The sequence below is a fragment of the Calidris pugnax genome, unplaced genomic scaffold, assembly GCF_001431845.1.
Source record: "Calidris pugnax isolate Ruff unplaced genomic scaffold, ASM143184v1 scaffold11, whole genome shotgun sequence".
Lineage (NCBI taxonomy): Eukaryota > Metazoa > Chordata > Aves > Charadriiformes > Scolopacidae > Calidris > Calidris pugnax.
The window spans coordinates 13,305,705-13,377,793 of NW_015090803.1; the positions used below are offsets into that span (position 1 = coordinate 13,305,705).

The window sequence follows — 72,089 nt, forward strand, 5'->3', positions numbered from 1 at the left end:
ATGTCTTGAATAATTTTTTTGACATTTCTGCATTAATGTTGAGAAATATAAAATACTACATGTGAAGATGTGAAGCATGCCTTCATTTGAAGGCAACCTGCAGTGACAAGATTGGGAGTGAAACTCCAAAGCTTCACAGAAAGCCTGAGTGAAAACTTACAAGGCAGGTGTGATAGTTCTGTGCTGAACTCTCTTCTGCCTGTGAAAGAGGGGCAGAAGAGCCCTACCCATTGGGCTTTTGATTGTTATTCTGATGGATGAACTCTAGTAGCAATTACCAGTTGTATGTCCTGAGCCATACAGTGCCATGGTCTACCTGACTGAGCCCTCTGTGTAATTGGATTGGTATTAAGTCCACATCCCAAGCTTAGTATAGATGTAAAGAATATAAAAAAATATAACCATATTAATTGTAGGAACCGATTCAATGGGCCTAACTCAGAGAAAAAGGTTTATGCTTAACTATATGCATGAACTACTTTAGTTGGAGGGAGATAAACTATGTATTAAAGCATCTCCTGAACTGAGATACTGAAGTTGCAAAATTTTGGAGGGTAAATGAGATGTACCTGCAATATATTAAATGGACCCTGAATGCTGTGTAGAAACTACTTAATTTTTTTTCACTTCTTATGTAGTAGCCAGGTCTGTTCTGTGATTTAATCCTACATCAAGGTCAAGCAGAGTCTTTTGCTAGAAATACCACCTCAGCACAAAAAAAGATGTGGAAAAATCCAGTTTTAAAACTCTAAAATTACTTCCCAATAGGGGTGTAGGGTTAGCTTTACTGAAAATAAGGAGCACAGATTTCTTAATAAAGAAGTTTATGAGGTATTGAAGAAATCTTTTGACAGTATTACAAACACCTGGAGAAGCCCTTATTGCTTTCATATGACTACAGTAGTTCCTACCACCACTGCTCCCTCAGGGACTATTCGCTGTTTCCCTTGTTAAACTTCTTTGGAGGAGGAAAAAGAGACATCAGAGAATATCATCGGTCTTTGCACAGGTCACTAAAAAGCATTAACATCTATTCCTATCAGCTGGTAGGGGGTGCTTCTGTTTTTGTTGATTAGTTTTTGCTTAATGCTTGATGCAACAATCAGCAGACCAGTTTGTGAAAGGGCACTATCTGAAAAAAGTACAGATGCCTTCATGTTATCTCTTGCAAAGTGGGCTGTCTAGAATCTGAAACAGGTTTTCCTGCACGTAGCCACACCAACAGAGGTACTCACATTTACACCTGCACCCACGGAGGTGACTGAATGCCACTGACACCCAGAGTTCCACTGGCTTGAGGACAACAAGCCATATCTGATCCCTCAGCAGCTCACACTGTTCACACTGTAGGATCAGGGCATTAACTACCTCAGCAATTCTTGGAAGTAGATGATTTGCATCTACTTTGACTACTACCTTGATAAACTTTTCATAGAAAAAAAAGGTTTTGCTTGTAACACTGGGGGGTTTCTTCATGTTTTGTTTATCCATGCAGCTTAAAAGTAGGGTTTTTTTCTTTTTTTTTTTTTATGAGTAATCATCTTCAGTCTGACTTCTCATTCCAGTTTCTTCTTCTCGGATAAGTGTGTTTATGGTTGAGTTATAACTTCCTGAAACACAAGGTTTGTGATAAAAATGCTGACAACAACCGTAACCATTGCCTAACCTACTGTTGTGGTCACCACTACAGCAACACAGCAGGATTTAAACTTAAGACCTTAAATGATGAAATAATTGGTGTTTTTTTCCTTTGCAGTTTCTGCTTTGTGGTATATGTGGAATACTGTGCGCCAAAAAAAAATCTGGACTTGTTGTAAGTTTTTCCACTGCATATGTAACACATAAGTGTCTGAGAGGCGTACTTATCTAATTTGAACTCCTTACTGGGGGTGAAGTCCAAGTGTTTCTGATAAAAAGTCAGTAAAAATTGCAAGTCAGCAGTCCAAAAAAGCAATCAGCACTTGGGGTTAATCAAGCAAAACAAGGCAGTTCTGAAACGGCCTATTTAAGGCACACATCCCTCTTTATCCCTGTGTGGATAAATACGGATGGAAAACCCGTTGACACAACTTTATGCCAATTCAATACAAAGTTCCCAATTACTTCACTGGATTTTAACTTCTCTCCTCCAAAAAACACTTTCTGTGAAGTGCGGCGTGACCAGACTGCCACCTCTTTGAGGCTGCTGACCAGCTTGGATCCTAGATATCATAACTGTTCACTGTTCTAATAAGCTCTTTTTGCAATCAGAACCATGAATAAGCCAGTTGTAAAGTGGTGGCAGATGTTTTCTGTCTCTTCTAAGAATCAGAAGCACAGTAATTTTTCTTACTGAAGCAAAATGGTGTCACAGCAGAACTTTATGTTAAAGACATGATCCTATTGTAAGTGATAATGTCTGGCTTAATTTTCTGTCAGCTTGATTATTCTGCCATGTACATACAGAAGTCATGTAAAATCAACATAAGTGTGAAGGGAATCAACATCTCTCTCAGATTATTTTTGCCTATAAACAAGTTATCCTGAAACCTGTTACAATGACAGTCTCATTTTTTAAAGCATGTGGACCATAACCAGTTTCTAAAAGTTGTCTGTTCTGATGGTCTCACGGAATAGTCATTTCCCAATGGACCGCAGCATACAGCCTGAATGCCACATTCTGGATGAAATTCTCATCCCAGTTGTGTACAGAAGTGGTCTGTAAGGCTCCACAAATTGTTCCTACCACAGTAGGATAAGTACATATACAAAACCATATTGAGTAACATCAAAGGCCCATCTAGATCAACATCTGACAGGCCATCAGTCAAGGAGACAATAATTTAGCAGTGTCTCCATAATAAGTTCTCTTGCCCTCAAGTCATTTGTGGCTCAAGGACATCCTGAACCAGGGTGGCATCTCTGTGATTAAAGTGATAGGATGTCTTTAACATGTCTCGTTAATTGCAGCCTGTTTCACATCCTTCTAAAGTTCCCAAAAAACATTTTAACAAAGTTAAAAACAAACAAACAAACAAACGCAATCACCACACTGACCTTCTGTAGAGCTGCATCACAGATTTCTTTGTTGTTTCTCTTGCTTCTTTGTCCAGCACATTCACCCTGAACACTTCTCAAGTCCCCCAAAAAGCTTCCAACTGCTGTCTGACTGCACACATTAGAATTGAACAGGAGGCATAATCAGAGGGCACACAAAGCAAGAGAGATTTACTGTGAGGTGTTTACACGAGGCATTCACCCCTGAGGAGTGGTGAGAAACTGCACAATAGAAAATTACGACACATTCTTTCAGGGTACTGTTTTGAATAAAAACCTGGAAATCAAAAGATTTGACTAGCTTTTAACATGAGCGACTCATTCTACCCAACTTTATCTTACATGCAACATCAATCTTAACTCTTGTACACCAGAAGGTATCGTATTCCCTTTGAGCTCTGTAGGAGCTGACGGAGATAAAAATGAGTGTCTGTGTAGTATTTTGCAGCCCATGATGTTATCAAAGCATTGAATTATGGTTAGTCTCATTTTTATATGAATGAATCCGTCTCAGAAAAATGTTACTGTGACATAACCTCTTTTGTCTTTCTTGACAGATGATACTTTTTTCTGCCTGTTGCATCTGTGGCCTAATTGGAGGAATCTTAAATTTTCAATTTCTTCGTGCTCTGACAAAGAAGTCGTCTGCTCTCTATTCTTTGCATCTTGCCTCCATGTCTCTTGCATGCATTGGAATTGGTGGTTGCACCCTTTCTTCATGGCTCACTTGTCGGCTAGCCAGCTATGAACAAAGGCGAATGTTCTCAGAAAGAGAACATTCATTGCATCACTCCCATGAAATGGCAGAAAAAGTGAGTTGTGTGTCCTCCTTTATTTGTTGTGCTTCTCCTAAAATGCTACTGTACGTGTTAACATTTACAATTGGCAAGAGATGTATTCAGTTTTCAGTGTTATATGAGAAAGAGCTTCTGGGAAATGAAACGCTGCCATTCTGTGTAAGCTTTATTATGTTGCATTATATGGAGCTATTTTTAGGTACTGTATATTTGCAGTACATCCATTTCAATGAAGTACATCCATTTTCAACATAATTCCATTGTATAGTTGTTCAAGGGCTTAGCTGCTAAATATAGCACTTCATAAATAATTGGAAGCCTTATTAATATGGATTATCATGTATTGTACTGTGAAAAAGCACAGAATGCTTTCTGTAACCACATCATTGCATGCTTCAAGGATTTAATCAATTTCTTCCTCTCCCAAGTACTCAGCTTATAAAGTGGGTTATTTAAACAAAAAAGCCACAGTTCACAAACCTAGATGACTAAACCTAAACACCTAAGGGCATATTTAGACACCTAAATGAAACTGGTCTGATTTGCAGCAGCACTGAGCATTTACAGCATTTACTGCCTTTCTCTGTTAAAAGGAAGCTTACCCAGGTATCAAAGCCCATGTTTAAGTGCTCAAAATTAAGCTCCTAAAGTTGAGCATGTAGGGCCAAAAGAATTAATGGAAAAGAATTCTTGAAATCAGCTCCTTGGAGTTACAGATGTGATTTCTATTTGAGAAGCAAAATGTTCACTGACACCCTGTGCTTAACTTTTGGACTTTGTATCCAATGCCTTTCCTTTGAGAAATGAGTAGAGAAGGGAACAAAAGCCAAGTGGGCTGTCCATCTAAACCTCCACATGCAAGTTGGCACTACAGTTAAGTTCAGCAGTCTGTATCTTAACTATTGAGACCTCTGAAGAGCAGAGCAAGGATTCATTCATTTGTACTGTAGAACGTTTTCAGACTCCCTGACAAAACATGATATAGCAGTTAATTGTCCATTAAAAATTTTCGCTATTCTTTGGTTTCTTTACTGAAATGAGACTCCAAGCAGACATATAGACTGAATTCCACTTAGAAGACATTTGAAATATGTTTTTAAAAGTGAAACAGTATTGGTTACAATAGTAACAAAACAGGGTGATAAAATCAAGGGAAGAGATAAATTTCTCCCTCTCGTTTTAAAATGAAGCAGAATTCTGTTGTGCTATGTAGGCAAGTATGGCCACACTCTTGCAGATGGTAGGCTACATCCTGCCTTCCAAAGATACTCTTGCCTCAACAAGGCCAAAGATGAAGCCCTTTTGAGAGAAAAAGAGAGAGGCTGAAGATGGCCATGAAGATGGCCTCCTTTCCTGGCCTGTTGACCTTCTGAGCTTTTAGACACTTAGCAGTGAGGACTGCAAGGTGCCCACTTATCTTGGGTGAAGGACCACGATGCATGTGTAGAGCACATGCTCAGCAAATGTGGGATGCGCCCCACCTATGGTGGGCTCCCTGCATGTGTGTTGTAGAATCCAGTATGCATGTGTAGATGGTCTGACCTGGGACTTCACAGACCTACAGCCTGTGGACAGCCTGCTGCCGGCAGGTTTGAGTAGATTAGCTCAAGGCATGCCCCTAAAAAATAATGAAGGCTACTTAAAAGCTTACATTAAATTAGGCCCTGGTTTAGAAAATAGCTTTAAAGTGTTTTATATATAAGACTATTTTGTATATTTATACTCTATACAGTAATATAGACATGTACTGCATGTGCATTTGTTTGTGCTATATTTATTGTATAATTGTTATATTTATGTTAGAGATTGAGGGGTATTGAAATAACCGACCTGCCCAGCTGCCCGGTGGTTCCCCCGACACCAGAGTTACCTCCAAGGTACGCTGAACACTAGGGAGCTACCATCTTGTTATGTCACTTCAGGAAGGGCCACCTCTAAGAGCAAGTCATAGTTTCAGCTAATCAAAGTTGGCTGATGCTGTGATGTCACTCTGAGTCAGGAACGGTGCTTCCAGGTAGTGACATAATTCTACGTGATGAATGCTGCAATCTGGAAGTAAGTTGAGTATTTAAAATATTCACCCTAGTTACAGACATCCAAATGCTCCTATTTGGATGTTGCCACCATTGACTCACTCTGCTTCTAATCTGTGTGCTTCATTTCTTGAATTCAGCAACATTTTTTTAATTTATTAATACTTTTATTTTTGAAAATAGAAATATTGGGGGAAATAAATGGTTTTCAATTTTTTCTGAAATTATGATGATATTCTAATAGCTGATGTCTGCAGAAGATTCAAGTGATAAAGCTGACAAAAGGAAATTTACACTCACTCATGAGTAGCCTTCTGACAGACCATTACTATCAACCTGTGGTTGACTGGTAGTTAGTATTAAATTGCTTTGGTGTTCTTGGTCCCTTTCCCAGCTGACTGGTATCTTCAGCGTAGATCCAACAAAGGTTTTAGGCACCTACAAAGAGGCAAAACACAGCTCCTCGTTTCAGAGCAGACAGGCCCCAAACTGGGATCCACGGTCCAGTGTTAGGCATGCATGTTCCTCTTCAGTATATGAGGAGAATAAGGCATCGTACAAAAACATCCAACACCATCACCCGCCAAATGGAGAGCTGGGTGGTAGAAAATGCTCTAAAATCAGTAAGTTTATACAACTTATTTTCTTTGAAGCTTACACTTAACACAGGAGTTTTAATTGGCAAAGCTACTTGGTTTGATGGCCCTAAGTTTACTTTGTAGAGAGGAATAGGACATCCTTTCTTTCAAAAACTGCACAGGGAACAATTAAGTCTTGTGATCTACTTTAAAATGTAGCTGGTAACACCTGAGAGAGAAAGCATCAATGTTTCCAATTTATGTTGAATTCTGAGTTCCTGTCTTTGCCTCCCAAGCTATTTATAAAATCAAATATTGTGGATTAAAAGAAGAGAGAGAAAGAGTCAGACTAGGAATAAAGACCAGGTCCCAGAATTTTCTTCTTTTTACCAAGAATCTCAGCAACTATTCTATAGAGTCAGGCTCTTTCTTTCTGATTTTCTCTCTCTCTGTTTAGCCCAATGAATCTTGCTTTACTTTCTTCACAGAAACTTCCACAAGAAGAGGGACAATCAAATCCCTCTTCCGCATTTTCTCCAAGCGTACACAGGAGGTAGAAGAGGTGAATTAAATCTTTCTCTGCAAAGAGCTTCTGGTTCTCGTGCAAATATTTTAGAACTAGCCCAACATTCTGCATTTTCTCCAAGTGTACACAGGAGGTAGAAGAGGTGAATTAAATCTTTCTCTGCAAAGAGCTTCTGGTTCTCATGCAAATATTTTAGAACTAGCCCAACAGTGGACCTCCACCTCATCTACCTGAATTTCAAAAATAACAACCCAAACTGCATTTTTATGTGTGCCCATTCCTCTTGGCATAATTGGATATTCTCTAGGATATGCCATTGGACATAAGCAGCAGATCATTTCTGCATCCAAATTCAATTTGGTATGACATCGGCCTGGGACTGCTCAGAATAAGGCAGTTCTGAGCATAAACTCTTTGTGGCTTTGCAGCCTTGAAGGTCAGAGAACTGCTTAATTAGTGCAGCCATCTCCAGGCTTAGACAGCTGCTAAGTAGCTACTGTTTGGATTGCAATTTGAGAATTAGAAAATCTAACTCCAAACACATCTTGGTTTAGGTGCTTTAGGATTCTGAGTCATGATCAGGTCAGCTTACTCCGAGATGACTCATCTGCGACTTGAGTAGCAATTGCTGAACTGCTAAAAATTGTAGTCTGGCATAGTAAGGGAAAACCAAAATCAGTCCCATCCCCAGACAAGCAGTCAAACCCCTTGGATCCTGTTTGGATCTAGACCTACTTCCCAAATGTCTACCCCAGCTAGCATCTAATGGCATCTGTTTATTACACGTCAGCACAGAAAAAGGTTTGAATGGAAACGAAGACTTAATTACCATCTTGTTCCTTTGTAGATAACCACTCAAGCTTGAGTTCATGCACTTTCAAAGAACAAGGTCACAAAACCTGCACGGATGCCATCAGTGTTGTATGTGTGGTCTGAGAGTAATGTCCAACTCAGTCAATATCAATGAGTCTATCAAGTTTCAAACATACTTAAATTATGTAGGAAGAAATGTGATTTCTTTTTTATTTTTTCTTTTTACAGTGAGATTTATGAAGCCAAGTAAAAAATGTAAAGTTTTTCTAACTGATTGAAATTCAAAGTTGTTAAATTTTTGTTACAACCTTAGCTAACTGAATTTCAAACATCATAAAATAACTGTAATTTTAATTAGTCTTTTCTTTTCTTGTTCCAGGAAATGACAGACAACCTAAGCAATGGTGGCCCACATCTGATTTATAATGGAAGTGTATATTAAGAGATTTTTAAAAGTTCCATGGAAAGAAGTGGGTTTAGAATTTTCTTCAGGAAAAAAAATAGACTACAAGAAATTGAGAAAATGGAACTATCTTAGCTTTTATGGCTCAAATGTCACAACTGCAGAACAGCACAGTTGCATTTCCCTTTTAGAAACATGTTCAAAATTTGTCTCCTAAACATTTTGCGAATATACAATATTTATTCACTTCCTGGCTACTCTCCTTTGTTATTTTTTTTTTCTGAATAACTTTTCAGAATTGTGATAGTATTTGAAATAGACTTCTCAAGACTCTTCTTCTCATGAAGACTCAAAAACTAGGAAAAAAAAAATAATTAAACTGGACCACATTTAGCCTGGTCACAGGATTCCTAAAAAGAAGAGAAGAGGGCAGAGGAAGGATGGCTCAGGGGAATCTTTTTCTCCTCCCCACTTAGCAGCATCTGGTGTAATATGATGGCTTCAGATCACGTGGCATGGTACCAGCAACGCATCTGCACAGTCCCCCTCCCCACATTGTGAATGCATCCAGCCTCAGTTTTCCCAGTAGATCGTATCAAAAGAGAGCGCAAATTACTCTTCCAAACGGCTCCCATTTCACATTCAGAGTGTAAACGAACAGTGTGCTGAAACCAACACCGACGTCTTTGTTTTGAAAGACAGAATGCTCTAAGAACGCCATAAATCAAAACCTCAACAATGCCTTGTTGTAAAGAAATTGTAAATATTTCCAATTTGTGAATTAAGTATATTTCGTAATTTGTTCATAAAAGATGACAAATAAAATTAAATCCAAACCAGATATTTTAGAGAGATCTTTTTGTGGGTTTTGTTTGTTGTTTCTTTTTTTCTTGTCAGAAAGATCTTGCAAAGCTGAACTGTCATACTTGTATTTTTGCACAACACATTGAAAGGTTCCTAAAGGGATGAAGCAGGCTCAGAATGGAGAAAAATGAAGGCTGACCAGAGGTATAGTCAAGGCCAAAACATGCTGGCAATTCTGCACACCCAAAATAGAGTTTGAGGTCTGTTAAAGGGACAAGTTTAGTGTTAGGGGACATGGGTTTAGAGGGACATGGCTTAGTGGTAACTTGGGAGTGCTACGTTAACGGCTGGGCTTGATGATCTTAAAGTCTTAAGGATCTCTTTCAACCAAAACAATTCCATGACTCTAAAGCAGTGTGTATGTTAAGGCAGCAGCTTTAACTGACCCCAAAAGTTACTGTAGGACCTACTGGCTCATGTAGCCATGAAAAATGGAAGATGTAATATGTAACAGAACACATCTAGCATAATATTTTTATAAGATATTAACGTAAACTGACTCACGTTACATAGTGAGTCTATGACTGCATTGTAAATCCCAGCACTTCAACATGAGTTTGAGATGTGAGCCTTATTGATGACTGGTTATTTATACCCATGTTCCCAGACAAGTGTGAATAGAAGCTTATTATTATTCAAGCCATGCTATAAAAACCTCTAGAAATTATATTGTTTTGTGAATCTATATGGTATAGAATAATCTTTAATTCAATTATTTTAGGATTTTCTAAGTCTATAAGGGAGTTTCCCATCTAATTACAACATAGGAAACATCTTCACTGTGATTTAAGGTGCTTACTTAAACGTCATGAAAATTAAGCTTGAGTTAAAAACTGGTTCACCTTATAAGGCTTCTTTTTATTTATCTACTGTCTCAAAGGGCTTTTGAATCCTCTGTAAGCCCCCGATATATTAATATGTATTCCGTACTATAGTAATTGCTAATGAGACTGTTCCAGTTCATAAAGATATAGATACTGTCATAGAAAAAGAAATAGACATTAAGACATCTCTGCTCAAGGAAAGTGCTCCCTTTCCCAGACCCCACAGCCTTTAGACTGTCTCCTCTACTACATTCCAGCTTCTGGGGGCTCTTTATAGGTGCCACTGCCTCTTCAGCTTGATGCTTCTCATCCTGAGCAATGGGAAACATGGTATAAGTCTGTTCTCAGCTTCTGCCCCTTTCTAGAAGCACTTTTGCTGCAGCTCTGGACATAACCTGTCTGTGGCAGGACTAGCACCTAAATGGGATGCAGAGTTGAAGAAATCCATACTGGACATAGAACCAGAGGAAATGGTTCTGCAAGATTCCCTGCAAGATTCCCTTCTTCACTGCATCCGTACAGAGTATCAAAGGGCCTTAGAAAAGAAAAGCAAGAGAAAAATTAAAAAAATGGCTCAAAAATCCATCTTAGAACTACCTGGCTGAGGTTCATTAGCTCTGTACAATTGTAAAATCACGGTTCGTACAGAGGTATCTTGTGAGACATCAGGACACTCCAGGACACAGAACAGTAGCTTCGGATCCTAGAGGGTGGTTTGCAATTGTAGCTCAGATTCTGCTTAGGAACAACATGAAAGAACACACCATAACACTATCCATTTACTTATCACAAACACTTCATTTCCCAGCATGGTAGTAATAGTATGGGATGGCGCAGGGGAATGGGTGATTCTTCTATATCCAACAGAGTAGTCCAGTGCAACAACCACTTTCTGATGCTTTGGAAAGGAAAGGAAGATACATTCTCTACGCTAACAATGTTTGAAACTTTACTGTAACCTATCAAATACAACCACACCACTTTTGCTGCTTTTCAGGGGGTGCTGGAAGGAGAGAGAAGAGATCTGGACCCCAGAGAACAAAAGATTCAATTGTTTGGTGGTTTTTTGTTTTTTTTTTCTTTTGCTGCCAAGCCTGTAAAATGCAGAAAACTGTCTGGTCCATGCATGCATAAAAGCCTTGAAAATGTAATGCTCAAGTTCAAAAAACTTGGGAACAAATGTGACAAAAACAACTGCTCCTACAAAGCAAAACATACAAAGAGAATCAAAATTCTTAAATTCAAAGTAAATTACCATAATATAAGGATGTGGTAGGGGAATTCTAGGAAATGTTTCACTTTGTTTAATGAAGTTTTGTTCCACAACTGCATACAGAGTTCAACTGTAATGGAAATATATTCTGTATGTTTTCATTACTGGTACAGTTGAAAGGACACTCATTCCAATTATCCAACTGTATGAAAACCAAAAGTTTTCAGAATGCAACCAGCCAACATATCTGCACCAATAGCTTGAAGGCTGGGCACCAAAATTCATTTTAATCTAAAGAAGATGAAGCGTGTATTGTCCTTGACGCAGTTATTTCTGATTCATCCTGCTGTAAAAGCAGATGCTGTCTCAGATTCTCTCAGAGATATTCAGCTGTTATTCACTAGATCAAGAAACACTCTTCCTGAAGGGGGGTTACTTATTGAACTTTGTGCATAAGGCTTAGCTGGTAAGTTCTTAATGTGTGTTTTAATATTTTAGGCTATATTTTAGGCTATGCTTGGCATTTCATAGAACCTCAGCCTATGAGACATACCACACAGATGTACACACATGTTTTGAATTTAAAACAATCAACAGTTCTTATTGCAAACTGTGGAGAAAAGTGCATATAATATGTTTTAAATCTTTGTCTCGCACAATCTTCAATATATATTTGCTGCATTAGAACATATGACTTTCCCTTCAGATTGTCTGGAGAGGTAAGAAGGACAGTGGAGCAGGTCAGATTTAGTGGGAAATTCATATGCAGTTAGCCATAATCACAAATAATTATATTTATACCAAAATTTTCCTTGAGAGTGCAATTTTGAAGATAGAGAGGAAACAGAGTATAATTGTATAAGCTACTTTTCACCCTTTCGGGTCCCAGACCCAGGCAGGTTAAGGAGTTAAAAGAAGCCTTTTATAATTAAAAGCTTAGAAATATCTAAAAGCAGACTGGTATTAGCCTACCATATCATTGTAGATATTATTGCATAATCTTTCTGCCTAGAATGATTCCAGCTAGCTTTGCCTTCCTGTATCAAAGTGACACCTTTAGCTCAACTATAAACCTCCAACAAGTTCCACAAGGTTGTTGCACATGCATCTGGAGACAGATGCTGAAGAATATTTTGAGAACTTGTACAAGGGCTAGGCAGACAGACTCACAATCTCCAAGGGAAAAAGAAAAAAAAAAGGCTTTGGCAAAATATAATTTGATTGTAGTGAAGATGCTAAATTCACCCTAATTTAATATTGTCAGCCTGAGGAACTCTGGGTGAACTTGGGAAGCTTGTTCAGGAAGGCCTTTTTTTCCCCCCTAATTATACAGTTATGAAAATGTGATTCAATGTTCTGAAGGAAAAGATTGAACTGGGTGGGATGAATCAGTAGGTAGAATTTCATCAGAAAGTTGCGTGTCTGGAGAGATTTGTTTGGCTGTGGAAATGTTGCTCTGCTTCAGAAAGAAGCAGCTTTGATTTGGAGCAAAAAGTCCAGAGGGCTGCACCAAGGTCTCTCTTGCAATCTCTCTACAAAGTAGTCAAAGAAACATCGAAGACACAGGATAGACACATCTACTTCTGCCAGGGAACTAATAATAAGTTCTGCAGAACATCCTCACAATTGCTCTGGTGTTCCCTCAAACGAGCCCTGAGCACATACAGAATTGGCAATTTGGGTTAGTTTTTTTCCCCTTGCATTACATTTGATTTGCTGTAAGGTATCTTTTATGTCCTTTAACCACTGAGTCACAGCAGGTTATTTTAATGATCTCCACATCACTGTAATTTTGCTTTCTAATCAGAAGGTGTTTTTTTTCCCAGGGATCCTTTCTGAAATCCAGTTTTAATCCTGCCATGAGCTGCAACATGTGTCCTTCTAAAACTATATACAGTTATGGCATGTTGAACAGGCTGACCAGGTACATTAATTAAAAATAACTCTACATGCATGAAAACAGCTGTGTTGATGACCTGCATAACGTGCAATGGTAGCACGCTAGGAAAGCAGGCAGGAAGAGGGACCAGAAGCACGGAAAGAAAAAGCTTTGAACTCCAAACTGTCACTACGGTGCTGCATATAATTCCACTGATACAAACCAGGTAGATGAGTCAACACAACTTCTCTTTGTACCCTCAAGAAAGCAGACATAGATTTAGCAGGAGCTAAGAGCCGTTAGGATTTCCTGCCCTCTTTCTCACATCCCATTACTAGCAGCTAGTATGAGACAAATCAAATGATGTAACTGGGACCACAAACTTGTGCAGCTCCTCTCCCACATCATTAGGTGAACACTTTTTTCTCTCCCTCCCACTTCATGCTGGTTCAAGCTAGGAGGTCATGTCTTATATCTTCCCTTATCTCTTCTCTTCTGTTAAAATACAGCTGTATCCTTTAAAGTCTTTAGTATTGAATAAATTCTTACCTTCCCTGCCCAGGGAAAGCAAACACAGATCACTGCATTCATTTCACAGAGAGACTGCAAAAAAAGCAGATCTAAATCTAAACCCTGAAGTCCAAACACCCAGACTGAAAGTACTAAATTCCTGTGGTTTGCTACACTTACTGGTATCTTTGCCATCTTCCCCCCTAAATCCAGGCATAAACTCCAGGGATGCTGACAGCTAATATTTTTCTGAGGACTATTAACTGTGTAGCACCCTGGAAAAATATGTGTTTCACAGCTCCTTTTGGTAACCACCACACATGAAGGACAGTAGGTTGATATTGATACCCACACTGTGGTGGCAGCAGAAGAGATCTTGAAATGGCCCAAGAGTTCTGGATCTAACACTAGAAAAGCCACGGAATTCTGTATGATCGCATTTATGCAAGAGATTATTGTGGTTTTATTTTATGCCTACTAAAAATATTGTATAAAGCCATGAATAAAACTGTTAAGTCTGTAAATTAAGACATTCGAACACTAAGGATTCCTGAACGCTGAATGGATCTTAAGTCTAGAAAGAACCTTATGATGAACTAGTTTTTCCTTCTGTATAGCACAAGACACGATAAGTCATCGGACAATTCTTGTATCAATCACATAAAATCTGGGTAACCAACATATATTTTTAGAATTAAGTATGATCTTTATTTAATGACTTCAAAAGATGCATTCTATTAGCTCCCTTATACCAACAAGCAGAAACTTTCCCACTTTAAAGTTATTTGCTTCTATGAAGAATTTTTTTGCTTTATTTCTCAGGTACTGGCTCTTACTACACTATTGTCTGCTAAATTAAGGAGCCTGGGAGAAACTGGGATCAATTTATGTCTTAACCTTCTCTTGGGTGACGTTCTTAAATTCTCTCACTGTGAGGCAGATTTCCAGACATCAAATATATATATTTATATTTTACTTTTTTCATAAACCCTTTCAATTTTTTCCATGTGAACTTATATTTTCTTTCCTGTGCATAGGAATTATGACAGTATTTTTAATTACTTAACCCATTCATCCCCTGCTTCAACAAAGTTATGTTGGACTGAGAGCAAGCAGGCTAAGAGTTCTCATCTCTCTCCCTGATTGCTTTGAACTAATCTTTATACCATGAGGATTTTAACCTATACCTAGGATGACAGAACCGTGCACATAGGAATATTTTATTCTTTTATGTCAACATTTAGGACTCCCCTATGCTGTACAATATTATATTCAATATTTGGTTTGAAAATCCCACACATATAAAAAATAATGAAAAAGATTTTCAATTAATTGTCCACGCTTTATGAACAAAGAGTAGTTTCCACGTGTACCTTGGGGCCCAACTTCTCAACTACTAAATTAATGTCCCTTTTGAGGGTTATATATAAATATGTGTTTAAGGAACTGCTTCCACTGAGAGCATCAGGACTAAGACTTATGATTGAAGTTAAACCTTGACAACTATTCTTTTGTGAATGACTAACATTGAGATGAGTCCAATGACTGGTAACTACTCTTGCTTTGCAGTGATGTCAATGAGAGAATCAGGCCCTTAATCTGCTTCACCTGGAACTCTGCAAAAATAACAACTGGCTGTGCAGACGAAAGCCACAGAAGTGATCAATCAGAATAAATGAACTTTATAAGTAAAGATTTACTGGACAAAAGAAAAAAAAAAAAAGTAAAAGAATAAACAAAGGGATTTCTACTGCCTTCTCCCCACCTTTCCATCAGCACCCAGTAGTGGAAAATGCCCATTTCTATCAGTCAGTGCAATCACTGCTGCCTTGCCCGAACAGTCCCCAGAGGCCGCCTGCACTGTCCTTCACCCCTCATGGCACCTACATTTATAGTCTAAAATACTTGCAGGTCTTTAAGATGACTCTTTCTAATGGTTCTTCCAAATGCACTGCTCTTAACCCCCAAAAAGGTTCATGCTTGAACTCTGAAGGTTTGTTTGGAAGGATTTACTTTTGATTTCAAGTAAATGTACATTCTGGGGACTTCCAGCATATTTATTGGGTCTGTCAAGGAATGAAAACATAACAGATGCCCACGAGCTTACTGGCAAAGAGAAGAGGTTCTGTCAAAACAGCATATTTATTTGGAATTAAGAATCTAATTTTAAATCTCCTTCTTTGGCAACAATCATATCTTTGGCATTTACATTTCCAATGTTTATACTACTGTCTTAAGAACACTTAAGTAGAACCTTTATTTCCAAATAAAGTTTCATAACTTGGCAGGCTCATGCTCACTTTATAAATATAAGAACGTTAAATCCTTTTCCATATAAACATGTGCAATATTTCCTACCAAAAGTGTATGACAGCCAAGAAGTTCAATTAGTCTCAATCTATAAATCTGTGCACGACAACTCATCCAAAATAAAGCATCAGCCTAGGCATAATTACAAATATACACGTCCAGCAGAGGGAAATAAATAAATACCCTCTAAGTATGAAATAGAAGTGATTTGCCAGGAAAATTATACTGTATGTTAGAATATCCCATAGGTTTCATTGGAATACAAGTTGTGGTGAAAAGGAGCGTTCAGTTCCCCCTGTCAGCAAGCAACTGTGGAGATGGTCCAAAGATGTGCAACACTGATACAGGCACCTTGCCGTCTGCTCCGACACACAGGATGAAAACAGAATGAGAAAAAAAAGGTGTATTTTTCCAACTGACACCCTCAATACACATTGCCACAAGAAGAGCCCCACTGATTGCACAGGGAGTGATTGCAGAAGCAGATGCCACTCACCAAGAACGAGCGCAATGCTGTTTTAGCCCAGATTAGTTGGATTTTTGGATAGGTCAGCAGCAAGAGATTAGGAGCAGGCTTGAGCGTGGGTTTAAGTGTGCTGAACCCTGTGGCCCTCACTGTTCGTCACCACTGCAGCCACGTTGCTTTGGAAGAGCTGATCCTTGGCTGCCTGTGAGCAAACCAGGCTGGATGCTCTCACACCACCCCTGACTCCTCTGGCCGTGAAGAAGTTGGGCATGTAGTAGAGCAAACAGTGTCCTCACACCCTCTTCTCTAGAGTTTGGCTCCAGCCTGGTTGTGCTGGTGATCCCGAGTTTGACAACAGGTCTGGGTTTTCTTAGAAAGCCTCCAGTGCAAATAGTGTAACATGGACTCAAACTGAGGCCTAGCATAATTTAAGGTCAAGTAAACTTAAATCCCATTGATTAATCTAGTACAACCTTAAAGAGGATTAGATTCTGATAAACATTTTGGGCAGCTTTAAGTAGGCCTTGCAAGCCTGGTATCTTCTGTGCCTCACTCTCAAAGCAGAATATCCAAAGTTTCTTCAGACATTTGGCTAGTCAGGGAGAAAGGGATGAGCTTTACTCCTGCACAGGAAATACCTCCTCCTTTTGGGATCCACAGCTCTGAATCTTTACCTTAAATCAGGAACCTCTGAAGGAACAGAGCACTTAACTCAGGCTGCCTCGAGAGGACTTCATGGTTCTACCTCTTGAATCACACCTGGACAGCAGGAGCCCACTTTGCTCAGCCTGAATGCATTCCAGCTCCTACCCCCATGTCTCAGGAGTGTTCACCAAATGTCTCACTAAAGGTTAAGCTGGGAGGCCCTCTTCCGTCCAAACGAAGCATGCATCATTTACTGCACACAGAGGAGCACAGCTCTGAGAGCTACTGATTAGGACAGTCAGCTACAAGCCTTGAATTCTGCTGCCAGTTTGTCATACCATTTGTTTCAGGTTTGGGTGTTGGGTTTTTTTTTTTCCTCCACGACTGCCTAAGCAAACCCCAAAGCAGAAGAAGACTACCGAAAAAAAGCAGCATTACCCAACACCACCTCCCTCTCCAGCAACGGCAGGACAGCTCAGTTTCAACCCCAATCTTTTTCCCTGTCCTCTCTCAGCCATCCAGTTGGGTTGTTAAAGCACCCCCTGACACTGTAGGTTTGCATCTCCTCCAGCTGGGAAGGGCATCAAAGCCCTGGCTCACTCTTCTGGCCACTGCATAAAATAAGGGCTTTTCATCTATCTCCATTCGAAAAAAAAGACTACAAATGTCTTGGGGGGAGAAGACAGCTGTTACCATCCACAGATTTTACAAGTACTCTCATCACACACCACAGACTAGGGCCTTCAAGACCGGTTGTGCTTAGAGGTTGGCTCCCAGCAAGGTTTGGGATGGAGCTGGAGAAGGAACCTTATGAAGTGGGGCAGGTCAGCCCAGTGCATCGTGCTGAGCTTCAGGCAGCACAGAACAGCTCATACTGAGTTTTGTCCCAGGATTAAAATGGAATTTATGAATTGGTGCCTGAATCCCTCTCAATCCCATTTTAGCTGTTTGAGTCTTTCATAGGATGTGATCCTTTTTGTGGGACAGTGCCCTTGCTCCCTTGGCAGTCACTAACAGGGCCAACTGAATGAACCAAACATCTAATTTTAACTTTAACTACTAGGCAGCACGTCTTACAGACACATGTACACACATCTCAACATAAATACAGAGTTAGGCTTACAGAAATGGTATAGGAAACCACCATTTAGATAATCATAATTTTAAAAGAAAAATTTATTGTGTTTCCAGAGTGTCAGCTGTTTGAGAAACTCTTTTATGGCAACAGCAAAAAGAAGAGTTTTAACAGCAGTAATATATGGCTTCTTATCTCTGCCAGAAAGACGTTCCAGTGTGCTCTGCCTCACCAGTTCAACAGGACTATTATACCCTTTAGCTGCTTATTAACCTAACCAGTAGTGACAAATAAAAAATAAAAAAGGAAATCACACACCAGGAGCTTCTTACTAATCTCAAATAATGCCATAATAATAGTAGCCAGCCCCAAGAGGAATGCTTTTTAGTTGATAGAATACTCAAACAGCTAAGCTGCATGTTTAACTGATGTATTTCAGGAAATCAGATCATTTTCTTTCAGCATATTTGCGTTCCTTTGTTGATAAGAGTACTCACAAGTATCACAAATAGCTGGAGATATTTACAATAAGTTAATTTAATTACAGAAAACAAAAGTAAATACTCTTAAAGCCATGCAAAACACACTAATATAGATGTTTACAAAGTATAAATAATGGATAATGTCTATGTAGTAAGTGCAAATTATTCTAATTGTACAATTCAATCAAGCTGTCTGTAGATTCAAATTCCTCCTTAAAATGTATATGTATTCTTTAAATTCTTTCACTATTAGCTCACTAAGCTCCAAATATAAACTTATATAAATACACTTAGCATTTCAGCTTCCCACTCACGTCTCTCATCTTTCACGTATATCTAATACACAAAAATGCATGCAATGAAGAAATATCCTGTGAGAGGTTACACTGATTTCAATAAAAGCTCTCATTTACATGTCTTACAAGGCTTGTAAGAATATATAAGGGGAATACAGGATCTATATATTATATGCTTGCTCAGCATTAAGCACAAGTAAGTTAAAATGACTGCTGTGTGCCCAGCTGTCATAAGAATATATAAGGGGAATACGGGATCTATATATTATATGCAAGCTCAGCATTAAGCACAAGTAGTTAAAATGACTGCTGTGTGCCCAGCTGTCCTGGTGTAGACTCTTCTCCTCCAAATTTCTGTGGGGAGACTGCAGAGTGTTGGACGAGTCCAGAAGACTGGTTCACTGGCAAGACAATAATTTAAACTCCTAATTCAAATTGGTACTGGATTGCCCTTTTTGTCAAAGGCCAGCCTAGCCTGGGCAGCTACGTTGCCTGTGGACTCCACCTAAGACTCCAGCCCTTGCCAACCCTTTGGTGTGGGTTTATCTGCCAGCACAAGTGGTTTCACTGAAGTCCATTTTCAGAGCAAAGCGATCTGTGTGCCTAATTGTTGAAGAGCTGAGATTTAAAATGTTGTCCAGCCGGAGGCTGGCAATGTGATATTTCCGAATTTCTTTCAGCACCTGATCACCAGCAAATATCAGCAATGTCAAAATACTGAGCAGTGCTGAGAGTTGCAATTGAAGGGTCACGTTATTTTTGGAGCACGAGTGCTTTGGGAAGGCCTATCTCAATTTGCAAAGTACACTGATGTAATACCCTGCTGTTGTGCTGAGTAAACACGTTAGTTACGCTTTGCCTCATCCACCACATACTACGCAATCCGAAATATCTGCTGAGCAGCAGTACAACAAACGTCACTAATTAAATGTCAGTGAACCAACAGTAACCATAGAGTGGCATCTAGGACATTTATTTCCTGATTCAAGTTGAGATGAATTCTGCAGAACTCAGCAACTGCCGTGTCGCAATTTTTGGTGAAAGGTGGTTGCTATTTTACGGAAAACCACCACAGTGGCATTACTGTTTAACATCTGTTTAACTGAACAATGGCATCCTGTTGAACATCTTAATTTATGATCTGGATGATGGGGTGCTCTGTAACTACAGCAAGTTTGCAGATAACACAAGAGGAGGAGGAATCGCTGATGTGTCAGGGGGTTGTGCTGCCATCCAGAAGTCTGGAGAAATGGGTTGATGGAACCTCATGAAGTTCAACAGAGAGAAGTGCAAAGTCATGCATCTGTGGAGAAATAATCCCATGCTCCAGTACATGCTGGGGGCCACCCAGCTGGAAAGCAGCTTGGCAGAAAATGACCTGGTGGTCCTGGTGGACACCATGTCGAACATGAGTCAGCAATATGACCTTGCTGCAAAGGTGGCAAATGGTTTCCTTGGCTACAGCAGATAACATGTTGCCAGCAGGTTGAGGGAGATGATCCTTCCCTTCTACTCACAACTGGTGAGACCACACCTGGAATACAGCTAACAACCACCAGGGTCTCTGGAGAAGTCTCTGTCCATGAAAAATTGACACAATGGAGCTATGGCCTCTATTTGTCCCAAGAGCAGGAGAAGTATATTAATGTGTATCCTATACTGTCTCAGCTTGCAACTAGAGAGCACTTTCTAAGCACTCCCTGAGGCATCTAGAATGCTTCTGCTGATGTCTGCCTTGTAAATGGATAAATGTAGATGTATAAATAGTGTCTCAGACCACAGGACAGATTGAGGGCTGCTGCAGGGCACAGTTCTATCTGCTCTGCTTTCCTCAGCTTTTATGAGTATGAACTCTGATTTAAAAGACTGCCATGGCCCTGTTTGTGTTACTGCCAAATACTTATTTTTCTGTAATGAAGCTGTCATTTAATCTAGACTCATAGAATAATTTAAGTCAGATGGGACCTTCGGAGGCCATCTGGTCCAAAGCATTTTTTTAGTATTTCAAAGAACAGAGATCCCACAGCTTCTCCACGCAACCTGTTCTAGTGTGTGATCACCCTGACTGTAAAGAAACCTTTCCTTGTATCTAGTACAAATTTTCCCTGCTACAAAATGCACCCATTACATCTCACTCTTTCACTGTGCACTTCCAGGAAGTCTATGGGTCCATCTTCTCCATAGCTAAACATTAGGTTGTTGAAGAGAGCCCATTAATTTCCCCCTTGGCCTTCTCTTCTCCAGACCAAACAAGCCCAACTCTCTCAGCCTCTCCATTATATAGCCACTGTACTATCATTTCTCTGCATCAAATATGGAACAGCTGTGTATGTCCTTTACTCATTGAAGATATTACTAATATTTCATTAACCATATTTACTGACGATGCAAACCTGGCTAGGTGGGACTCAGCTGTCTCTGTCTTACTAGCCAGAGTGCTCAAAGATTGCTACCATGTTAATCCCCTGTAGTAGGGGCAGAAACCGTTTCAAAAGGCCCCATGCAGAACATACTGAAATCAAAAGTAAAAACTCAGTCTTGGCTTTAAGTCAAGACACTTCAGTTCTCAGAGCCTTTACATCTCTTTTCACTAGAAAACAGACAAAGAGTTCTCTCCATTCAGAGTCAAGTTGGTATTTTAGAATAGGTCCAATAAACACTTGAAAAGAGTTCCACTGCATTATGCAAAAACGAGAACTAGAGACAAAGTAGGTTACTCTCAGGACCAGGCTGGATGGGGCTCTGAGCAACCTGGTCTAGTGGGAGGTGTCACTGTCCATGGCAGGGGGTGGGAACTCAATAATCTTTAAGGTCCCTGCCAACCTGAACCATTCTATGATTCTAGTACTCACATTCAGAACATATGTACTCTCATAACGTATTCTTAAGTCTTCAGGTCCTTCTGTAGATTTCTAAGGCCCAAAGAGAAGCAGATCCACTGCATTATAATATTTTATTGTTCTGTATGACGCTAATAATTACACCACTTTTCCAAGTTGCCATTGTTTCATGATGATGCCATTCATATTTCTTGTCTTTTGTGTGTTTTAAAATGACATGAATAATTGCTGGCTATATGCATTAATATGGGTCAGCTCAAGAGGTCCACCTCTAGAGCAAAGGAGAGCACAGAGGGCATTACACCCTCCCTCCATCACACACAAGTGACTTCTTCTCCAGCTGCTTGGTGGGTAAGAAGTGCCTGTGCTGTGTGTGATCTGGTACTGGCAGAGCTGGCAGGATACTGCACGTTGGGCAGGAGTGGAAACACAGAGCACCACATGGTCCAGATGGCAACCAAGGGCTACACTTCTATCATACACACACCTTTGCCTTGGAGAATGGGTGTGACATTGAGGGCCACACTGAGACACCTCCCCAACGGAGCAAGCACGTCGCACTGGTCTTTACTCAGACCAATTCCTTTGGCTTCAGTAGAAATTTGCTTGCGTGAAGACTAACACGTGTCTTGGGATTTGACTATTGCATCTCATTTGCTTCCAGGAAGATGGTGATGGTAAAAATAACGATGAGAACCTTGTGATTAATGTCACATTTAAATTTACATAAAGGACAACGTTGCACTTCAGAAATTTCTCATGCTCTTAAGGGATTTGGGTAAGTGAAAAGAGAATTTGAAATGAGAGCAGCATTGTGTCCACGCTGCATTTATTTTTTTACTACTTTCACCAGTCTAGGGAACACTAAAACTGTACTTTTGTCATGACTCTCACAGAAGAATCCCTGATTCTCATGTTTTGTTTTGCTTTGGTTGTTGGGTGGCTGGCTGTTTGTTGTGGTTTTTGTTTTGATTTTTTTTTTTTCCACTATAACCATGACTTATGTTATCTTGGGATTTTTGCATGTGGGTGGATGGAAGTGATGGTAAGCAGTTGAAGCAGTTCAATGAGAACCCTGTGAGCTGCCAAACTAAACCATGAACTCAGCAGGAAGTTAAGAGAGAACAGAAATTCTCTCTTTAAACTCGGACAACCTGGCAATGGCCTAAAAATTGTCCTAGGTCTGTTCTTAAGCCCTATCATTCAGAGATATCATTCAGGCATGAAGCAATACCTAGGACTGAATCACTTAGAGGTGAGGGACACTCAAATAGCTTTCAAGATAAGAGCTACTATATGCACAGCACATTGGAGATTATCTAAATTACTACAGGTGCATTTGCTTCAGCACCTAGAGCTGCTCTGCTCAGTTCAAAATGGTGACATCAAGATCTTCAGTATCCACCCAGAATAATGACTACTATCCTTTATTTGCCTGAAGGTAGATAATGCTGCTATTGATAGTCAAAGGCTCAGCTCTTCTAAGAAAATCAATGACAGTACAGATTTTCTGAAGTTGTATACACTGCCTAAGAAGGGCAGCAGAAAAATAATAAATCTGGAATTGTTTTACACTGATGACTTTTTTTTAATGCTCACCTTCAAGCAGAGATTGAGGAAGAATTTCTTCATAATTTAGGCAGATCTTTATATATCATTCAAAATAATTAAGAGATTATCTTTCAGTTAGCAAAGGATATTGCTTGAACAGGAAACCAAGTATTTTGGGAGAATACACAGAATAAACAGCCAAATGTTATGATGCTTACTCAGCCTCTTTGTTTTACAATATGAGAACAGGATTCAACAGAATTCCCATCAGATTTGAGGTATTTTTTCTCATTCTTGTAGGCTGGAAATACGAGAATAACTTCTTCAATGATATTATAACAAGTCCATATTTGATCCAAAACAAAACCATATAGTCACAAACCAAAAACTAGTCACAGTTTTGAACCTCAAAAAAGACTTGTCTCCCATTTCCATCCCACTTGGGGTAAAGACTTCATTTTTCAGTCTTTCAATAGAAAACCATATACCTCTAACTGCAGAAGAAAATGCAGGCAAAAGAAAGCAGAATAATATGTTAGCATAAATACAAGTGATAATCTACCTGTTAAAGTCTGCAGATGAACAAAAAAAACCCAAATATCCACATAACTGAATTCCTTGCTTTTGATTTTAACACTTCTTAAGTGTCAACCCTCCTGAAACTCACTTGCAAAAATCAGACTGCAGGACTGGGGCTTTAGTTTGAAATCATCACAGCGGATAAAATCAAATATCTTTTGTTCAAATGGGTGGTTACTTTGGATCTCTCTTAAATGGCAAATTCCTCAGACTGGGGACCTGGTCTCCAGGCCAGAAGGATTAACAGTTTTCCATTTAAAAAAAAAAATGGTAAGACATGCAAAATTTGGAATAGCCCTGTAAGTTAAAAATTTCTGTGCTTCAGCAAACACTGTATAATTTCTAGAGTTTTGTCTGAGGAAGGGTATAGGTCTAAATGTCTGAATGTTCTTCATGTCATTATAAATGTCTTCACAATTCTTTACATGATTTAACAGGATATGGACACAAAAAAGACAGAGAACTAGTATTATTTTGTTTTCTGTAGTATCTTGATGAAGTACAGGAGTCATAAAGCAGGACGACAAAAAGACATTTTCAACTCTTAAAATTAATAACAGCTGGCTTTTCTGGAGGCAATCCCATGTGGATCCTTAATTCCTATCTTTCCTTACAATATTAAAAGAGCTGGAGTAAAGGGTTGCTTGAAGTTTCGTAGAGTATGAACAGCAAAATAAGACAGATTGTTAAGAGACACCTCATTTACCCCATTTACAACCTGTGCATTCATCTCATTTGTTAGCACAATTTGTCAGAATTTATATTTATAATGCTGTGGATAGGCCTTACTGCTCTTTACGTTGGCACAGGCTGTTTCCCTCCCTGGTTTCTGTGGCAACATCACCTCTTGTATACATGGGAAAAGTCACATTCTCACATAATTTGCTGTACTTTCAGCCAGTATCTGAACACACTTCACCCACTCCCTGGAAACATGGAGGAGAGACTCGGCATCAGACCAACAGCCAGATCTCTACAGGTCATGATGTCTCTATCATTGAATCTATGCCTTCAAACACCAGCAAAGCTGGAGAGACGCACCACAGCCACAGAACCAGCCATCCTATGGCAGCTTCTCTCTTTTCCACAGATGTAAGGCCAAGGAGCTACTTGGCCTCAGTTCTTTCAGTAATATATTTATAGATAAAATGGTTTATCTCCTGAAGAGTTATTCACAGTGTTGGCAATACCGATGGCCAGCTGTATCAGCCATTTCCTGGAAGGCAGCAAACTACTTGGAGAATCAAGGGCCCAAAGGCAAATCTAGCCAGTCTTTCTAGGAGATGTCTATCCCAGACATCGTTGTGCTGGTCTTGGCTGGGATAGACTTAATTTTCTTCATAGTAGTTGATATGGGGCTACATTTTGGATTTCTGCTGGAAACAGTGTTGATAATACAGGGATATTTTCATTATTGCTGAGCAGGGCTTACACAGAGTCAAAGCCTTTTGCTGCTTCTCACCCCACCCCACTAGTGAGCAGGCTGGGGGTGCACAAGGAGTTGGCTGGGGACACAGCTGGGACAGCTGACCCCAACTGATGAAAGGGATATTCCATACCATGTGACGCCATGCTCAGCAATAAAAAATTGGGGGAAGAAGAAGGAAGGGGGAGGATGCTCAGAGTTACAACATTTGTCCTCCCAAGTAACCCTTCCGTGTGAGGGAGCCCTGCTCTCCTGGAGATGGCTGAACATCCGCCTGCCCATGGGAAACAATGAATTAATTCCATGTTTTGCTTTGATTGTGTGCATGGCTTTGACTTTACCCACAAAACTGTCTTTATCTCAGCCCACGGGTTTTTCACTTTTACCCTTTTGCTTCTCTCCCCCATCCCCCCGGGCAGAGTGAGAGAGTGGTGCAGTGGTGCTTAGTTGCCAGCTGGGGCTAAACCACAATAATCGTAAATGTCACTACAAATCAAGACAAATTATTAGCTGCAAAAAATTAACATAATCACTTATGTGATGTCTTATCCCATTTCTTCCTCTTAATGTTTCTTTAAGTAATTTCCTAGCTATTAAAGGCTGACCTACACATCACAGTCTGCACATGCACTTTAAATTTTCAGCCTGCCGTGCAGTTACTATCCTTCTCTTGGATGATGGCACTTTCCAGTATCAAGGCTTTAGTGTGCCATCTGCTGGATTTTCAGCAGTATTTGGTACATTTTCATTATGTATAAACCCAATAATACAGAGATGCCTGACATACTGACAGCAGAATCTACCTTCTTTGGTCAATGGCTTTCTTAGAGAAAAACCAGTATTCACCTTATCTTTCCGTACTTGCTCAAATTAGATTTTTGCCTGGGAATAATAACTTAATTCCTCTCATATTTCCAGACAAATGAGTTTTTACTACTCTAACTATTGCAACTTTACCAAATCCCTTAACATCGATCAATCTTGTGTGTAATTGAACGGTGGCTCTCTCAAAAACACTTTAGAAAAACAGCCTAACAGAATCCCACATTTAGGGCCACATGTTGAGAACCTGTATGTAATTTCTATGCTTAATTCTCACTGGCCAAACATCCTAGGATTTGTATCTATTTGGGATGAGGGTCAAAGATACTGAAGCAAACCTATTACCATACAATACAACTTCAAACAGAACTGAGAGTTGGAGTACTGACTCTTCATTCTCAGTACCAGAGCAACATTTGTAATTAAAAATACTGTAGGTTTTTATGATATCATCTGAAAATTGTAGCTAAAATATTTGAAAAAAAATAATCTGAGCAGGAGTTTTCTACTGCATCCACCCTTTCTTTGTAACTGTGATCTTCATTTCTCTTTTTTTATAGAGCACGAGTTGTGTGATGAGGAACCTGGAATGGATTCAATTTCAAAATACTCTAAGTCTTGGGAGCACATGGCCCTAAGAGGGGGTGTATCTTCTACTCCAGCAAAGTACCACGGGCGCTCTTCCACTTTGCACGAGATGCAGTCCCTTCCATGGCAGCTTACATTTCCAGGATTTTAATCCTGGATGGAGGCTGCCCTCCGAATGAATGAACTGCAGCTGCCACAAAAGAGCATGAATGGGCGGTTGGACGAGGCTTCTACCCAACTCACGATGTCAACTCAGAAACCTGGATTGAAGATGGCAATGACCATATGGGAATAAAAGCAAAGATCAGCTGAGAGGTGCTGGATATGTGGCTGTTAATGAGTCTTCTGACTGGAGTCTGGCCTTCTTTCCATAAAGAGAAAACAAGACAAACACAAGATAAAACAGAAAGGAAAAGAACAGCAGTGATTGAAAATGCAGCTTTTGTTTTTGGTCCCGATTGTTACTGGCAACCTGACCACTAGAGAAAAACAGGCTCAGCAGAGTTTTATCAGCCACTGTGAGACTTGGCTAACGTACCAATGCTGGGCTGTTTTAGACATTGATTTTAGCTGCCTCTTTGGACACAGTTCTCACTGCAGCCAGTGCTGCTAAAAGGTCAGCTGAGACAGACTGCTTTTAAACTGAAAGCTAACATCGAGAAGTGAAAAGAAGATCTACAACTAGGGAAGAAAAAAGAAGACTAGAAATGGATGTGGGGATATCAAGATTTGAATGTTAGGGTCCAGGTGGTTTTAAGAACTAAACTGTGGCAGTTGGATTGACATCCCTCTCTTGCGTCAAGACACCTTTTACAATCAGGGAATGAAAGCCCAAGTCATACGGTGGGTCTGAAGTCTCTAGGAGACTGCAAGACCATGCTGCTTTTGGTCCAGACAGGCTGTGTTGCATCAGCAAGCAGTGTGACCCAGCTGGTGTGGACTCACAGAGAAAAAAACCCTAGTGCTGGGACCAGATATCTTCATGAAAAGAGTTTCAAGAGGGCTATTTTGAATCAGCCTGACCCCATACACTTAGTGACCATTAGGATTTAAATTTCATTCTCCAGGTTACTTTAGGCTGAAAGAAGATCTGGAAGACCCGAGAGCACTTTGCAATGAAAACCAAGGCACAGTAGCAGGAATAAACGGAGATTCAATTAGAAAGTGCAGACCTGATCTCAACTAAAATACCTACACGTGACCACAGCACCATCTGCCTGCTTCCAGGCCTAGTTGATTTAGTTTATGAGTGGAGTTTTCTTGGCTTCCAGGCCAAGCGACAGAGTGGATGCTAAAACACAACTCTCTTTGAAGACCATTGGCCTTGTCCACATCGTTCAGATGTAGCCCAGTCCTCTGTAGACCCCATACAGAATCTCTCGGTTTCAAGATGTTATTATTTTGCTGTAGGTTTTCAGTTTACAGTGCCTGACACAAAGCAAAAAAAAATTTTGCAGCCTGCCAGAGTAAGACTTTGCTTGGGCTGCCTGAGAGGGCATGTGCTGCGTGCTCCAGGGTACAGCCCGCAAGTGTAAGGAGTTTTCTGGGGACAGAAGTCCGCAGGGATAACCCCGGATTCCTACAGGAGCAGAGGGAGGAAACCCTTCTGGCACCAACTCATCCAACCTGCCTACAGGGGGAAAGACAGAAGCCCACATTTTCATTCAAGCCGCCTTTACATCTTGTTCAGAGTTATTATTTAAGGAACAGAGTTAGTTTTTTATTATCCTGGATAAAGTTGAGTGTAACCCTTTGTGCATCGTATGTTCTCACTGCAAACTAAATCCACTCATAAATAAGAGTTATAAAATGTATACTTCATTTAGAAATAGAAGTGGATGCAGTTGTTGTACGAGGTCTTTAACCAAGATTGAAAGCACATTGCAAGGATTAAATATGATCTGAAGAGATGAAATAAAAAATACAGATATTTTTTCCAAAAAGCTGAGAGTATACAGAATACAATTAATTTCAACAGACATAAAATACCTTGGAGGATTAAAACCACAAGAGAATACAGATTACAGTAGTTCTAGACATTTTTAATTTTGCAAGTTCAGTCTGACATCTGAAAGCCATTTTTATGTCAGTTCTTTCACACTAATCCAACTTAGCTTGAGTAAAGTACCGCAAATTATACTGTTTGGTTTACGTGTGAAAACTAACAATGTCCTGTCTTCACAGCGCGTTCAGGCAAAGAATATCTATAAAAATATAGTACTTTCAAAGGCTTTTGCATCACTTAACATTTTATAGGGAGTTCAAGGATTTCTGTCATCTGATGTAAGGCTTGTTTTTATAGAACAGTGTTTCTGAAGCCTCCACAATGTAAAGAAATGTTAACACTTTTAATAAGATTGATATATCAAAAAATTATTTTTGTAACTCCCCACGTGGATTCAATCAGTTTGACAGTGTACATTTACCAAAACAAGCCGATATGAGATTTAAATCAAAGAAAGAATACTTTTTCAATATTTTGCACCAGTTCGGTTAAATCAGGTTAAAATTAATTCTTAAGGCAACACTGTGCAACTCTGTGCTTATATAAAGCCTGACTGACTTTTCTGGGCAAAGTCTTCACTCATCAGCCATTAAGTTACATTTTTTACAGCAGGAAAACAAGCTTTTTTCTTATTATTCATGTGTCTCACTTCTTAGATCCCAGAATTACAGAAAGATATGGGGTTGGAAGGGATCTCTGGAGATCATCCAGTCCAACCCCCTGCCAGAGCAGGTCCACCTAGAGCAGGTTGCACAGGAACGTGTCCAGGTGGGTTTGGAATGTCTCCAGAGAAGGAGACTCCACCACCTCCCTGGGCAGCCTCTTCCAGGGCTCTGCCACCCTCAAAGTTCCTCCCCGTGTTTAGATGGAAATAAATCATTGGAGTGTACAGTTCACCTGCATCCCTTTTGATGACTTTTGTTAAGTTTTCTCTTTTTTCTCCTTCTTTTAGTATGTGGTTAATAAGCGTTACGAAATTGCTCGTTATATGCACAAATTAGACCTAGGCCCTAGCAACAGAAAACGGACTCCGCATCCTGGGACTGTTTAGTATGAGGAAGAGGAGGCTGAGGGGAGACCTCATCACTCTACAACTACGTGAAAGGACACTGTAGAGAGGTTGGTGCTGGTCTCTTCTCACAGGTAATTAGTGACAGAACGAGAGGGAATGGCTTCAAGCTCCAACAGGGTGGGTTTAGATTGAACATTAGGAAAAAATTTTTCACGGAAAGAGTGACAGGGCATTGGAACAGGCTGCCCAGGGCGGTGGTGGAGTCACCATCCCTGGCTGTGTTTAAGGGCCGTTTAGATGCAGTGCTAAGGGACATGGTGTAGGGGAAGTCTTTGTAGAGTAGGGTAGATGGTTGGACTCGATGATCCCAAGGGTCTCTTCCAACCTAGACGATTCTATGATTCTTAGAACTGCCATATATGAAGAAGAGCATTTAAGGTAATTTCATGTCGTGTCTTTTGTCTGAATCATCGTATGTTCAACTCAAATTTACAATGACATTGTAACACAGTCTTACATCTCCAGTACCAAACATCTGACTTTGGTTTATGGAGTAACTGAACCCCCGTGCGGGATAGGGGGGGAAGGGGCCGGTTCTTGGATGCAAAGTCGTTTGAAAAAAGAGTAAGTGATGCCGATCTCGGAGGTATACTCTGAAGAGGCGGTAAATGTTGCGCCATGGGCCGCACAGACGGGCTGTGGAGACAAACCCCTCCTTCCAGGTGCAGCCAGCGGCCGCCCCACCGGCCCGGGGCTGTGGCGCAGGCGGCCGGCAGGAGCCTGGAAGGTCGCGACCCCGGACACCCACAAGCCCCGGGGTCCTCTGACACCGAAACAACCGGCGCGGTGTTTCGGGGCGGCTTCCCCGCCTCCCCCGGGCCCGCCGCCTGCCCGGGACCCGACACGACCAGGCCGCACAGCAGGCCCTACACCCCCGTCCCCGGCGCTCGGAAGTGCGTCACTTCCCGCGGCCGGGATCCCGTCACTCCGCGCTCCTGACGTCATCACAACGCGCCGCGGCGTGCGCGGTGGCCGCTTCCGCCCGTGGCAGCATGGCGGTGCCCGGGGACCCGCCGCCGCTCCCCCCGGCGCTGCCCGCCGCCGCCGTCCCTTCCTTCGCCGTGGCCCGCGGGCTGGTGGGGCGGCGTTACTCCTGCCTGGTGGTGGCGCCTCACCGGCGGCACGTCGCCCTGGCGCCGCGCTACCTGGGCCGCAAGCGCACCGGCATCCGCGCCCAGCTGGACGCCGAGCTCCTGCGCTACTCGGAAAGGTGCGGACGGGGACGGGGACGGGGGGATCGGCTCTGGGGAGGCGTCGGCCCGTCCCGGGGCTCCGCGCCGCCGCCTGGGCCCGCCGCACCCCCCTCCCGGCCCGGTGGTGGTTGTCTCGGGCCTAAGAGCTAACGGTGTCCTCCCCCCCCCTCATCCGCCCTCCCTCCCCTTCCAGCCTCCAGGGTGTGCCGGTGGCCTACGACAACATCAAGGTGGTGGGCGAGCTCGGGGACATTTACGACGACCAAGGGTTCATCCACCTGAACATCGAGGCGGACTTCGTCATCTTCAGCCCCAAAAAAGGGAAAAAGCTGGTGGTAGGTAGTTGGTGTTGACGTTGACCTGCTTTGGCAAGGGGGGTTGGAGGAGATGATCTCCAGAGGTCCCTTCCAACCCCATGTAATTCTGTATCAAGTATACAGTATACAAATCTGTATTCTGTATAAAAATCTGTATCTGTGTTTTTTTTAATTAAGTGATCCTAGCTTGGCTTGTCTCTGTCATCAGCACGGTCTGGCATTTAGGTGGAGTGTTTAGTTTAGTTTATATTAGTTTAAATGTTTTAGTTTTTATTAGTAGTTTATTCACTTATGAGTAGTTTACAGTAGTTTATTAGCAGTTTGTAGTAATAGTTTTTATTTTCATCTATCTGTACTATCTGTCCCTGTATTTGTTAGATTAAATATTAAATAAATTTTGGCCCATAAGGTTTATCTGTTATTAAATACCATGTCATGATTTTGTATATCATTTATACCAATGCTTCTTTCTGAAGACCAGATAATTCTCAAATAGGTGTGTTTGTTCTTATTTAACAGTGGCAGGAATGTTTAGGATGCTCTCAGGAGTTTATTTCCTTCAAGTACAAGAGCCAGTAGATGAGGTTGAAGCCCACCTTTCAGTAAAACAGGATGTGTGGCTCACAGAACAACTTTAAGCTTGTTGACACCCTTGCTTCAGTACTTGTTGGAAAAATAAGCTTAGAGTTAGCTTCCATGCATTGTTGGGCCATACCCTTCACAGTGTAACCTGTGTCTTTCTAATTGTGATTGAGAAATTAATGTGTCCTCATGCTAGAAAGAGAATGGAAAAACCTTCACTGTCTTTCATTCAGGCTTTCATTCAGCCTTGGGGAAAACAAAGGTGAATAACGTTTGATAATGTGTCATCTCTATCTTTAGCTGCTAAGTAGTGCTGTTCCACCTTGAAGGCAGTTTTAGGCAAGTAAATCAGACTTAAATAAGGCTTTAAAGCAAAGTTGATGGCTGTCATTGGAGGAAAGAGTTACCTGTTCTATTCAGGTACTCACTGTGGCCAAATCCCCTGTTTTGACTTTATTTCACTTGCCAATACAGGTTCATTTCTATTTTGGGAGGAATTGTATGGAGAGTATGTAGGAACAGCCTTGATTTTAGTGAAGAAGAGTTAGCTTGTTTGCTAGATAAACTGAGTTTGTAACTTGTGCAAACTTTTGTGCCACTTTTTGAAAAGTGTCCATATAGGAAACTAAATGTATACCATGTATGCGTTTAAAGGGGTGATCTTTACTGTAGCTTCGTGTGACATTCTTTTTCTTTTTTAGGGTATAATTAATAAAGTGGCCCCCAGTCATATTGGCTGTCTGATACATGGATGCTTCAATGCTTCGATCCCGAAACCTGAACAGATGTCAATTGTACAGTGGCAGGAGCTGGGGTTAAAAATAGGGGATGAACTGAAATTTCAAGTGTTGCACTTGGATTCTGACGCAGCTGGGGTGTTCTTCATTCGAGGAGGACTCACTAAGAGCAGGTATTGTGCCCTACTAGAGAATATTTTTAACTGTTTTGATGGCTTTGTTACAAGTTAAATCATTTGAATTAACATCTTAGTCTTTAAGCTTTCATATTTTTACACATGCCCACGTCTATATATCGCCTGTGTTATCTTAAACTAAACTTTGTAGTGTTAAGGACTTGCATGGAAGTTTTCTCTGGAAAAATAAAATTAGATATTTTTTTTGAGCTTTAAAAATCTTGAGTGTGCTGAGCTATGAACTCCTGATTGCTTAAATAATAATATATTCCAAACAGCACTCCCAAATGTTTATGTGTTTATGAACGTGCATAGGGTTTTGAAGTGAAAACACTCCAGTTCCTGAACACAATGTTTACAATAGTGTTTAGATACACAAACGCACACTGTACTACTACTGACAGAATCATAACATTTTTTGTTTGGTTTTTCTTTTTTTAATCTGGAAGGATGTTCTGGATTGTTTCAGTGAACTTACAATGAAACGTAATGATTTTGTCCTCAGTGCCTCTGGGGACATCTCCTCCTCCATGGTTTTTAACTGCATTCTTTCCATATTTGTCTTCCTGGATATTTTCTCCAGTGCTCTGGGTTGCAAGGTACCTGCTGGATTTTTTAATTTTTATTGGGGCTTTTTTTTTCTTTTTGACTTTTCTGGCATCACCTTTATTTTAACTATAGACTTAAGCAAGCCGTTTGCTTGGTAAGACCCACAGTGTGTCTCATGTGTGGTTGAACAGGCCGTTGGCTGTGCATGTTTCTGAATAATTTTAAAAAAGCTTTACTACACAATGTGTAACTGAATTTATGGATGAAGAAGTACAAGAAAAAAGGAAATATCAAAATGGGCTATACAGCATTTTAGGGGAGAAATTTAGGCAAAGATTTGGAAGAGAATATTGATTGAATATATTCAATATTGATTGAAGCTAGTCATGTAATAGAAATTGCCATCAAAGTATTAAGCTGGCTTTTTGATTTTAACTACAGGATCATGTTCTCCATTTGTTGTGGTTTTTTTTAGCAAATGCTTACCTTTTATTTACTTGCTGTAAATGCTGTGTTTTAGCAAATTCTGACATTTCACTGGGTGAGGTGCACTTAGATGTCTCTACTTCTGCTTATTTTGTATATTTCTTTACAGCATGCGGCCCAAACAGCCTGTGACAGTTACTGACAGTACAAATGGAGATGAAATTCAAAAGCTTGACCACCAAGAAAATGGCTTGAACGACTCTGGGGGGCTCAATGTCACAGGGGAGCCTCTAGGTGAGACGGATAACGCTGGAATGGAAAATGCAGAAGAGCAAACTGTTGATGCTGTTAATGGTTTATGTGATGATAAAAGCAAGAAGAAGAAGAAGAAGAAAAAGGATAAGCAAGAAGAACAGGAACATGTACTGCCTAACAGTGACTCCAGTGGTTACCAAAGTGACCATAAAAAGTCAAAGAAAAAGAAAAGAAAGCATTGTGAGGAAGGCGAAGAAATGGAACTATCTCAGCTGTCCCAAGAACCCAAAGCTAAAAAGAAAAGGGACAAAGTCTGAAGTGCCTTTCCTGAATAAGATTTCAGACGGTTTTGCTATGCTTCCAATAAAATCCTGTTTTCAAAATGTATGTGTATATTTCTTTACTGAACAATCTGCTCTGCTGGGTGAGGTGATGTTTGTGTGCATATGTGCACCAGCAGCTCTACAGGTGGGTGTTTTTGAAGAAGTGACAGAAGAAATGGGATAGAAGCAATATCTGCCTGTTTTATTTACTGGAAAATAAGGCACAGAAGAACAGTGGCATGTAATTACAGCAACACGTGCATCACCTCTGTCTGCTTCCTGGTTCCACGCATTAACCAGTAGCAAGACCAGTGGCCTTTGCTACTCTAATTCCATCTTTGCTGCTCAGTGTCTGGATTTTATAAGAGTAGATGAGGCTTACGTTTGGGGTTCTGGGAAATTCAGTGAAATTCAGCCCCTCAATTCCCAGGGGGCTGAGATATTTTTTTTTTAATTATAGTAAGGGGCCATGAGTGCTGTGAATGAGGCTCTGACTTAAAGGTTAAGCAAACTCTAGCGTCTTGGGTGTTTCAAAACACCTTTTGTGGTACTCAAGGAAGAACAGTATGATCAATTGATCCAGAGAAGCAGGGAAGATGGGAGAAGATTAATGTAATCTGGCGTAATGAAGTACCACTGAGATACAGACGCATAAAGCAGTTGGTTGGCTCTCCCCCTCATTATTTTTTTTTTTATTTTTTAATAAACTTATGTAGGGGGAAGACGTTGGGTGGGTAGGTATGGAGGATATAGGATGGCATATTGTTGATGGCTATGGGAAGAGGAAGATGGAAACATTTGCTATTGCAGATGAACCAAAGACTGTAAGAGTCACATGACTTTATCTTTTAGTCCTTAATAATTGTTATAGCTCACTTTCCCTTTTAGGGAAGGGAAACCCATCTCCAGCAGACCCACTGTCAGTGACTGCAGCATGAGCCAAGCCCCAACAGTCATAGAACCAGCCTGTGGCATCATGAGTTTTGTCCAATGTTCAGCATTTCATCAGCGTGGAGAGAAGGGAGACCTTCCGAGGGGAAGAGATGAAGTTGAAACTAATGACTCAAGTAACATAAAGAGTATAAATGCTTTTCAGCACTTTGAATGCACTTTACCATTCTCTTACGGAAAAAGGATGCCTGCTGTAATTTCACAAACTATGCAAACTGGAGTTTTGGTGGCATTAAGCAGATTTTCTGAGACCCTAATGTAACCTGTCTCAGTTATGGGCCTTATTTAAAGGCAGGGGGGTTTTGCTACACAAGTATGACCAGGACCCTCTTGTATAATTTTTTAAAAATTTTCTTTCTTGGCTTACAACAGAAGAGAGCAATTAAAAAATAAATTAAGTGCAGGAACTGCATGATTTCTGAGCAAGATGTTGCTCCAATGTTGCAAATATTGTTACATTAAATGTAATATGTTACATTAAACTCTTGCTAGGTTAATATGCAAAATAGCAATTGTGCTACAAAATAAAATTTTAGATTCCATTGCCTGACAATTGTAGGAAGCAGTTGCTGGTTTGCTGCTGTTTTGTGTCTTTGGAAGGGGAAAAGTGAAGAAAAGGCTTGAAGAAAAGTGCTTTTCACAGTTGGAGCTGGTATTGGCAGCCTCACAGCTGCGCTGTTGATGTTGCTGTAGTCACTGTTTCAGCATTAGCTAAATATGGCAAGAAAACTTGGATTTTCAATAGTGAATTGTTACTCTATTCATGATTTTAAATCACTTCTCTCTGTTTTTTCCCCTTTAAAAAAAAAAAAAAAAGATTTTCCAATGCTTCAAATTGACAAAGGAAAGAAGCTGAACTTGACACTTCGCATAAAAGTTTCTATGAAGTTTAATTATTATAGATGTTTAGCTTTTTGTGTTCCTCTGGACTACAAATGAAGAGTTGTATTGAATTTTGAGTTGAGCTGAGATTTTTGAGTATAGAGAACAAACATTTGTAAAGCTTCCAGTGACTTCATATTTGTTTGCATGGCCCTTATGTTTCTTATTTTTATTTTTTTTTATTTTCATTCTAGTATAACTAATTTCTGTCACATAACAAAGAGAAGGCTAGGAAATAAAATTGTATTTTGTCCTATAACTATATTGATAGTTACACCAATGTAACTATCAGGTGATCCAGAGAAAATATATGCTCTTCTTTTCCCTAGTGTTTTAAAATTGTTGACAACAAAGTAAATATTCACTTCTGTCTGTGGTTGATAATCTTTTGCCTGTATTGTGAAAACTGTAGTTCCAACTTAACCAGCTATAAGTTTCTAAAGCAGGAACTGCTTCTTTGTAGAATTATAAATATTTCGATTCTGCAAACATACTTCTCAGTGTATTGTGCGCCTTTGGCAGAAGAGCAAGTGCTCTTAGAAGGAAGTATTTTTAGCCCTCATTAAAACAATTGTCTTGTACTCTCTGAAGCTTGAAATGATCTGCAGCATTAACTTTTGCTCTTTGTCTTTTCCTCGCTTTGCTTAGAAACAAATTCTTTGCTTTTGACTTGGCAGATTTCTCCTGCTTAAAATATGCAGCCCAAACCGCCCAGAGGACGAGCTCTAGGGAAAGGATTTTTTTCAAAGGGCCTAAGTAAGTTAGCTGCCTTTTGGAAACCATGAGCCTTGATCAAATCTGCCTCTGAATAAAGAGTTTGCCTTTGGAAGAATCCCAACTTTTGATAGCCCTCAGACAGTGTAGACCTTTGCTGTAAGAAGCACGGGGGTAGTTGCGTAGCCAAACTGTTGGAGTTGTATTTTTTTTCCATATATCTATGAAGAGCTTATGTGATCTGATGCTCTCAGGATTATTAGGGTTGGCTATGAAAGGACTGAAATAGTTTCATTCTAACAAGGCATCTATTTTTCTTACCCTAATGTTGATTCTATTCTGCTATTTAGCTTTCAAAAACTCTTCAGCATCCATTAGCCTTAGTCTGTTTATAGGGAGAAGATACTTTGTCTTCTGCATTCATGTGAACAAAAATACGGTTCTGAAAATCAAGTTTCTCAATTTTCCACCATTGTCAGTTTTTACAGACACAGTTTTATGATTTTTCTGTCCTTCATCATGACTTCACACGTAACTAAGTTAGAACAGGGTTAAGTTCAGATGTAAGTCTTGTAGCAAGCCATTCAATTGACCTGATTCAATTAGAGCCGACTGCCCCAGGTAAAGATGGGTAAGAAAAATGAGCTTTAGTTTTCTCACTTTACCTATCCTCCATTCTGTAAATATTATGATGTTGAATGTGAGGACAAGCTGTTGCAAATAACTTTTTATCTTCCTATTAATTAAGTACAGCAACTGTCCTTTCTGCAAAGGCTGTTTTCTCATTTTATGAACAACTCTTTGAGATAGAAGAGTAATTACTGTATTTGTGAGACAGGCAATCAAATTTCTGAATTACATTTGAAAGAAAAGGTAGTTGAAAGATGTTAATGAACTGGATGGAATTTAAATACCATCAATAAGACAGATCTCTTTCATGAAGAAATAAAAAAAACCTATATCATTAATTTTTAGCTGAATAGTAGCTGTAGATATAAAGAGGAAAAGTAGACTGAATATCTCTGCAATGTCTCTGAGAGTCCTCAATAAGCTTGAGGTAAGTTTCAGTCTTAAACACTTTCAGGTTGCGATACAGCGAGGCACTTCAACGTCACCAGCAAGGGACCATTGGTACCAGCAGCACTTCTTCATATCATAAAGGTTGTGTGAAAATTTGGTATAGGATTCTTTCTCTCAGCATTTTTCTATCTAACGATTCTAATTCTATAATGATAAATGTAAAAAGGAAAGATTCCTATATTTTAATTTTCTGTAGCACTTTTATTTTGGTGGTGACGCTTTTTTCTTACCACTGAAAAAAAGCTATTCTTTAAATAATATTTCTAGTGGTTAGGAAAACTTGAGTACAGAATATTCTGATACTTCAGGATTTTTTGGGGTGTTTTTCTTTTTAATGATTGCAGTTACTTATGGTTAGAATTTTGTTTCTTTACTGGACCACACTTTGGAAAATTGTCTAAGGCAATTCAATGAATTGTGTAGAAAACCAACTAGGAGAGAGGGAATTAACAAAAAAAAATAATAAAAAAAAAAAAAAAGAGAAAAAAATATTTGGGAATCTCTTCATAAACCCAGAGTACAAAGGGTAAAATTTCAGTTTAAGGAAATTTTTGAAACCCCACAATCTTCGTAAGAACAGCAGGAAACCCACAGACTTCTCTTAAAAGAAATTTCTCTCTCCACCAGAATGTTTTCAGTCAATTCAAAATGCTTCTCTATTTTTTGGAAGTGTGACATAACGTATTAAAAATGTGTAAATAGTCAATTCAATTCAAGAAGAATTCTGTTCCAAGTATCCAAGTTACATTGTTAAATAAGGAACCAAAAGGGTTTTTTTTACTCCCAATTCATATTCTGGTGAAATTGCTTTAATTTTTTTTTTTTTTTTAAATGTGTCAGAACATGATTCCAAGAAAACTGCTCTGATCCACTATGAATTTATACTTTATATGCCAAATCAACGCAGGACTTGGCAGGAGGGTTCTGCCAGTTCTCACCCTATGCCACACGGTGGAGTATTGCTTTTTCTGTCAGGCTTTTCCACCACATCTGTCATCTAAAGAACTCAAAACTTCTGTGAACTTGTATTTGATGAGAGGAAGTTTCTGGTAAGTGTTTTAACTTCAGAGCATTGCTTTCTATTAGTGCTGTGCTACTGGAGCAATTACAAAGTCCCTTGTCAAAAACACAAAAGGTTCTGAATGACAAAGGACACTTCTGCACTTTGTTGTACTTTTTGACTGCTGCTGTTCCAGCCTTGGACTACGTTCATAATGCCTCTTTTAAATTAATAAAGTCAGTGAGAGCCAGCAGATTTATTTCATTCCTTCCGTTGTGACAAAGCAGGGTACTTCTGTGTTACAGTCGACTGTAAAGAAAACTTGTTTATTCAGATGAAAAATGAACTAATATGTAAAGCTGCCTTTTTTTTTTTTTTTAATCTAAATAATATTTTAGCAGGATGAAGTACAATACAGCCACAACAGAGAGGGCTAGTGAGCTAATTGAAATAAGACTGGAAGAGACAAACAGAACTTGTATGTGCTCTGTATTTCAGCATGAAAACCTTTGTATATACACTGGTTGCTGTGACCACATTAGTTTAGTTTAGTTTCTAGTTTTCATATATCTGAAAGTGCAGTTAATACATACATTCATCCAGTTTTTCACTGTTCATATTTCAGATCCTTTCCATAATTTGGTTGTATATGGAAAGAGGTTTATGTGGCCATGCTGTGAATACAAGCTCGTGCAAATGCTGTGATGTGTAGGTGCACTTGTTTGTACTTCCTTAGCAAAATTTTTAGTTATTGGGCAGTTTGCAGCCTACTTAACTGAAATACTGAATTCCTATAGGTTGCACGGAAACAAGTCATTGGGCAGGGGAGAGAAATTATATTGGTTCCCTTGTTGAGGAAAAAACGAGCCAAGTTCAGCTGTGGTGAGCCCTAACCCTTCTGTGGACTCCATGGCAGTGGGAAGAGCTTCAGGCAGAACTTTGCACCTTATGCACCTTATTAGGCACAAGGGGGTGGGAAGGGAGGCATCCTTAGCTCTGTTGCTGGGGAAACAACTTGGTTTTGTCTTTACCACCTTTGTGGGTTTTTTACAACATGTAATTAATTTGTGTTTATTCAGACTTCTCTGTTTTTCTGGGTTTGCTGTAGACTAACCTGTTCTCCTTTGCTTACGTGGGACAAAGAGGCTGAAAAGTCTCTAGTCTGCAGTTCATCAAGGCATTTTAGTTTTCACATAAGGCCACTGTTAATCATCAAAAGTTCAGTATTGATCATGTCAAGTCTCAGTGGCTGATGTAAAACCTGGACTTCAGATTTTAAGGAGCAATTTGGAGGTGGGGGAATTTCTCTGTGCACTGCCAACCTGCATAGGCTGCTATGCTGTGACAACGCCACCCGTCACATTGGAATTATATTAATGTACAAAGAGTGACATCAGATTACACTTTTTTCCTCTGCACTATATCAGTCACAAAGAAAAATACAGAAACTGTCCTGGCAACTGAGACCATAACCCACTTGACTGCCCTGAACTATGGTAATGTGCCCAACTATGCTTGTCCTTGCTTTGAATAAGAGTGTCTTAAGTGTTTGTCTGTGTGTCCTAAGTGCTTGTTTCACTGGGAGGGTTAAAAGGTGTCTAAATCCTGTTTAGCATGTTGAGTGATGTTCCCACCTGAACATAAATCCATGTGTTTTGCATGTAGGCAATGTAGCCATTAGAATCTGGTTGAGGAATTGCAGGATTTTTTTAAGGTTAACTAGAGAGTGGAATTAAGGGAGTTCTCTAAAATCTCAAATCTAAAAAGACTAACTCATAAGTTTAGAGGCAGCACTGAATAAATCTGCTGTGAAAGACAGCTAATGGGATATAAAGGAAATGTGCACTAAACTACTAAAGATGTTCACACTGCTTTCTAGTGGGATAGGATATTAAAATTCATGTAGGACCCTATCAAGAAAAACTGTCTATGTGGGACCAGTGTTCATGCAACTCTGCTTATTAAAATTCTAGAAAACAGGAGCTTCTCTTTGGCAGATACCATCCCTGCTAAAAGACTTCAATTCTATTAGTCTTACTAAAAAGTGCCTTTCATCACTGAGCTGTTTCATTTGCTCTTAGCCTTGAAACTTCAACAATATATTTTGAAAAAAAAAAAAATGTCTTTTTGTAAAAGGTCTTTAGTATTAGAAAATTGACAGTGTTTCTTTGTTTTCAGGTACTAAATTTCATCCAAACCACTTTTTTCCCCTTTGAGTTGGCAGATTTTGTAATTGCAAAAGCTTTGTGCACAAAGTACAAGGAAAGTAGTATTCTCACTAGTTCAATATAAAATTAACAGGCCATTTGTGAAATCAGGACTAAAATATTGTTTAAGTGGCAAATAAAGTAAATTCTTACTTTTGTGTGTCTGTGCAATTTATGTGTTATGATTCACAGTACTGTGCAGCAGGGCCAAGATGGGGAATCACAGGACTTCTGCTGAAGACCTGAAGCTAAGACAGGAGGGTGTGGTTAGGAGGTTACAGGAGAGTAAAACTTTGATTTCAGTCTACTCTTCATAACATAATATACCTATCTGATCAATATCAGAAGAAAAAGAAATGAACGCGTTATCTTAATATTTTATGCTCATTTAGGCTGAAGATCCTACAGTATTGTTTTGGCACGGTGCTAGTGGTGTGTCAGCTGTCTCCAGGGCCCCTCGACAAAAGCAGAGGAAAGTCTCCTGCTGTGCCAATACTGTAAAATAAATAACATTCTCAGAAGATTAATATTGAGCTGAAGCACAGAGCGTTAGTAGTTGTCATAAAACAGACAGAAAAAGGGTTGCGCTCTAAAAGGCAAGACTTAGGAAGTGATTGATCCCAGGGAAGGATAAGTTTGTTGATCTGGAAACACCATTTGAGAAAGAAACGATGAGCAAATGCCCAACAGCTTGGAAGTTATGAAGAGACATGTGTCCAAAATGCAGATCTATAGCTGAACTTCTTCCAAGAACATTTAACCTTGTTTTGTCTGGAAATATCACAAATCTGGACTGTGCTTTGAACTTACACTTATCAGTATTGGTTTTGCTTAGGCTGGATAGTAATTGAATGCTATCTGGAGAGCTTTATTTCCCTATATTGGTACTCTTCTTTCTAGCTGAAACTAGTAAGAGAAATGATGCGTTAATTACTTTAAAAAATTAAATAAATAAAAGACAACCCCCCAATATACTTATTGTGGTGTGGCAAATAAATTATTGTCTAGTTTCCTTGTGAGTTAGGTTTTGCTACCCATTTCCAAGCTGCAGTAAGAGTAGCAAGATTCATGTCTCTCTTCATCCCTCTCCACCACCCCTCGTAAATCAGAGTGCAATCAGCAATTCCAAACTGCTTACTGTGCGTCTACAGATATTGTAAGTGTTGCTTAATGAGAAGTCAAACAGCTAATCATAGTCACACACACTGTAGGTAATTTATGGCTATGCCAGGGGGTTCTGCCACATGCTCCACCAGCTGGATCCTGCTGTGGAGGATCAGTCAGGGAGGCTGTCGGGATGTGCTGCTGCCCCCATCCAGCCAAAAAACAAAAAACAAACAAAAAAAAAAAAAGAAGGAAAAACTTACAACTGTCATGAATTGGGAAGGGAGCTGGCCCTTTGGTATCCTTCTTCATATCATGCTAAACTTGTATGTCTCAGTTACATAAATGATATTTCACCATGTTCCAGTCATTAGCAGCTACTCCTGAGACAGGAGTTGGAAGAGGCAAAACTCATTTTTGAGAATCATAAGGAATGTTGTTACCTGGACCAGTCCAAGGGCAGGCTTTCAGGGTAAGTCAGAGGGTTGTACACATACAAGCATCCTGGTTGCAAGGAGACCACACCTGCCCCAGCTTTGTGAGACAGTGAGTTAGATTTAGGAGGACTTGACAGTGATATGTGCTATACTTTTTTTTTTTTTTTCTCATCTCATTCAGCTTTAAAATTGCTATATAGAGCACAGTATGTTATAGTTGGTTAATTGTATTACTATAACAACTTTCTTCTAGAAGTGTTTCTCAGCTTCCGATTTATTGGCAATCCCAGGCACAAATATAGGTTGGGTGGAGAATGGCTAGAAATCAGCCCTGACAAGAAGGACTTGGGGGTGTTGGTGGATGAGAAGCTCAACATGAGCCAGCAATGTGCATTGCCACTCAGAAAGCCAACTGTATCCTGGGCTGTACCAAGAGAAGCGTGGCCAGCAGGTCGCGGGAGGTGACTCTGCCCCTCTACTCTGTGCTCATGAGACCCCACCTGGAGTGCTGTGTCCAGCTTTGGAGTCCTCAACACAGGAAGGACATGGATCTGTTGGAATGGGTCCAGTGGAGGGCCATGAAGATGATCAGAGGGATGGAGCACCTCTGCTATGAGGACAAGCTGAGAGAGCTGGGGTTGGTTAGCCTGGAGAAGAGAAGGCTCCAGAGAGACCTTACAGTAGCCTTTCAATATCTGAAGGGAGCCTACAGGAGAGCTGGAGAGGGACTCTTTGTCAGGAAGTGTAGTGACAGGGCAAGGGGTAATGGTTTTAAATTGGAAGAGGGGAAATTTAGATTAGATACTAGAAAGAAATTCTTCACTGTGAGGGTGGTGAGACACTGGAACAGGTTGCCCAGAGAAGCTGTGGCTGCCCCATCCCTGGAGGGGTTCAAGGCCAGGCTGGATGGGGCTTTGGGCAGCCTGCTCTGGTGGGAGGTGTCCCTGCCCAGGGCAGGGGGATTGGAACTAGATGATCTTTAGGGTTCCTTCCAACCCAAACCATTCTATGATTCTATGATTCTATGATCCCACTCACTAGGTGCTCTTTCTGTCACTCTGTTTTTCTCAACATGACCCCAACAAATTAATCCTATTTCTTGCAGTCTTCAAAGTATCACAGATTTCTTTTACTTTTCTAATCATGAACGCCTGGTTTCTGCAGCTGAAGCAGAAGTTAAATGGGAATCCCCATCTGTATTTAATGTGCACTTGGCACAATGCCTCTGTTATTTCTTTAAAATTATTTCTCCCTTTTAAAAGCCAAGGGTGAAAGTCTAGTCTTGATCAAGTCAATAGGATTTTGCCACAGAGTAGTGGGGCTACTGAAATCAAACCCAGAATCCCAGCAGGTACATTTTTATTGTTCATTTCGATCTGTGAACATCAGGTTGCCCCTTCTTGTTTCTTTCATTACTGTCTTTGTAACAGTACTGAATTTTAATATTGCAAAATAGACTTAACGTGATCAGTGAGTTAGCAGAAGTGGAACTAAGGCTCATGGAAGTCCGCTTATTTTAATTTCTTTTTTTGACTTAAAAAGTTTATTATCTTTATGCATAACTGAGTAAATATCTCTTCTAAATCCTCCAATCTCCAAAGCAGGAGAAAAAGGAGCTCATTGCAGACATCCTTACTTGTAACATTTCTGTTCTGTCTTCCTAATAACAATACCTGCAAGCTTTATTTATGTAAAAAATAATCCTAAACTTAATGTAGAAACACTGCGAGCATTGATCAGCTCTTGAATTTTCTCAACAGCAAGTATTTGGTACCCATACGCTGGCAAATGCTAGTGCATTTTAACTGTTCTCCAGGCTGCCTCTTGTGCCTGCACAGCCTTTATAATTGAATTTCACCCAGAAAACCATCATCTTCTTGTCACTGAGTTCTCCAAATGTAAAGGAAACAGAGGAAGTCCCAAGTGATTATAAGTGAAATATTTTTTACTAAATGTCAGCATGATCTCCCATAAAACCAACAATTTGATGTGTTTTTCCATACTTCCAGGCTTCAGCCATTTGGTGTGGTAATAAACATCCCCAAATCTTATGTCACTGATTGTTTGGCTTCAGCAATGATGAAATATGGAAAACAAAATGAAAGAACATAAACCTTGTCTGAGATTTATTTGGAGACCGTGTGTGAAGCATACCTGGCTTTTCATACTTATCATAGCACCTGACAGAAGGGACACATTCAGCCTGAGCCATGTCTAGTTTATCTTGTCAGTGTCTGAAACAGACAGGGGAAACCTTTCAATGTTGTACTTCATAAAATTGTAACCAGACTGATAAATCTGTTTATTTTTCCTTTAAATGTGCCCTGGTTTCCATAACAGAGACAGCTTGCATGTATGCTGATGAATGGTTACTCTCCCATCACAGACCTTTATGGACACTTTGCCAAGAAACTTGTTTTGTGAATTCCTCAGCTTTTTTTTTCCTTCTTCTTCTTTTTATTTTTTTTTTTTTTTCCCCTTTTCCAGCACCTGAAAACTTGCAACTGGCCTGGCTTGAAAGCTGCCTTGGCAATTTTTACTAAGGCACTTACTTTGATAGCTAAAAGTGACCTTAAAGCATGATTAATACTGTGTGGGGGTTGATGACATAAATCTGTTAAAGTGTGCCTGATGTACAGCTTCACATGCAAGAAGGTTATAGCCATATCCCTGCACTAACACATTGACATTGAACAGACTGTAGCAGATATAAGAACTACAAAATAAGTCCCCCCACCCAAAGGGCTTGAGCTATTTTTATGAATTTGTTACCAACAAAATGCTTCTGGTAAGAGAATATAAACTTAATGAAAAATAACAAACAGTGGTTTGTTAAAGGTACATTGGGACATATTCTCTAACACATAATTCTAGTGGTTGTTACTGAGAATGTAGGTCCTTGTCCCAGGAGTGGAAGAGTCCACTCTTTCTGTACTGTACTGTTTTAAATGCAAAATAATAACAAGATACAAATAAAATGGGAATGAATAAATTCCCAATTCCATAGCACCAAGAAATATATGTCTGCACAAATCTGTCAAGTACTAGTCATTTTGGATGTACATATTTAGAAAACATAAGTTAATTCCTTCCTAACCTAAAAAAAGAAACAAAAACAAAAAAGCCAAAAACCAAATAAAAAATTAAAACGATAAGGAGATAGAAGAAAGAAAGATATACTTTGTACTGGACTGGTACAAAATGAACTGGAGTTTCTATCCCTAACCAGAGAAAATGCATATCTTACTATTTTGCTTTTGTGATGACGGGAAATTAACTGAATAATTAGATTTGCAGAGGAGCAACCGGGGACAGTTTCTAGCTAAGAGGTCTCGACAGTAGCTCACACTGTGCTTAATCATGGGAAATTACTTTAATGATCTTTTTGCTGTATATTGGCAATGAGTCTCTATCAAACACCGTTTTATCCCATTGTAGTTTCCTTTGCCTTCAGAAGAATTTTGGATAGATTGGCGAGGGGGGAGATGAGTATCCTAGAAGTACTTAAAATGCAGTGCTCTGTGCCAGGTCATCTTTTCCATTGCACAGATGAGCCAGCAAACTTCCATTTACAGCCTCGTCCCTGTCACCAACTCCCATGTCCGCCAACGTTACAGGTCTTCGTGGCTGCACAAAGCGGGAGAAGCTTCCAGCTGCAATTTTAACAATAAAATAAAATAAACATTCTCAGCACAAATAGACTATTTTAGTTTCCATGTCTGACAGTTTGGCACCTTTCACAGCACTAAATTAACTTAAAACATTCATCACTACACAGGCTTTGAGAGAAGCAAAACAAGTGCTAAGTAGGATTTGAGACTCGGTAAACTTTCTATTTAAGATGAAACAATCATTTAAACTGACAAGAAAAGACTGTGAAAACAACTCAGAAAAATAACTTATTTCTATTTAAGACTCAGTAAATATTAAGAGAACAAGAAATGGTACTCAAACGGGTGTTGTGGTCTTCTGTAAAAATAATGAAAAAATGACAAGGCTGCTTTACGTGAAACTTTGTAAAACCATTTTGCATCCCAGCCTTCCCCAAACTAGAGCGTTGTACGCCAAGTTTCAGCTTGAACCATTTTTAAGGAAATCGTTCCTTAAAGTACGAGAATTATATAATGAAGTAGTCATATCTTAATCCTAAGTGCAGTTTCATATGTGTCTTTTTTTTAATAGAACAAAGTATAATACAAAAAACATTTGAGTGCAGAAAGAATGTACACATTCTATTAAAATTGCAGCGTGTGCAGAAACTTAAAGAACCTTAATACGGTAAAGCTGTAAATCATGCTACTGTATCTGTATCCCAGGAGATAGATTCCTACAATACAAAACTAACATTAACATTTTTGCTAATGCTTACTAGCCTGGCAAAAAGCTTCATATGGTTTTATGGGAGGAGAAGGTAAGAAACCATTTGTCCTATGTTTTTGTGAGAAGTAATAGTTCATAAATTAAAAGGAAACTTAACAATTCCTTTTAAAAGATGAATTTGTGTGGCTCGTGACAATCCACACACATTTTGACCCGGTTTAAGATTTTCCAAGTGATTCAGGCTGGATGGAAATGCTCCCAATAATTTTGGTTTTAGTTCATCGATATCAATTTTTTGAGACCTTCTTGGCTTTCCATGACCTGAGAGTCTCTGCTCAATTACAACTTGCTGAAACCACATAATGGTTTTCCTCTACAAGACAGATAAATAGCATGACTTGTCTGACTATAAAAACAAAACAAAACAAAACCAAAGAACAAAAAAATCCCCCCAAACCAAAAAGCATTTCATTTGTGTTCTAACACAGGAGGGTTTCCAAAGTGGAAACTTCCAATAAGCACATGCATTTATCACAGAAGTCAGTGTCACTGATGCTTGAAAACCATTTGTCATGTTCATGTTCATGAAAACACAGAGGTTTGTTGCTAGGATTTGTACTTCTTGCTATCTACTTGATCTCCGTGCTTGTATTAGAAAATAACATGAAGGTGATTAACAATACTTTTATTCAGCTTAGAAATCTTTCGGGGTGCATTACAATGTGGAGTGGACTTGGATCTTATTCTGAACTCTGGAACGTGACAAACACACTTGGAACAAAAAGCTAAAAATCTGCTGTAAAAATGTCTGTTTTGATTTTCCAAGTTCAGATATGAAAAAAGCAGGCAAACAGGATGAACAGTTAGAATGTAGCTGACTAAATTGTTTCTTCAGCATTAGTAATTTAAAGTGTTACAAACAGTTCAGACAAACTAGCCTTCTCGTCAACAATATAAATGTCTTTTATACTGTCGGTTGCACAGAAATATGTGGAATGGTCCTGTTTTTTTGACATGACCTTTGCTTTTGACATCTCTGAATCCTTACTTGCCTTTCCTATTCTCACATTTTAAGCAACATAAAATAGCCAGATATGTGGGTGATCTAGTTCATTCATAACATAAAAATCAATTCAAGGACCAGGTAGAAAACCATCTTGGGTTTTTTTAGTGTGTCTAAAGACAGTTCACTATTCTGGCAACTTCACTCATTTAAAGCACCAGATTCACACAGTAGCTTGAATTCCATCTCAGAGTGAGGTTGAATAGAGGATTTAAGTGGGGTTATATTCTGTTTTATCTGCTGCTTCTGTCCAACCTTGCTGTAATCCCCTTCTTCCCTAATCATTGCAAAAAGAGATAATTTATTATAATCATAAGGAGGGGGAGAGAGAAATAAAAATAAACAATGACATCTGTTCCTAAGTTTTCCTTTTCTCTAAATTTCCCTATTACTTCACTTTCCTGTGTGTTTCCCTTTCAGCCTAAAAGAAATACAAACCCTTTTTTTTCCCCTCTTTCTATATAATTTTATATTTTTGGAACCAAGAAACAGAAATATATATTGGCACTATTTTTTCAAGAAACCGAAGTAATGAGACTGTGTGGTGCCATGCAAGATAGACTGAAATACCACTTGTCATTTTTTGACTACATCACTGCAACCATCGCTAGGATAATATTGACACTTCTCGTGTGTACCTAACATCTACCTAAAGTGCTGTGAAATCTCAACTTTGTGTCACTTCTTTCAATATCACTTCTCTTTAGGCTCCCTGGGAATTAAGTATTCAATTTATCTTGCCAAATTTGTGCCAGATTGAGTGCTCTCAGATACTTTGCAAAGTCATTGGGATTATCCAGATCCAAATAGGATACAGGAGTCAAAAAGGAATATAGAATATCTTTAAAAACCATATTTATTTCAAGTCAGGGGCTTGGTTTTGATCCTCTCACTTTCTGCTGTGCATCCCCACAGTGCTCTATTTAGTGATGCCATCTACAAACTGAAAACCTCTGCCTCTGCGTTCCTTGGCATTGGCTGTTGGGAGGATGGCTTTGTTCACCAAACCTGTAGACTTATTTAGGTCTTCCACTTGTCAGTACACTGTGTCGTGCCACTGTAAGCTAGGCCACGCTTGACCTAGACTGTGAGCCCATCAAAAAGTGTCTTTTGGCCACTGTAGATCATTCAGAGAAAGCAATAGTTGGTAGGAGCCAAACAACAAACCCCATCCTTTAGCTGGGAGTGGGCTCTGCTCCCAGTAGAGAGCAGCACTAGCACCAGTATAATAGAAATTAACCATGAAGGACTATTCTATAGGCTTGCCAAATGCCTTAACCAGGCCACTATAAATCAAAAACAATGAAAAAAAACCAGCCCAGAGCAGGACTTCTGAATGCATTCACACAAGGCACCTCTTCTCACAGTGGCAGAATAAGAGCACGATCTCCACCCGGGAGCTATTTTTAATTATAAAGGCCCGGTTTTCTGAGCACCCAGAGAGATGGGGTTAGTAACACAGGTTAGGAAGGAATCTCCAGCAGCAGAGATTTTTAAGTGATAATTGTATTACATTAATGTCCTGGTAAAAGAGGTTGTGGGGCTGTGGGTGTCTGACATCCTGCCCACTGTTCGGTCAACATTAATCCTATCAAAGTGGGACATTAACTTCTACCATCACTCTTAGGAACAGTCAAAATCTTTCAGTATTGTCCTTTTTATGATTTTACATAAGTAATTATCTTGTCAAGGTTCGGTTTGCTCCAGAGTTTCCATCTTTTTTAACACCGATTAAACTCCACTGTCCCCCCAGTACGTGTTTCAGCACCACAGCTGTGAAATCAGAGAAGGAACCCCAGATGTGGGTTTAAATGGCTAGGAAGCAAAAACGGACTAAGCCAATTACAGCTGTCCCATCAGGCCATCTTGGAGGCCTACTGCTATTATCCACACAAGTAGCATTCGGCAAACTAGTCACTTAACTGGCTATAATTTTAAAATCTCCTTCCCCATGAGACTAGTTGTAAAATCAACATGTGCCAAAGCACCAGGATTTAGTTCCAACAGCACACGTGAACCTCGGCAAAAATGCTACCTTTAAGTTTGATTTTGAATACGGAAATCAAACGTTTCTGCTCCATCGTTGTCACAATGCCTTCGTACCAATTAATTTTACGCTGCCTGAGTGATCTGGAAGCACAGCTGTATCCACGTACCACAATCAAGCAACTGTAGAGGTGGACTCCACAGCATGTCCCAGCAGCCAGCCCTGCCTGTCCCTCCATGCCCGTCACCTGCAGCTGCAGCAAACGGAGTTTGCTCGTTGCTCTCATTTTTCCATTGCCATTTTTTAAAGAAAAGCCATTGCTTTAAGAAAGCAAAGTTGCCATTTTTCTGGACAATACCCGGTTCCTAATTGCTTAAACACATGCAGTCCTGCAGGTCTCTGACCAATATAACTGACAAGCAACCTTACACATATATATAACAAACTCACCAGGTTTTAAGTTAAAGTAAAGTGAGAAAAACTAATTGGCTGAAGGGTAAGCATAATAAATTCTGGAGGAAAAGTGTAGCTGATCCCATCATAAAACAACCAGAATGAGAATGTGCTACATAATAAACTAAGTGTTACTGTTTTCTACAATCACTCAGGCCCTGCATTTTGATTAATTGCAGATTCCGAATTACTGAGAAAATGGCAGTTAATTACCCCTAACACCTTTGCAGGAACAGCTTGGAGGAGACTATGAAATTAACACTCTGAAGTCTGAGTTAAATATATCATTTTAGCTTAATGGAATTTAATAATATTGTAATTCAAACGTATGTTGCACAAAATTAATAGCTTTTAATACTGAAATACCTTTATTTGATCTGTCCCATATTTTATGCGCACTGACATTTATTGATTTCTTCTGAAATAACCATCCCTTCCAGAAACTGGAGGAGAAACTTAGGAGGGCGTATCTCAGGTGGGGTATGGTTCCGAAACCAGCAGGCGTGACAGAGGTTTCATGCCCTTATCCCAATAGCTTGGCTGATATTTTATTCCCTGACGTCAACTCTCCCACAGGTTGATGGCATCCAGTGATGAGTCCAAAGGGCCAAGCTGTGGTTTCCCATCAAAGCCCTCGGTGGAGGACACACAGCAGGAGCCCTGAGCTCTGCCACAGCCCCACCAGCTCCTGGGAGCTTTGCTGGAAGAGCAGCCAGTGCAAACCCATCATCTCATGGAACCATGAGCAGCCTCAGCAATGCTTTATAATTTAACTTTTAGCTGCTTAGAGAGTAAGAAAGGACTATTCTGTAGGCTTGCCAAATGCCTTAACCAGGCCCCTATAAATCAAAAACAATGAAAAAAACCAGCCCAGAGCAGGACTTCTGAATGCATTCACACAAGGCACCTCTTATCACAGTGGCAGAATAAGAGCACGAGCTCCACCCGTGAGCTATTTTTAATTATAAAGGCCTGGTTTTCTGAGCACCCAGAGAGATGGGGTTAGTAACACAGGTTAGGAAGGAATCTCCAGCAGCAGAGATTTTTAAGTGATAATTGTATTACATTAATGTCCTGGTCAAAGAGGTTGTGGGGCTGTGGGTGTCTGACATCCTGCCCACTGTTCGGTCAGCATTAATCCTATCAAAGTGGGACATCAACTTCTACCATCACTCTTAGGAAGAAGGACTATTCTATAGGCTTGCCAAATGCCTTAACCAGGCCACTATAAATCAAAAACAATGAAAAAAAACCAGCCCAGAGCAGGACTTCTGAATGCATTCACACAAGGCACCTCTTCTCACAGTGGCAGAATAAGAGCACGAGCTCCACCCGTGAGCTATTTTTAATTATAAAGGCCTGGTTTTCTGAGCACCCAGAGAGATGGGGTTAGTAACACAGGTTAGGAAGGAATCTCCAGCAGCAGAGATTTTTAAGTGATAATTGTATTACATTAATGTCCTGGTCAAAGAGGTTGTGGGGCTGTGGGTGTCTGACATCCTGCCCACTGTTCGGTCAGCATTAATCCTATCAAAGTGGGACATCAACTTCTACCATCACTCTTAGGAACAGCCAAAATCTTTCAGTATTGTCCTTTTTATGACTTTACATCAGTAATTATCTTGTCAAGGTTCGGTTTGCTCCAGAGTTTCCATCTTTTTTAACTCCGATTAAACTCCACTGTCCCCCCCCCGTACATGTTTCAGCACCACAGCTGTGAAATCAGAGAAGGAACCCCAGATGCAGGTTTAAATGGCTAGGAAGCAAAAACGGACTAAGCCAATTACAGCTATCCCATCAGGCCATCTTGGAGGCCTACTGCTATTATCCACACAAGTAGCATTCGGCAAACTAGTCACTTAACTGGCTATAATTTTAAAATCTCCTTCCCCATGAGACTAGTTGTAAAATCAACATGTGCCAAAGCACCAGGATTTAGTTCCAACAGCACACGTGAACCTCGGCAAAAATGCTACCTTTAAGTTTGATTTTGAATACGGAAATCAAACGTTTCTGCTCCATCGTTGTCACAATGCCTTCGTACCAATTAATTTTACGCTGCCTGAGTGATCTGGAAGCACAGCTGTATCCACGTACCACAATCAAGCAACTGTAGAGGTGGACTCCACAGCATGTCCCAGCAGCCAGCCCTGCCTGTCCCTCCATGCCCGTCAGCTGCAGCTGCAGCAAACTCCGATTAAACTCCACTGTCCCCCCCCCGTACATGTTTCAGCACCACAGCTGTGAAATCAGAGAAGGAACCCCAGATGCAGGTTTAAATGGCTAGGAAGCAAAAACGGACTAAGCCAATTACAGCTATCCCATCAGGCCATCTTGGAGGCCTACTGCTATTATCCACACAAGTAGCATTCGGCAAACTAGTCACTTAACTGGCTATAATTTTAAAATCTCCTTCCCCATGAGACTAGTTGTAAAATCAACATGTGCCAAAGCACCAGGATTTAGTTCCAACAGCACACGCGAACCTCGGAGAAAATGCTACCTTTAAGCTTGATTTTGGATACGGAAATCAAATGTTTCTACTCCATCATTGTCACAATGCCTCGTACCAATTAATTTTACACTGCCTGTGTGATCTGGAAGCACGGCTGTATCCACGTACCACAATCAAGCAACTGTAGAGGTGGACTCCACAGCATGTCCCAGCAGCCAGCCCTGCCTGTCCCTCCATGCCCGTCACTTGCAGCTGCAGCAAACGGAGTTTGCTCGTTGCTCTCATTTTTCCATTGCCATTTTTTAAAGAAAAGCCATTGCTTTAAGAAAGCAAAGTTGCCATTTTTCTGGACAATACCCGGTTCCTAATTGCTTAAACACATGCAGTCCTGCAGGTCTCTGACCAATATAACTGACAAGCAACCTTACACATATATATAACAAACTCACCAGGTTTTAAGTTAAAGTAAAGTGAGAAAAACTAATTGGCTGAAGGGTAAGCATAATAAATTCTGGAGGAAAAGTGTAGCTGATCCCATCATAAAACAACCAGAATGAGAATGTGCTACATAATAAACTAAGTGTTACTGTTTTCTACAATCACTCAGGCCCTGCATTTTGATTAATTGCAGATTCCGAATTACTGAGAAAATGGCAGTTAATTACCCCTAACACCTTTGCAGGAACAGCTTGGAGGAGACTATGAAATTAACACTCTGAAGTCTGAGTTAAATATATCATTTTAGCTTAATGGAATTTAATAATATTGTAATTCAAACGTATGTTGCACAAAATTAATAGCTTTTAATACTGAAATACCTTTATTTGATCTGTCCCATATTTTATGCGCACTGACATTTATTGATTTCTTCTGAAATAACCATCCCTTCCAGAAACTGGAGGAGAAACTTAGGAGGGCGTATCTCAGGTGGGGTATGGTTCCAAAACCAGCAGTCATGACAGAGGTTTGATGCCCTTATCCCAGCAGCTTGGCTGATATTTTCTGCCTTGCCATCAACTCTCCCACAGGTTGATGGTATCCAGTGATGAGTCCAAAGGGCCAAGCTGTGGTTTCCCATCAAAGCCCTCGGTGGAGGACACACAGCAGGAGCCCTGAGCTCTGCCACAGCCCCACCAGCTCCTGGGAGCTTTGCTGGAAGAGCAGCCAGTGCAAACCCATCATCTCATGGAACCATGAGCAGCCTCAGCAATGCTTTATAATTTAACTTTTAGCTGCTTAGAGAGTAAGTAGAAATCCTCCGGAGATTAAGAGAAGGAGGCTGCAGTAAATCCCACTCATACCACAGCTGTATCTGTGATGGGCTTGGAGGCACAGCTGGCCATGGAAACTTTTATGGAGATTTTTGGAAACGTGGGACACGCTGAAATTACATCTTTTTAACAAAACCCACTGGGTGGCGCTAGGCCGTGTTTACCGCAGCTGTAAAATCTGATCCTTGGTTCTCTCCAGTTCGATTAAAACCCGCACGTTATTCATTAAATTATAATTTGTTTGGACATAGGGGAATAGAAAAATAATATCTGATGTCTATTTACAGTTTGATAGACTCTATGAAAATTAGAAAGGAGTAACTAGGCTAATGGAAAACATATGCCCAAGAATTATCAAATATGTCAGTTTAAATAACAAAAATCCTCAAGGTAGTCAAGATGTCTGAAAAATATTGAACTAGATTTTACACTTAGGAAAATCCATTTACATACTAATGACAAAAAAAAAAGGAAAAGTGTGTTACTGTACATCCTCACATACAAATCAGAATCTCATTCACACAGCCTGGGATGGTTTTCAAATTCAGGAGATTACATGATTCCTGCTTACATCATGGCAACAGAAGCTTTGTAGAGTCATCGTAAACCCAAATCCACATCATTTATGAGTCCTGTCTTGTCCTTAAGTGAGTCTTGAAAATAAAGTCTTTTCCATGTCTGAAATAGCTGACCATGTAAAGTACTAGATGAAGCATGAGTTAAGGTTCTTTGGTTCAGAAATAATACCCATAGTAGGTGATTCATTTGAGTAAATAAAGCATTAGTAATTAATTTAGAAATAAATAAAACACTGTATTCACCCTGCAAAGTCTGTATACAACTTTTAGTAGGGACAATGTGGCAGTATGCAAGCCCAAATATAATGGCTACTTCCAGACATACACCTTAAAAAAAGAGGTAGTAAAATATCACTGGGGGCTAAAAGAGGACCAAGAAAAATGCAGGGATATTTTATAGTTGAAAACAAACACATGCACAAAAAAGTGCCAAAGTTTAAATGACATGCCAGGAGTACGAGGGTCTTGGAAAGGTATTTAGAAAGGTATTTGCACAAAGAAAAAATAATAATAAAAAAAAATACAAAGGCTGTATTCTGTAAATTTTTACATTTGCAAAAAAAAAAAGGTAAAAAAGGTGTGGATGGCCAAATATATTAAGTTTCATTCCCAGATTTACTACTTCTTATGCAGAACTGCTCTAATGGAAGAAAACTCATCTGTGTGCCCAAATTCGCAGCACCACATCAGAATCCCCAGATTTTATAATCTCAGGTTTTTTCAAGTAAAACAGTCTTGTCTACAAATAAGTGCAAATTTTCTAAGAGAAGACCTACTCCCTGAATAGACTTAGTTGAATTTTACCAACAGTTTGGGCTTGTATTGAGTCCTGACTATGCTATTATTTTTCTTCAAATCGAACAGAATGGTTTTCACAGTATCACATGAAAGGCAGGACAAATGTAAGGCAGGTAAAACCAATTTAACTTGTAGTGGTACAAAAACATTAAAGGTCGGCTATTTGGGAATCTGTAATATCTACTGCGGATGATAACCATTTTTCACTGTCAGTTTTTATATTACTTTAGAAATTGCATTGTGACATGATTTCCACAGCTGGGAGCTGATGCTTCCCAAACACTTATTCAGCGCAACAAAAAATATTGTTTAGAATAGAGTGGGCATCATTACCCAGACCTGCCCAAAACTCTGGGTGAGAGATTTGTGCAAAGCTGCATCCCCGATGCCCTGAGGGAATTGCTGCATCCCATCCCCGAGCAGAGGAACGGTCCCATCCAGGTCCATGACACTGTCACAGAGACAACTGTCCCAACGCCTGATCCTGCCCTGGGCCTGGCTACACTCTCTCTTCCTGCTTTTCCATTGCCATTTATCAGTTCAAGCCAATAACATTGTGATCCACTATTTATCCATTGCTTTGTTTTGCTGGCCACTCCCTCAACAGAAACTCTTGTTGAATATTTTGTCCAAGTTTTTACTTCCCTCTCAAAGAATAAATCCATAATGCTCTCTGTAAGAATGGGAATCATGCCCAGCTGGAATGGAAACCTTGAAAGTAAAACGCTGAAAAAATACGTATTTTTCTGCTGATTATGTTAAATCTTTGCTGTACACTTTGTTCTTTGCAAGTACTTTTCCGAATCGTTTTTTTGTGTTTAAATTTATGCATATTATATTCAAGCTAGAGGCTACCTTGTGTGTCAGGTGAGGATACAAATAAAAAACTTGGACCAAGAAATTAAGTATTCCTTAGCAAGTTATAAAAACAACATCAATGAGCAGTTGGTAAAGCAATCAGGGTCCCAAGCTGAAGCGTACAGCAAACACAGTGACCTTAGCCTTTCTGGTTTGATTTACAGCAGTGTTGGAAAGTAACTTAAATAGGTGTTGTGGGGCTCCAAGAACAATCAAGTCAATGTATTGTTTAAATTGTTACGGATGTTAATTAGATTAGCAATTTGATGTTGAGACCTGCAGAGAGAAGTGACTATTTTCTTTGAAACTCATTCTTCTGGGCTGAAAATTCAGGAAAGATGAAGCTGGAGAAAGCAGTGAGGTCTCGCTGACTCCCGGTATCCTTATCACAACAGCTATGAAATAATGAAAGAACTACTTTATGCATGTCCTGCATTACAATCCTGCTGAAGTCTTCAGAGTTTTGGGATATATCTGAGGCAAAGATATATTTCTAGAGATTATTCACACGAAAATCACAATTTAGAAGATCCTCCATTCTGAAACATAACCCAGGACATCAAGGATGAATCGTCAGCCACCAAGGCACTGAGGAACTGCAAATGTCACAGTGACATTCGTCACTGTTTAATATTATTTCCTTTGAAAAAAATGGTGGCTGTTTCCCCCCCTTCCGAACAGGCTGCTAGCTAATGATTACATGCCAAAAGAAGTGCCTCACACACACACAGATATACGATGTCATCAATCCAAAAGCTCCAACACCTGGTACAGTTAGGAATCCTTACTTTTTTTGATTATTGCCACCTTCCTTCTTCATAATTCTGCTACTCTTGCCTCCTTCTCCTCCACTCCTGTGCATAGACACTCCTTTATAAGAACTACTGATTAAATAATAGTTGGTGTAATCCCAAGAAAATCAGCTTTTCCTGAGAGCCTCACATCTCACGAACAGTGTTTGAAGTACATATGGCTAATGTTGCTATGTAACCAGTAAAAGGTGTAAGAGTGTGTGCGTGCGTGTCCATGACTGCATACAGTTAACACTAAATCCTCACTGCTGTCTCTCTTACCGCAGGGTAATTACTGTAGTTTACACCAGCCAAAAAGCTCTCTTTTTTGCTTTACTTACTTTGACACTTCTCAAAGCAGCTGGACCAGCATTCACATCTTAATGCATCTTTTCTGTCCAAGCAGTGTTTAAAAGCAATCAAAAAAAACCAGCCCTGTTTTGAAAAAAAAAAGACATTCTAACGGCTGTAAAAAAAAGGTTCCATTAGTAGATTCATATTTTTATAAATTTATAAACTGATACCTATCAATGGAAAACCACTTTTGAAATGCTAAGCATCGTTGATTCTAGATCATGTATATTAAGTGCTTTGTGCTTGCTGAGGCCTGTGGTGCCTAGAAGGTAAAGAGAATCTCAAGGATTAGTTACCAACAGTTAAAAATCGTTTCTGCTTTAAATTTTTATGTTGTGTGCAAGAGCATGTTAAATAGAGGTTTTACATATTTAATGTTTTACTTGGTAGCATTGACAAGATTTAGCCAGCTACTCCTACATGTAATTCTTTTTTAATTGAAAAAATTGAATTTCTTGTCATCAAGACAAGGAAACCGCATCATTTTCATGGACTGTGTGTAAAAATTGAGAATCTGAGTGGGTGCCATGAAGTGAGCATCCGGGAGCGCCACAGCATCCCCCTGGGGCGGGCTGAGCCTCAGAGCTAGCTCATGGGCAGGGGAGTATATGAGACTTAAAATCAGTTCTCTGCTTGAACTACAAATAAAGTTTGAAAAAGTCTTATGTGATATTGCACCACTAGAGACAACAGGAGAAAAATCATGGTTTATATCATTTCCTAAGGCACATCCAGAATGTCACAGCTCCTTAATGTGGAGAGGAGTTACCTGCCTGCGGGCTAAGGAGCTCAGGATATCCTGGTGCACAGCCCCAGCAGGGAGCAAGGGGCTGACATCCCTCTGGGTGAAGCCAAAGGGAAAGTGGGCTGAGTGTGATGCACACTTACTGCCCCATAACCTCGGCTGGGGGAGATCAGGAGGGTGCAACGGCATCAGTCAGCTGGGGATTTTTCCTTTCTTTCGCCTGCTTTTAGATTTTTAAATATCCCTTGGCTAGGCTTTTCTCCTCGCTTTCTGTGACTGCCCAGTAAAAGCAAAAAGTGATTTAGTGAGAGGGAAAAAGCACTCATTTCCTACCACAGGACTTATACCTCCTGTGCATTACCCCGTGTATACGGGGCAGGCACAAGACCATAATCCTGAAAGAGCACCGAGCGCACGGTGTGTTGAAGGCTGGTTGCCACAAAGAAAGTTGAAGCCGTACCCAAGCGGACTGAAAGAGTCAGAGGGGTGGGTAGGGAGTTAAAACTCTTTCACAGAGTTGTTTAACATTTCAGAATACATTACTGGATTTGCAATCACTTGGGCTGTGGGGTCTTATAACCAAACAGACGTCTCTTTTAAGAAGACCTTTGTATGTCTGAACAGAAAGAGGTTTGTCCTCGAGCAGGAAGCCTAACGCAGAGCTTACACAGCGATATATTTTCAGTCATGTGGCCAAGACAATAAACATGCATCTTTTGATCTGTGTGGCAACAGCGCACGAGTCGTAGTTTATGTCGGGATAGAATGAGGCAAATCTGCCAGGAGTGAGTCAGTGCTCTGGCATGTCTCTGCACATCCTAAATTTCACCAGGCTGAGACTAGGGGACTTCAAATAAATGTCTAAAGAACCCATAAAAGTATTCCAGCACGCATGATGGTTTAAACCCTAATGTCAAAACACAGGAACATGTAGTCTATTTTGTATAAAATATTTTTTGGCCTTCTACCTATAAATTAAATCTCTTTAAAACGTGTGCTTCTGTAGGCGTACAGTTACCAGCAGTCTTTTCCTCTTTATTTGATGCAAAGAAGGGCAATAATACCTCTCCTGGGACTACAGAAGGCACGGGTAAAATTTGAAAATACCATTAAAAATTATCTCTTATTAATTACTGTCACGTTCGAATTGGAGCAATATCCCCTGGCCATTTAATAGCAGCTCTGCCATTATACCTCATTGTCTTACGACATTATCCTGCTAACTGCACCGCTACGTTATTTCCTAGATGGGCTCTGTTTACAAATCAAAGTGCCTCGCTCAAGCGCAGCCTGCTGAAATGCAGTGCTGTTATTAGGAAATGTGAGTGGGCTGAAGTGGGGATCCCTGTAGAGTTCACTTGGCAGCCTTCGAGATCCTGGCTCAACCTGATATTAAAAGTGAGTCATCAGTTTACCCACACAGCAGGACCTCACTTTGTACTTTTCACTGCGAGCAGCCCAGCAGAGGGCCAAGAGATCCAGCGTTTGCTTCTCTAATTAACAACCAGCTGAAAGGAACTCCTTGTTAAGGAAGACCTGGGGTTTTTTTTGTTGTTGGTTGGGTGGGTTTTGTTTTGTTCTGTTTTTTGGTTTTGGTGGGGTTTTTTTTGTTCGTCAGTGTTACGTGCTGATAAATAATAATAAAGCACCAGTCAGCTCTACCATCTGGAAGGCTCGTCTGCAGTGTGTGTTAATTGCTGAAGACTGCTTCATTTCCACTCTGGGTGTAGTGCTCAGCAACTGCCCCAGGTCCCTCAAAGTTATTTTTGTATCTGCTAGGAGCTATTTGCAGCTCAGGTCTTTCACCTACGTTAATTTGGGTCTAGTCTGTTTTGCCAAGAAGCCCCACAAGTTGCCTTGTGCTCCTTGAGCCGAAGGCATGCCAGTGCCCACGCCTCTCTGAGAAGCAATCACACCACTAGAAAGGCTGCAGGGTGAACATCCCTTCCAGGTTAATTGATCAAGACCAGTGTTTTCTTCTGGTGCACATTTTAAATATTCAATTAGCTGGTCTTTCATGTGGTATTTTCTTGTTCTAGCAGTTTGTAACAGCACCAGGTGGCATGTAAACATAGCATGAGGAGCTATGATGGACAGACTGTTTCCTGTACTCTGAAGCTGTCTTAATACTGATCTTGCTCTTCTCTTGCCTTTACCTCAGTCCATCAATCACATTTATATGCTTCCCTGTAATTGAGGTAACTCTTCTGTCTCTTTTACAGCCAAAACCAAAAGTTCATGATTTACATGTCCACTTTCCTGATTTATAGGTACAACTTATTTAAAGGTACCTCCTTCAGATGACACTTTTTGTTCTTTTTGCCCCCAACTTGAGGCAACATCTATATGACCTATTCATTTCATGATAACACTACAGTCTTGTTTCATACAACTGCAGATCACTGAATGCAAAAGCATGCTTTGGTTTTGCTGCTATTCAGTTTTGCTTATACTCAGGCCAAACATTTTTTTTCTGTTTGTTTAGATCCTCCCAAAGGCAAGGCACTGGAATAGGAAGAACATAAAAATTACGTTGTATATGAAAATGGTAGAACAAGGCAGGGAAAGAGGCTGAAGAAAATGTAAATCTTCCTAAGCAACCAAATGATTTGAATTATGAAAACGAGAGTGTCTTATGTCAAGTGCCTCTTCACCCTCTAAGTGTGCTGTGAAATATGATCACTTGTCTTAAATACTCTCCGTCCTAACAGCAACATTCTTGAACTTATAAACACTATTAATTGTGTCAAACTTGGAATCTGAATCCTGCAAACCCTTCCTACATTAAACTGAATGGGCCTCTTTCATGACTGGGGTAGGTTTGAATGAGCTCAGCGCGGTTATGTTAGGCAGGACAATTTTTTCATGAATAATTCTGCATTCTTTTCTCAACAAATCTTTGAGTTAGATATTTTGAAGTAGTCTGGAGGGCAACAGGATCCCTTTTCTATGCCACAGTCAGGCTGAGAAGGTAATGTGTCCTTAGAGACCACCAATGATACTGAATTTTCCAAAAGGAAGAGCGACAGCCATGCAAAGTTATCAGACTCCTTTCCAGGCACCATTCTCCATTTGCACTGCAGGTAAGAGCCTCAGTTGTTAGGTGGAATACAGTTTTTATTCCTGCAGATGAGATCAGTATCTCCTTTACATCTTGACTTAAGCATATTTAAAATAAGGATGCTTTACATGAAATTATAATTATACGAATAGAGAGGAATATAGTGAAAATGGACTTCCTCTAAGTTTGCTTTCAATGAACCAGCTGACATATAAATAGCAGCCAAACCAGAACAAAAGGTCCGTTCCACACTGCAACACAGGTACTGCTGCTTAAATTAGTCCCTCAGCTTTGCTGGCTCAGATGTCCCACACGGCAGTTCTTCATAGCACCCACTGACAGTGTGACTTTGGCTTCAGCCTGAGACACCCTGGGAAAAGACCAGTGTGGGCAGCTGGGAATGAAACTAAAATTTTAGAAAAAAGTTTGAGGTTGCATTTTATGCTTTTATTTTTGTTTCTAGAGTTGTAATAGATTACTTGGCCTCTTGATTTGATGTCAGTGTCTGTAAAGCTTGCCTGGTTCTGTTAGCCTGATTTAAAGGCGTTTTGCTGTATTATGGGTAAGCTGTTTCCTTAGGGAAAAAGATGCTACACACAGGCACAGGCTGGCATTCCTCAGAGATTTCTCTATTCAGGACCTATTTGGGGGTTTGTTTGGGTAACTCAGCTTAATGGCCTGATAAAACTAAACATTATACAAGAAGGAGAAACTTCTTTTATCTGGTGAAGTCTTCTGTGTTTGAAAATATACCTGGTTGGTTTTTTTTAGATCTTTAAAGACACTGTTGACCACCCAGACTGAGTCACACAGTACATGATGCCAAGAAATCCTACTTAATTTATGGTCTGAATGTGAGTGATGTATGCGTGAGGGCAGTGAAGCTTGTAAAGAGGAGATGCCAAACCTGTTTTGCCATTGCACTCAGGAGAAGAGGAAACATGATGGGAAAACATTGGCTGAGATTCTGGATAGCTAAGTGCAGTGAGGGTGGGCTGGAGGTCCACCAGGGCTTTCCCTAAGGAGAGTGGAGAAAAGGGAAAGGCTGTCCTCTGCAGTAAGACGCCACTTCATGTGTCCTCTGAGTGACAATGGTCCCAAGAACTGCAGGCATCTCTGTCCAAGCAGCAAAAGGTCTGTGCCATCATTACTCAGCTCTCTTCTGCTTCCTTTGGGCTATGAAGTCCCGGCCCAAGGACTTGCCAAGAACATAGTACAGTCAGTACAGTCTCCAGAAAGCTCTGCAACAACCCTCAACAGCATGATCAATAACAGCACATCTTAGGAAAACAATAAATCAGCATTTAGGTACTGCTTTACATTTGCAAAGCGCTTCTCAAGCATGAATTAATGAATACATAAAAACACTCCTATCAGAGTAGGTGGTTCACAGGCTGTAATGATGATGAACAGGCACCTTTAATCCAAACCACATTGTTCAAAATCAGCACTTGGTGCAAGATTATTTATAAAACTCAAGGGCAAAGCAGTGATCAGCCAAAAGCAGATAGATAATGCTAAATGGTGAGTTAAAAGGAATGCCCCAGACTTTGTCTGGGTGGCAAACAGAAGGCTGACACTATTACAGATTGCATGGGTGAAGTCTGGCTCCCCAGTCACTTTTAGCAGTCACTTTTACCAAGGCATCTTACTTGAAGTAGTACCACTGACACAGCAAGATGTTACTTCGTAAAGGTAGTGCAATTTCCTCCCTTTGTTGTGGTATATAAGGTCTCATATATATGTGATAACAAGGGCCAAAAGTTCATTACAGAAAGTATGATGGGCTAAAACTCTGGGAAAATGGGGAGAACACGAACATGTGGGACTAAATAGGAAAAGGATCACTCCAGGCAATTGCGTAGCATGAGAGATGAGAAGAGGAAACTATAAGTGAAGCTCTGCCAGAAGCACAGAGATCCATGGATAGGAGGGGCTTTGGCCAGTTTTGTTCCTGACTGTGCCCAAATTCAGTAAGTGCACTTTCTGCAGGAGATGACCATTAAAACTTATTCCTAAAGTTTAATGTTTAGATGCTAAGTGGATTGTTGCACTACAGCCATCTGAGGGAACTGCAAGGAGTGCAAGTCAGGACTGCTGTATCAAAAGCCTGGCTAAAGAATAGCAGAGTTGGAGTAGGTGAAATAAAGTGCTGAAGTAGTTTAATAGACTAACCTGAACACCAGGCTGTGACAGAACAAAAACCAGATCACTTTGATATTTCTGAATTAGCAATTCTGTTTCACATAAGAAGGAATATTCAATCATCATTTTTCTTGAAAAGTATAACCAGATGGGCAGCCACCCTAACAGCCAAAAAACATGTCTTTTGAGAGTCATTCTGGGGCATTCCATAGAATAAAACACCCTTTTCTGTTTGTTTCTAGCAGCTTTAGTTTCAGGTTCTGACAAAGGCATACAGGACTAACTGTTACACATGGAAAATGGTGCAATGGGAATACTAGCAGAGTGAACTAGCTCCTGTAAGCAGCTGAGCTACTCCATTCCTAGCCAGGCGCAGATCCTTTTAACAGGGTTTTGACCTGAGTAAGAATTTTAGAATCAGGGGGAACTGATATTTTCTGGAATTTTTTTCTGCACTCTTTCTCACAGTGCAGTTTAGGGTAAGGAGCAGTTCTCTTTCAGATGCAAAGAATACCTAGGAAAAAAACAAGAGAGTCAAATTCTCCCTCCCTCCACTTGTCCTTCTCCTCAGGCTACCCTATATGTATTTTTCAGGTGATACTGGTGTTTAAATCTACAAGTTCTGTTTCAGGGAGGTGGAATTGATCACTCTGCCCTCCCTGTTGCAGTCCTTGCGTTGAGTTTAGAACACACCATCCATTTCATGAGCCTCAGACATCCCTAGTCCTGCCCTGGACAGGTTTGTATAAATTTTGCATGGAGAAGCAGGAGCTGTTCTGCTTCACCACCACTGAATCTCTCTCATTTCAAGTTCTGTGGGATTTTGGGAATGGCATGCATATGTGGTTTTGATATTGTGAAGAAGCAAAGTGCTCATCTTTCATAATGCACGGTATTATCAAGGCAGGTCTAATCCTAATGTTTACTTTAAGTACTAAGTCATTATTCCAAAGAAATATATAGCTACTGGAAGGGTAAATCACTTCTAGAGAAACCGTTTCCCGATTGTAATAGGACATTGAAAAAGAACAAAACAACAGAAAAACAGAAACCTCTGACAAAGGGAACTAATCACCAGTAGAAATATTTACCAGTAAACTGTACAGTGAATAAATGTTTCTAATCATGGTAAAACCTGGTAGATCTACAACTGTAAATGTTGTGCTAAAACTAGCAGCTTGATATTCAGTGATAGGGAATTATATGCTGTGTCTCTCTTATATACACTTATTCACACATAGAAATCAGCACACATACTGTATGCATGTGTGTCCATGGCAATTAATGAGAATAACTTTGCTGGTGCAGTGCCTGACACCTTATTTTGGGTTGTTTTAGTCAAGACGAATGATTGAAGGAACAGCAAACCTCTGCACGAATCTCTTCTGGGCATTGCCCTGCTGAATGTTAAGAGGGTGGGTTTGCCTAGGACAACATTTATATAAGATACAATGATTTATATCATTTAACTGTCACTTCACTCATTCTGGAAGAGTGCCACTAACTCCAGTTAGCAGATACTAGTCTGTAGGTTAAAATTAGGGCTTTGTTTTTAAGTACTCTGAAACGCAAAACCAGTAATATCTCAGGAGTGTGTGGTTTTGGGGAGGGATAGAGATGTAGACAGCTATATATAATATATATATCCTTCCTTTCTATATAGTATAGCTCCATACAAGTAACTCCATGATGGACAAGCCACTGCATATCCCTGCTTTAGTGAAAATCTGGACGTCATGAATACATTTCCTACTTTGTTGGATGATTTCTTCCTGAAGTTCTGCGTGCAGGGGACAATGCTACATTTTTTTCCTTCCACTTCCCAGGCTCAGCACATAGTAAAATCCTTGTCTGCAGATTTCAGACTTTCTTTTTGCATGGTTAAGTTATCAGCTTTCTGTCAGGGTTGCATTATGTTTTTTGAAGGAGGTGGAAAAGGTGGGGGGAGAAGGTTTATTTTACAAGCTGCCAGTTAAGATGTGTCCTAATGAATTGAATCTGGCTCACTCTCTGTCCTCTATCGAGCTTTCCAGACCTGCAGAGCTTTGAACCTTGCACATGAAAGGGGGAGGTATTTATTGGAATCTGCTATGACTGAAACTTTGCTGCTCATCTGAAGGTATCGTTTGTATTCCACTTCATAAAATAATGAACACTGGAGCTGTCTCTCACAAACCAGACCAGTGGTCTTGTCCAATTTTAGAGGTAAAGGTCATAAAAGTTAAGCGATCCAGCAGTGAGACCAGCTCTGTGGCAGTCTTCAAAGGACACGCTTCTGTCCTGGCCAGAAACTAGGGAATAAGCATGTCAAAGACCTAATCTCTCAGAAGGCCTAATTTTAACTGTTTTCATGTTATAGATGTCAACTGAATCTTTGTCCAGTATTTAGAAGGCTTGAGTGATGTTATTGTGGTAGGAATAATAGGTAAGAAAATAGTTTGACAAAAAAAAGATTGACAACTTTTTTTTTTTTAATTTTAGCATTTTAACTTCCTTCATTTTCATTTTGTTTTTCCTTCCTTGTAATGAAACATTAATCTGACATAATTTGCAATGTATACATTCTTTTTAAAATGCTTTTTATGAAAGCATTTAAAATAAATGTCACAGAAAAGGTTTATACTCAAATCAAATTGTATTTGTAGATCAATTTCTGGTTCACATAAGCAAGCCAGGTATTTTCTCCCATGAACTACTTTCCTTTCATTTAATTTTGCTGTCAGTTTTTCAGCCTTCTGCCCCAATCTTGCCAACTGTCACAAAATGAATGATCTGCTGTGTATTTCCAACAAGGAAAGTCCTCCAAAAAGCAATCCACATCCATGGATGAAGTAGAGCTGGTCTTTCATTTAGTAGGAAACCTGTGCCACAGAAAGATTTAGTGAATATTTAGTTTATATCTACCAAGTGTTTTATTGAGAAAACAGTGGTATTAACTCCACTGCCAGGCCTGAGACACATTTTAGTAAAAATCAATGATACATAAATAATTTGAATTAAATGAATGGCTAATTTTTATGATAATTCTTTCTTCCTCACAATGCGCACATATTTATCAGTTTTTTGAATCTGATTTTTATAAATAGTTGAACATTTATCATCTTCCCACAGGCCATTTCTAGGAATTATATCTTCGAGTGAAGTCAGATACCTGTGAGTGGTTATCTGGTTGTTTTTGAAGGACATGCATGTATTAACATGACTTAAGAGTATAAAAACTTAAAAGTATAAAAACTGCCTTATTAGGCCAGACTGAAGACTGAGATAGGCCCATATGTTGAAAGAAATTAAATGCACAGGCCTGTGAGGACCTGTTTTGCACTGTTAAACACTGCAAAATCCACCCCAAAACTGACTGAATCTCGGTGGCAGGAGAAGGGATTTCTCACCCATTTGGCCTGAGGGACCAGGCAGTGGAGAAACAGGTGGGGATGATGTGCCACTGCTCAGCACTTTCTGTGTCAATTCCCCCTTTGACTAACAAAATCCCTGTTAAATAAAAACCAAACTTCTAAAAAACAATAAGTTAATGAAAACCCATCATCTCTATGGTCTCTGTTAGAGTTCCAGGGCCTTGTGAGCTGGGCATCAAGGCCTGAGGAGAGCTTTGGACCCCAACAGGAGTGCTGATAGAGAGGCTTCAATGCACCTTTGAGCAGCATGGAGTTTCTAGCAGAGATTAAAAGCTGATGTGGAATTTTTGTTATTCTTTAATGACAATCTAATTCCTATGGAAAAATGAATATTAGACCAGTATGATGACAAATACTGATGCACATTTTCCACTGTCTTGAGAGTTAATTTTCCTTTCACATTCACTTCTTTGGTTTAATCATATGATATAATAAAATAGTAGTTAACTTTCAAAAACATCAGGCAAATATTGAAAGCAGTATGCAACCCACAGAGCAGTATATCTTTCCATAGTTACAATAAGTCCTATGCAATCCTACAATTAATGTCAGACTTGATTTCTCTTCTGCTTTTCTGTCCTTATTACAGCAATCATTTCTGTTTTTCCTCTCTCTAGTCTTTTCTCAGACTCTCACAGTGATATTTTTCACGATCACTTACTTCACTTTTGTATATTATTCTAGTTTTCGCTTCACTTTGGTATTATTGTTTCAATATTATATTAAATTTATTTTTTTCCTCTGTTCTACCTCCCACACTCTCATATTGATATCACTTATTCCACCCTCATTTCCTCAATATTCTTGGATAGCGGTTTATGGATAGTCTTCAGCTGAGTGGTGTTTGAACATGGTCACTGGTTTGTTTGTGAGGTGTCTACACCATGTCTGCTTCAACCACTTGATAGAGATTTTTTATAGCCATTTTGGTTTGGCAAAACCCATACATATTTCTGCATCATTTTTACAAGGAATGTTGATCTGCTTTTTCTAGTTTGTTCCTAACACTCAAAGTGGACTAAAGAGTGCATTGATCACTGAATGGGCCTGAGAAGGGTGATTTTAAGCAAGACTTAACACCAAAAATTAGTACCTTGGGATACATATAAAACAAATAGAAATGAAATAAAAATATTTTCAGTTCCAGAGTCTATTTGAGGAACTGAAATGAGGATTCTTTGAATTCTGTTACAAGCTAATTATTTCTTGTTTTGATCTCAGGATATATTTTTCCCAGACATATTTGACCATATTGGCTTTTCCCCCAAAACTGGAAAATATTTTTGAATGAGCGCTTTATCTTAAATTATTCCAAACATTTTCAGTTTATTATTATGGTTGATATTTTTTGTGTCAGGTTGGCATTCTCTCTGCCCCCAGATACGCTTGTTTTTCCTTCCCACTGAAAAACCAATATAATAATTTAGAAGCTTAATAACTATTCAGTAGACTTGTCACTGATGTTCAGATTACAGTTTTACTGCTACATAAACATAAACCCACATTTAAAGGAAAGTGCTGCATGGAGGCAGTGTAGGTGCTGTTACAAAAGCTGGTGGCTAGAGGGAACTCTTTTTCCTTGTTGGAGAGATGGGCTCTAACAAGGCGATGAATCTTTTGCTGCGGCAAAGCAGTCCATTAAAAGAAAAAGAAGACGGGAAAACCCTTGAAACAAAAACATTAGCATGAATTGAGAAGTGCTCCCAGTCAAGCGTAGGAATCAGGACATGTGTCGATGACATTTATCATTTCTGGAGCAATAAAGAGAGCCTTTGGATGTCCCAGGCCAGGGACAGGGGTAGGTCACGCATGGTTAAATGCCCTCCCGGTAGCCAGCTCCTTGGAAGCTGTTAGACTAGTTATGGCAGCCTGGGTTACCTTGGCTGCAGGGGTGGATGTTTTGGTTTCGTGCATGGGGGAAGAGAAGGCCCAGACCACAAAAAAGAGCAGGGAATTCACAGAGCAGCAGTAGGTAAGGCATTTAGGTAACAGCTACTGTACTTCTAGGCCCCTGGCCAGCAAATTAATTAAGCACGTGCTTAACTTTAAACATGTAAGTCATAGCTTTAGCTGAGCTATTTGGACGTTTAAAGTTAAGCAGCTTTAAAGCATACAGGCATCAGGTTGCTTAAGCTTTGGTGTTTTGGCTCCAGCTGCACCCCTGGGTACCACCTGGGAGGGGGGCACCGGCAGGGTGAGGAGAGCTTTTGTTTGGAGAGCGTGTTGGGGTGGTGCTTGGCAAAAGCCGAGGCGTGGGGAAGCCTGACATGTGCACAGTCTCACTCTCGTATGAAACTGGGCTGTGGCCAGCCTGTGTACCTTACCTAGGAATTTGGAAGCACTCCTGATACTGTAGTGTGGTCCGAGAGACCTATTTTTCTCTTGCCTGTTATTCAGAATCTCAGATAATGCCCTGAAAGACCATTTAGTAGAGCAAATCGTGAGGGGGAAGCAAAGCAAGGATGAAAGATTTGGAGAGGAGATTATGTTGATTAATGCTGATAATTAGCACAACCTTAATGTCTGGCTTAATACTACCTTACTCCAGTTCTGTTTAACTCCATTGAGATCAGTGAGGATGGTAAGAAAGCAGCATAAATCTTAGCATACTCCTCCCTGTTAATCGAGTAAATCTGAAGTCATGGCTACCCCACAAGCTTCAACTATCCTTATATGGATTAGCTACTAGAAGCCAAAGCCCATAGCCTTTTTATGGGGTCACCATTACAAACACAGTAGGACCCAGGTGTAAGCATTTCAGCAAATGTTCTTGCAGATGCGCTCCAAATGTTCTCAGCTGTGCTCCAACAGCACAATTTGCCAAGAGCTGTTGAATGTATCTAGCGTTCGGCAGCTGTGGCTATATTGCTCAAAAAACACTGTATTTGAAAGCTCCTGCCTGCCCTCTGTCTACACAGCCAATTGGCCCAGGCATGTTTGGCCCTGAGATAATGTGTGGGGTGTATTCAGGCAGGTGTGGCCCAAGATCTCCATCCTGTGTGATTGTTCCAGGACTGTGCTTGTCAACTGCACAGCACGAAGGGTTGATCCTGAACGTGATCTCTATTCTGTCCATGGCATGCTTTTTAAGTACTGAATGGTTCAGAACCATTCAGTTGTGTCAAATCAGACCAAAAGTCCATTTAACCCCAGCATCTTGCCTCTGGACAAAGCAAGTAGAAGGCGGTAGTGGAGAGTATAATACTTTTTCCCAGAAATACTTTCACATCCTGCAGGAATTTATGCTTCAGCAACTTAGCCAGATGTGATACCTTTCCATTTTAAGGATTTGTCCTGTCATATCCACAACACCCTGCAGCTGGGGTCTCCACAATACCCATCTTGTGCTTTTCAAAACTGCCACCGGCTGGTTCCTTTTGGCATCTTCTAGTTCCACTTGTGGAGGCCACGAACAGAGGTTCCCTGTGCAGTCATTCTGCATTGTGCATGATTTTGTAGACCTCTGTAATGTATCTGTCCTCAAGTATTTCTCTAGGGGCTAAAGAGTCCTAATGCAGTTAATTGTTCTTCACCTGGAAGTTGTTCCATACCTTTGATCAGCCCCGTCACTCCCCTCTCTACCTTTTTTCAGTTCTACTATGTCTTTTTTAAGATGTGTGTGCTGGGGGAGGGAACCATAACTGCTGAACTAGGTCACATAAAACCTTGGATGAATTCCTGGGTTTCTATTTTAATGTCTCCAAAGCCTTGGAAAAGGTTCAGAACTGTTCGGTTTTCTTCCTCTCTCCCTTCAGTAGAGCTACTCCTATGATTAAGGCAAACCTCCCAACCTCCCAGCTCGCCAGTGTGAAGCTGGAAGAGAGCAGTGCAGCTAGAAACACACTGATGGAAGGTTCACTACATTTGGTCCTCTTCAATCTCAGGCATCCTTACCATATAATCTCACTCACAAACTGATTAAGTCCCATTTGAAAATAAGCTAGTGGTTTTGCCCCCACTACTCCTACCAGAAGGCTGTCCCAGAATCTTACATTCTTAATCATAGGAAACCTCCTTTCCAGCCTAACTTTCTCTATAGCAACTTTATATATCTATTTATTTTTATTCCTCTTCTCTTTTTTTTTTTTTTTTTTTTTTTTTGAATCACTGTTTATTTCCCTGATATATTTATGGACCACAAACAAGTTCAGGACCATAATGGTCAACATGACATCTGCATTCTTATTGGTAATCGCCATGGTCCTGATGTGATCACGAACCCAAATACATGTCCTTGTCTGTAGGTATCTTTCAGTTTATGCTGAGATCCTTCTTAATAATTCCCATGCATACAGCCTTTCATTTATGTTGTTTAAATTTATCCCACTTCTGTTACTCCAACTCTCCATTCTGCCTCTATGCTGCTCCGAACTTCCTCCGTGCTGATGGAAATACTGATGACCGGTCCCAAGGCAAGTCCTTGAGGAATTCAACTAGCAGCCTCTCACCAGCCCAACACCTCCTCTTTGAGAGCAATCTGACCTCATTTCTCTTTCTGCCAGTCCTTTATGCATACCATACTTCTTCAGTATTAATCCCCCTCCGTCCTCCCCCCGCCTCCAGATGAATTAATGGTATAAGTACAAAGTACTCGGCTGAGGCTGGATCCTTCTTGTCTGCAAAGTGTGGTAATTTCACCAAATAATATTATCAGATTAGACTGATATGATCACCCTAACTAAAGCCATATTGCATTTTATACCGCTTTTTGGGGTGTCTCCATGAATTTAATTATTTTGTTCTTTAAACTTCGTTCTACAGTTCTCCACCCCTCTTGATCCCCAGCTGATAGGTCTAGCCAGGTTTTCCTCTTTCTTCAGTCCTTGACAAAAAGGAAAATGTAAGCACCTAACTGCCACTGCCAAATGTCATATATTGTTAAAAATCCTTGCCACGAGATTTTTAGTTTCATGTATGAGTTCTTTCACTGTTCTAAGACGGATGTTAGCGTTGATTCAGACTCCCTACCTTTTAACTTTATTTGGATGTGATCATTTCTATTTGTATCCCCTTCAGCTCTTCTGCCTTACATCCTCAGTCCTAAAGAATTAATTTAATCTGAGAGCACCCCTAAAATATTTTTCATACTCTCTTCACGGCAGTACTGTTTTTTCCTTTGTTGTTTGTTTTTATGGCCAAAGTATGTGTAAGTTCTTTTGCAACCAACCTCTAGTTCAAGTTGTCTTTCACCAAGATGTGAGTCAAATAATGGAAATGTTGAACTTCAGTGT

General features: G+C 40.1%; 2 protein-coding genes across 6 annotated transcripts in view; both read left to right on the forward strand.

Moving 5' to 3' along the window:
* TMEM196 (transmembrane protein 196) overlaps window positions 1–9,027 on the forward strand; it is a 17,627-nt gene extending 8,600 nt beyond the window's left edge. For 3 of the 5 annotated variants that reach the window (XM_014937599.1, XM_014937600.1, XM_014937601.1), the window contains exons 2-5: window positions 1,757–1,813; window positions 3,594–3,848; window positions 5,637–5,710; window positions 8,163–9,027. In XM_014937599.1, coding sequence (XP_014793085.1) covers window positions 1,757–1,813; window positions 3,594–3,848; window positions 5,637–5,710; window positions 8,163–8,169 — 393 coding nt within the window. In that variant the 3' untranslated portion in view covers window positions 8,170–9,027. The remainder of the gene's footprint in view (window positions 1–1,756; window positions 1,814–3,593; window positions 3,849–5,636; window positions 5,711–8,162) is intronic. The other 2 variants (XM_014937602.1, XM_014937603.1) reach the window with 1 other exon arrangement.
* Window positions 9,028–30,604: 21,577 nt separating this feature from the next.
* TWISTNB (TWIST neighbor) lies at window positions 30,605–34,255 on the forward strand. The gene is made up of 4 exons (XM_014937667.1): window positions 30,605–30,843; window positions 31,020–31,161; window positions 32,427–32,635; window positions 33,783–34,255. The coding sequence occupies exons 1-4, from the start codon at window positions 30,626–30,628 to the stop codon at window positions 34,183–34,185; spliced, it is 972 nt and encodes a 323-aa protein (XP_014793153.1). The 5' UTR covers window positions 30,605–30,625; the 3' UTR covers window positions 34,186–34,255.
* Window positions 34,256–72,089: the final 37,834 nt, after the last annotated feature.

Excerpts from the sequence above, each read along its gene's own strand:
- TWISTNB (XM_014937667.1), top strand. The coding sequence starts at position 30,626 with ATGGCGGTGCCCGGGGACCCGCCGCCGCTCCCCCCGGCGCTGCCCGCC. Across the intron at positions 30,844-31,019 it reads CTCCTGCGCTACTCGGAAAG|CCTCCAGGGTGTGCCGGTGG; the intron begins GTGCGGACGGGG and ends CTCCCCTTCCAG. Across the intron at positions 31,162-32,426 it reads AAAAAGGGAAAAAGCTGGTG|GGTATAATTAATAAAGTGGC; the intron begins GTAGGTAGTTGG and ends TTTCTTTTTTAG.